General features: G+C 33.1%; 2 protein-coding genes across 2 annotated transcripts; one reads left to right on the top strand and one right to left on the bottom strand.

Annotated features, from left to right (window-relative positions):
• Window positions 1-16,645: 16,645 nt before the first annotated feature.
• On the top strand, window positions 16,646-22,522 carry LOC143559815 (uncharacterized). Its single transcript, XM_077048277.1, has 2 exons — window positions 16,646-17,416; window positions 22,150-22,522. Exons 1-2 carry the CDS (start codon window positions 16,700-16,702, stop codon window positions 22,456-22,458), a joined length of 1,026 nt encoding a protein of 341 aa, XP_076904392.1. The 5' UTR covers window positions 16,646-16,699; the 3' UTR covers window positions 22,459-22,522.
• A 2,938-nt stretch (window positions 22,523-25,460) lies between these two features.
• LOC143559828 (uncharacterized) lies at window positions 25,461-31,000 on the bottom strand. The gene is made up of 3 exons (XM_077048287.1): window positions 30,892-31,000; window positions 30,117-30,516; window positions 25,461-26,181 (listed from the first exon to the last, which is right to left on the bottom strand). The coding sequence occupies exons 1-3, from the start codon at window positions 30,998-31,000 to the stop codon at window positions 25,461-25,463; spliced, it is 1,230 nt and encodes a 409-aa protein (XP_076904402.1).
• Between the last annotated feature and the right edge of the window lie 21,699 nt (window positions 31,001-52,699).

Genomic DNA, 52,699 nt, shown 5'->3' with positions numbered 1-52,699 from the left:
ATAACAAGTCTCAACAAATATTATATTTAAAGTATACTATATATAAATATAGAAAAAGTTATGCCAGGTACATCGGGTATATAATCGGGTAAACGGGTTAATGTTATCGGGTAATCGTGTCAGGTAATTGGGTATATTGCAAATCCCAAACTGTAAAACCCCGAACCTCGGGAATCCTACAGTTGGTAATCATATCCCAAAATTCTCAAAATTTTAAAACCAAACATGTTCATCTTATTAAAATCAGTTCAGAGTAATAAACAGCGGAACAACAAACATCAAAATTCCCAAAAACCAGGAAAAGTGCCCAAAACCAAAATTTAAATGCTTATAGTAATAAATTAAAAGAAACAGTCTGCGTTATTAATTCTTCAACTAGATATGCCTTCAACCGTCCGAGTAGTCTCTAGCACGTTCAAGCGGTAATCTCCAATCCTTAACCTGAAAATCAATCTAACATACACACAAAGTCAGCTTGAGCTGAGTGAGTTCAAGTTTTCAATAAGTAACATCCATTAAACAGTTTAACTCCATAGGTATAAAACGTAGGAGAAAATCATAAGTAAATAGACATATAACTTTCCTTGGTCAAATCATAGGTAAGTAAAATAATAAATAACTCTTCTTGATCAAATCATAAGTAAATAAAACAATAAATATCTTTTCTTGATCAAACACACGACACGGGCCTCCCCACCCTAGGGTCTTCCCCAAGTAATATATTTGACTCGGTCACGGTTTAACAAAACCAAAATCACGAAACGCGAGCCTCCTCACCCCGGGTCATCCCCAAGTAATATATTTGACTCGGTCACGGTTTAACATACCTAAACACATGATACGGGCCTCCTCACCCCGGGTCTTTCCCAAGTAATATATTTGACCCGACCACGGTTTAACAGAACGGCGGGCCTACTCACCCCGGGTCATCCCCAAGTAATATATTTGACCCACCGGGACATAAACATGCAACACGAGTCTCCTCACCCCGGGTCTTCCCTAGTAATATATTTGACTCAGTCACAGTTTACCCACATATACACATTCACATACACACTTACAAACATCTACTTCAAATATCCAACCAAACAATATCATCACATACAATCCATAAATAATGGATAATCTAGGCATTCAATACTAAGCCTAATAGCAACCTCGAGCTTAGAGCACAAGTAATATGTATAACCTTAAGGAATATATGACCATAAACGAGTCTAAAATATCCTAAGGCATAGGATATAATCCACTCATAGTTTTATAAATGCACAAATACAAATGAGGCTATGTAATACCATCCAATTAGTTGTAACGAGTAAAATCGTGTAAAATTTTATTACGGTGTGTATGCTAGCCCAAAATGTAAAAAGATTTAAAAGGGCATCATGAACTCACCTGACACAAGGCACGAATTCACCACGAGCTAGAGGACCCCTAAGTATCCCCAAAACTCAAACGCCTGTCGGTTTACATACAAACATCACTAACGACATTAAAAGGACTCGTTTATCCTACGAGACGTTCTAACATGGTTCGAGTTACCTAAAGCCTCGACCTCATCAAACTCATTCATAACAGCCCCCGGGGCCTTAAGTTTACTAACACGACCCTTAGATACTCGCGGGAATAAAGAATTTCCAAATTACCCCCGGAAGCACTAGGTGATACTAACACGCGCGTTTAAGAGTTGTTTAAGCACTTAACATCCAACTCAGCCCCGTGTGGACCCAATACGATAATTTCACAGCCAAAAAGTCCACACGACGCTACACGAGTCAAATGGGTCAATAACTCGTAAGTACAACTCACTAACTATTCAATAAACGCAAATGCGCGTTGTACCGACCCATTTGAGTAATCGAAAACCAATTTAGCCCCTATACTCATAAAAATGATTTTTCAACAGCCCATAACCCGAACCAAGGTCACCCGAACTGAATTGGTCGTTAATTGCTCCAATACTCGTGTTAAACGCAACAATTCGCTATTCTAGACAACCGAATATCCATTTTCAATCTACAACTAGTTGACCAATCAAACTAACACAAATGCACATGATTTTAAAGTATGGTATACTGGACTTACCTAGGAGGATTGTGGTGCAAAAACCTTAGCCGAAACAACCTTGAAACTGCTCAATTGGACAGCCACCCGGTAAGCCTAAAAACAACCGTTTTTCGACGAATAAACGAGCTATAAGGATGAATTAGGGTGAAAAAAGGTTATAGCAATTTAGTACCGACATGGAATTGGACTTCTAGAGGCCGGGTGATGGTTGGTTTGCACGGAAATCGAGAAGGGGGGGACTGCAGCGCCGATCGGACCAAGGGTTGGCTAGGGTTTTTTTTATAATATAATATAATAACAATAATACATTCTAGCCCCTATACTTTACTGATGGTTGAACTTGTAAGAAAAGTTAAGTATGACCAGCTTACGAGGGTTGCAAGGAGCTCCCGGGAGTATGCCGGGTCAAGCCCGAAAGGTGTATACAACACTACAAGGTTAAACCTTTTATCGGAAATTTACGGACGTTACACAAACCCGTCCCAAACCCACGAAAAATTTCAAAACTAATCCCAAACCATAATGGGTCGGGTATTACCCGTCCCAATTATGTCGGGTTCGGGTTTCATTACCATCCCTAGGTAAAATGGACTTTTAAACATAAATTACACACGCTCATTTAATATATTTATAATTTTTTACCATCAACCTTTATTAAATGAAAAAATACTTACAATTTTGCCCCCTCATCTTCAACCATTTATTACTATTTATTTTAATTTTAAACAAACTTCCCCCCATGATTTTTAAACCTACATAACCTTTTCATACTTTAATATTTTTTAAAGAATGTTGTACCATAAAAACGAGCATTTTATTCTCTTTAATTTGAGTATGATATTTTTGGAGTTTTTTTCAATTAGAAAACCTAACATGTTACGTATGAGTGTACAAGGCCGGTTTTATTGGTTTAAGTTAAACATGCGAGCCAAACTGTTACTAATGGTTATTTATCATCGAAAATAGAAACTAAACCGTTGAAAATTGAAACCGAGCGGTAAAGAAAAAACCAACTGTGAACCTAACTTTATGGCCGATTTAAATGGTTGTAAGGTTTCAAACCGAACCATAAACTCCCATAACTGTTACGTGATTACCAAGGTCTATGTTCAAACACCCACTGCATCACATGGGCACCCGCATAGTATTATTACATATATTAAATTGGAAGATCTTGATTGTCTCTTAGTTTTACTGTTCATTATTCTGTATGCATTTCGTGTAGTGTCTTCTGCATCGTTTGTTGTACCTGCCACCTGCTATGTGTATTAGTTAAAATGTTGACAAGTATTGCCTCTACAGAGAGTATCACGTTTCTCTTTTTCCACGTGCCAGCTTCATATTACTTTTATCATTTTGTGTATGAGAATAAGAATGAAGAACAAGAAAGACATCGACAGAACAACTAAAGACTGGCGGTGGTGGTGGGTTCTGGGGTGATGGTGGTAATGTCTTTAGGCGAGCTGGTGGTGACAGTGAGGCAACTACGTGTTTGACAAGGGTGTTTTGATCAGAATAACTCCACATTTGATGTAATTGTCTCGATATAGGTTGAAGATGGATTGTGACATCTTCAACAGGGAGAGAGATCAAGAAGAAGCTAGCTTAGAAATAATTAACATGTTACAAGGACAGTACATTTTTGTTATATAATGTTAGAAACTTTGGAAGTATAACATGGTATTATTCAGTGTATCACGGTATTAATAATTCTCTAAAATTTCTATTGTTGATTTCGTAGATCTTTATATCAAGTTTGGTAGAGTTCTTTCTGTTGTTCCGGTCTAAATTCTTTTATTTTACATTGTAACGAGCTGTAACGTGAACATCTACTTTTTGTTTGAGCCACTTCGGTTCCTATTTTTAATGGTTACACCGATTAGTTTCTTAAAACATTTTACGCCCAGTCGCAACGCGGTGTGTTAATACCAGTTATAGTTAAAATATGGTTTACACTTTTAGCCCCTTAAATTCCAAGTTGTTAAGATTAAATTAGAAATTACATACTGGTCCTTAAACTTGGAGGTATGTTTGGAAAATTTTCCAATTGTGCCCGTTTAGTTAGGAAATCGATTAAATCAATACGTTCAAACTTGAAGTCTCGTTAATGACCATCACGAAAACAAAACGAACGAACTATGACAGTAAATTAATATAAAATTGATAACGATGACTACGAATACATTGAAACAGAGAAACGGTCGATTTAACGAATACGAATATGAATACGAATGTTACATAAAATACACAAAACGGAACTTGAGAATAATGTATATATATAGGGAGAGGATCAAGAGAAAACTCACCTTTAGAGAGAACTTAAAAACTCATAAAAACTTCTAAAGAATTATTTTTAATTAAAAATAAAAAATATTTTCAAAATTCTGTTTTAGCTATTATTCTTATACTTTCTTATATTTCACTCGAAAAAAATAAAAAAAACCCGTTGTAATGCACATATCTATTACTGTGCGATACCGTTGTATTACACATGTGTATTACTATGTATTTTTGAGTTTAATAGTGTTTTATTGCATATATTCAATATTTGTGTATTATATATGTGTAATAGTGTTTTATTATATGGAAAAAAAGAATAATAAAATAAAAGTCGATGTGGTGCACATGTGCGTTACTGTTGTATTACACATACGTACTAGTGTGTATTCGATGTGTGTATTAGTCTTATATTGCATATATAAAATAGTGTGTATCAAATATGTTCAATAGTGTTGTATTTTACGCAATACAAACACTTTTGCATATATGCAATGCACACTATTACACATGCGCACTATACCGACGAGGTTACCGACAAGTTTTTTTTTTAAACAATAACAACATATAAGAATAATGGAAAAAAAAAAGAAACTTCAAAAAAAAAAATTTTAAGTTAAAAATAGTTTTTTAGAAGTTTTTAGGAGTTTTTAAGTTTTCTCTTTAAGAGGAGTTTTCACTAGAACCCACCCCTATATATATATATATATATATATATATATTCATAAACAAAACCATAAAAATTTAAAATGGGTCGGGTTTTCGGGTTTGAAAAGTAATGTTACAGTTTTTTTTAATTGAGTTTTTTATATTGTGTAGGTTACGGTCATTGTGTTATTCAATCGTTACGCTGTTACGCATATTAAAGATAAAACTAAAAACAAAACATAAGTCATTGTGTCTTTGTGATCATCTTTTTGTCTCTTGTTCGTTATTGTGTCTTTCTACTCATCATTTTGTTTTAGTTATTGTGTATTATGTAATTACCATTGTGTTTTACGTTTCAGATCATTGTGTTTTATGTTATTGTGTAATTGCGTTAATCATTTTGTTTTATACTTTGCATTAGATATAGTTGTTATTTTATCATTATATTTACATATTATAATTACACAGCAGTGTTATTGCACTATTATAATTTTCATATTTCATCACTTTTGAAAAAAAAAACACAATGGTAAGAATAAAGAAACAATGATAAATAGAGAGACACAATGATAAACATAAGACACAATGAAAAATAGAAAGACACAATGACATAAACTTTTTTATAAAACAAAGTCATACTAATATTAAAGATAAAAAACACTTGTTATTATGATGAATTTTTTTTTAAATGTCAAACGAAAAAGTTATTGACGTTTTAAAATGATGGGAGGACTGACATGTGTCGTGCATATAACTAGAGAAAATATATGGTTTTCCTTTTGTGTCCTTCCTTCTTTGTTCCCCACTTCACACATAATAATAAGATATGGCTTCTCGTCCTTCTTATTTTTGTTACCCTTGTAGAATAACTCAACCCCGTAGATTTAAAAGCATAAAATTTTATGCATTCCCATTAAAATTTTAAATATTTCAAATATTAATCCTAATTTGAAAATATCATGTATAGGCATTGAAATCACTATGTACTCATATTTTTCTATCTTAATTATTATTTTTAAACGTGTTCAAAATTCTTAGTATGACTACTATACCAATGTCCATGACAAAAACATATTTTCTAATAAATTTTACCAAGCCACAAACACATTTATACATAGTTTTCAATGAATTTTACCACGCCACAAACACATTTATACATAGTTTTCAACTAGTTTTTCTATCCGGCACGTTGCGTCGGGCAGGTGGCAAAACCCCACTTTTGAAACATGTGCGTTGGTAAAACCCGAGCGTTACGACGACGAGTCGATACGAATTCGATCAGTATCAGCTGTGTTAAAACCCAAAAAAACTAATTCGTCAAATTAACATATAAGAAAACAGAATATTTAACACAATGTTTATTTGGTTGGCAAACTCGGGCGGTGGTAAAACCCAAGCGTTGTGGTCCCGAGCGTTGAGGCGGTAACTTGACACGAATTCGGTCGGTTTTGATTACGTACATTACGGCATCGGAACTAAAAAACGAAAAAATATATAAAAATTGAGGTGGACCAACGACCAATTTTATTTATTTATTTATTTTGATGGGGGGTGGGGCGGTAGGTAAACTTAAGCATTGGTAAAACTCTAGCATTGTCGGTCATGGGATTTAAGTAAGGCCGCGAGTCTGCGGGAACTCGATCGTTTTCTTTCAAGTTTGTTACGGTACCAGAACTAAAATAACAAAAAAATTGACGTTTGGTCGGTTCCTATTACATTTATTAAGATAAGTTAACTAAAAAACAAAATTTATCGAACAATACGGTGCCGCAAAGTGGCCCAACAGGTCACTTGCGACACCAAAGTTCTTGTTTATATTATATAATAATGAATTTTACCAAGCCACACAGACACATTTGTTTGATAACATACAATAAAAAAGCACACAACCTATTAAATCTCTTAGATCACCATTTTGAAATAAGTTTTACATCAATCGACTCGTATCTTCTTTCCGATCAAAAGCCTTAAAACATCAGTTTGAAATGTGAAAAAAAAACTTAATGTCTTAAGTTTCTCTTTTTTAACGCGGGATAAATGAGAAAAAACTATGGCGAAAGGTGGGACCGGTGGCAATATATATTTTATGTGAAATTACCAATCGACCAACTGCAAAATTGCGAGATTATTAAAATCTAATTTGCCTTGAAAAAATGTGACAATACCCAAGAATTAACATGACTAAAAGTTATGATAAAAAAATCGATTAAACTGTTCCACATTCAATTTGGGTTAGGAAAGGATCATATATTAATAGTCATAAATATATAAAGCTGGGTAAACGAAATACTATGAAACTTAATTTGATGAATATGAAGTAAACATAGGATAATCTAATTGTATTTTTAGATGTAAGATCAATAAAATTAATTTAGAACATAATTTGCATCATGACATGTAGAAATTCTATTCTTTATAATAGTTGGGTTCTAACTGTCCAGTTTTTCAAATGCTTAGGGTGTTTATTGTAAATACGATTAGGGTAACCACACACTCTCTATATAAACAAATCTTATAATCACCTAATCGGCGCCGCAACCTTGCTTCTCTCACGCATCCACAACCTAGCTCTAAAGATGGCATCTCTTCATCATTGGCGATGTAAGCGCTTTTATTTTAATTTATCTGATCTGATTTGCTTCATATGCTTGTTATAAAAAGCACCGTTTTGCGATTTGTTTTTTGTTCTAGTAGTTTTTATGGTCTTAAAGTCATAGATTTGGTTGGTGTTAATGTAACATCAACGCATACTAACTCAAATCGGTTCGAGAATCAAAGTAAAAATTATGCGAAACAATCGAAAAAGAATTTGTAGCATATATTTTTTTTTTCCTTATTTTAAATGAATTTTTTTAGGTTCTTGTGGTTTTACTTGTTTTGCACATTTTAAATGTTAGATTTGACGTTATCCACTCATCTCACATTACATGCAGATTTGGCTAATCAATTTGGAGGAAATGACATGTTGATCATTCATAGCGTTTCCGTTATCGACTCAGAAAGGTAAAATCTAAGTTATCCATACTACATAGAAAGTGGTAACCAAAATGGCTTAAATTCATAAACGATATCTTTTGCTACTTTTTTTGAAAAAATTGTGATCGACAAGTTCCTTCGCAAAATTAATTGTGTCATATACGAATTCTTTAACTTTCATCGTTAGCATTTTGCACGGTCAGTTGTTTGAAGGTCTAATTAAATCAATGACAAGCAAGTTAAATAGTTTATTGTTTATTTTAAAATTGTTGTAAAAGCTATAGTACAACGACTTGGAAATGTAAAATCTAAGCCTCTCCACTACTTAGAAAGTGAATGGATTAAATACACTAACCATATCTCTTGCTAATTTTTTGAAAAAAATTTGTGATTAACAAGTTCCTTCTCAAAATTAAACATCATTGTTTCATGTAACATACGTTGATTAAAATCAAAACTAAGGTATGATTTTCAAGTGAATAAAAAGTAGAAAATAAATTTAAAAGATAAATAAAACAAATCCTATGTCGAGTGATGACCAAATTGCTTTGAAAACAAGAAAAGATTTTAAGGCTTACCACAAATTTTTACTTTTTTTCTATTTTTTATTTTTTTTTATCTAGTGTTGGTAGTAGACTAAGCCAACCTCATCATAATTACCCAACATTTTTAAAACCGGTGTGTCGGTCGGTTGAACCGTTAATACCAGATTTCCCATAGTAGGCATATATTTCGATCCTAATAGTTTTGGGTGGTTTTCGAAAACATCTAACCTACGGTTTTGTCTAAAATACTGTTTTGAACAAACAAACTGGTTTTAGGTTCAAAAGATATTTGATATTTTGCCACTCGTATTTTAAATTACTTTTAACCTGACGTTAAAACTGAAACCAATAAAGTGAGATGACGATCTTGAACTCAATTCATACAACACTCTAACATCATAAGTCTATTGCACACCTTTATTTAAAAAAATATTTGAAAACTGAGTGCTTTTGTAATATTTTTTACTTTTAATTTACCTTTTGGATTATTATTTATTATGGAATCATGTACTTTTGGGTTATTTTTCAAGTTCAAGTTGCACTTATAGAAACGGAAGAGTTCAAAACCAAGCGGTAAGAGTGTAACGAAGAAAGTTGAATCGTCTTCGAAAATCGGTACGCTTGATGATTTAGAGCAGAATGTAGCAAGGATGTTGTCGTCTCGTTTCAACCTTGCATTGTCTAATGTTGGTGGTGAAAAACGAATATCTGCCGAGGCTGGAGATAGAGAATCATGCCTCAAGAGATGTCTGGCGGGTGAGGGTACTTTCTAAGAGGCGGCGGTATTATGAAGTGCATACTTTTCAGATGGGGGCTCATTGGTACTTAAATAGGAAGATTAAGATATACTGGCCTTTGGATAAATGCTGGTGTTATGGGCGGATAACGGAGTATGATTTAAGATCAAATCTTCATCATGTTACTCATGATGACGGAGATTATGAATGGGTTTGTCTTGACGAAGAAAGGTTAGAGTTATTTCTTCGGCCTCTTGAACTCCCCCCCCCCCCAAGCCGATTATTAAAGATGGGACCTTTATGGCTGCCAGTACGGGGTCAGAGCTGGTTAATAAAGATGCCACCTCATCAGAGGGTACTCGCAAACGAACAACATCTGGTCATGGCCAAGATAATTGCTTTATGGATATCCATATGGAGTTAGAGCCACTCATCAGGTGGTTGACTCCTCAAGTCAACTCATCTACCTCCACTTTGAAAATGAAGAGTCACAATTCGGCTTTTTCAGATACTTAATCTATGACAGACGGATGAGTGAGGAAAAAGTCGGTAATGATGTTGAAGATAACGTACCTTTAGTTTCCCTAATGAAGTGAAATCGAAACCACAGGTTTCGTGACACGTCAGCATAGTTGTTAGCTACAACATTATTAATAAATTGTAAGAAGTTTGAGGTATGCGCACCATTGTGGCCTCTGCTCGTAAGTGTAGCACTCCAGACAGATATATTATGATTGCTTCGCCGTGTGTTTTTTGGCTTCAATGTGATACCATGGTGTTACCATGTGGCCTAGCTAATGTTTTTTTGGACATATTATGGTTGCATCGCATCAGTGCAATAAACATGTACCCATATGACTCGGTCAATGGTCATTTAAAGTTTAAATGTCTTAAACCCATACATGTATAGTTGTACTACTCAATTGTATAGAGTTGCCTACTTAATTGTATATTGATTGATTTAACCGTATTACATACTTTTGTTTCTATTTTAAAAAACTTAGATTTGTGCTACTCATTTGAATGATGTACTATATAGTTGTACTACAATATTAAGATATGTAAAAACTTATATTTTAAATATATATAAAAACTTAGTTTTTTGAAATATTTAAATACTTAAAGTTATTGAAGCTTATTTTTTAAAAAATATTTAACTTTAAATTAGTAAAACTTCAAATTTTTAAATAAATTTAAAAGCCTAAAAGGTTTGAATTTTTTTAACATCAAATAAATTCTCCAAATGTGACTAGATTTAAATAAAAAAAATCAACAACAAAGACTAATTCGGTTTTTGGCCTATCAACTATTTGTATTTTGTATTATTTTAACCATTGAACATACTTGATAAACAATCTAAATTACTTCTTATACTTAGTACAAATATTCACTTCGTATATAATACTTATTATATATTGCTGGAATCTACGTTTTAGAAATTATGATCACTCTACCCTTTTATTCTAAAAACAAAAATAAATAAATTACACTAGCCGTTCTCTCTTTTTTTTTTTGTCTGTAAAAGGACAAATTCCGACCTTGTCTTCTTTCTCGGGATTAACAAAACCGTTTTAAAGAATTTGACAGGTGTTCTAATTATTGCACCATTGATTTCTCCCTATCACGCATATGTTGTTTTACTACTACCCCGTCTTCCATCGACCAAATTGGCAGTTAAAATCCGAAACTATGGTAAACGATCTAGCAAAAATGCAAAGTCTTCAATTCTTATGCATCAACCTTGAGAAGAAAACGTAATTAAAGTAGCGCATATATTAATTATTTGTTTTAACTTTGATAATTTATACAAAATAATAACACTTTTTGCTTATGTGTCGTACTCTCATCATGGTCCTCGATCATAGTTTATTATTGGAAATAAATAATCCCACCTTTTGTGTATTGGCCGATAATAATTCCACATTTAAAAATCACTAGCAACGGTCTCACCTTTTAACTATTTTTGTCTCACTGGTCCTCTGTTAAAAAATACTTAACGTCGTTATGTTTTTTCCCTAGTTTTAAACCGACGTTTTAAGGCTTTTGATCGGAAGAACGATACGAGTCGACCGATGTAAAACTTATCTCGAAATGGTGATCCAAACGACAAAAAAATGTTTCAATTCAGGTGCTTGAATTTCCAATTAACAAAAATCAAGCCATTTGAATCACCGTTTCGAGATAAGTTTTACATCAGTCGACTCATATCGTTCTTCTGATCAAAAGCCTTAAAACATCGGTTTGAAACTAGAGAAAAAACATAACGACGTTAAGTATTTTTTTAACGGAGGACCAGTGAGACAAAAATAGTTAAAAGGTGGGACCGTTGCTAGTGATTTTTAAAGGTGAGATTATTATCGGCTAATACACAAAAGATGAGATTATTTATTTCTAATTTTCCTTTATTATATTGATTGTTTAATTAAAGCCTTCAAATATTCCGCTACTACTTTTCCATATTTGTTAAGTATTAATTATTGTAATTTAATCATTTTTAAATATTAAAGTTAAAAAAATGTAATTTAATATTTATATAATTATAAAAAAAGACATAAAATCGTCAATAATATTTACTTATATTTAAAAAATATATATCTTAAATATATATAAATGAAACCTTTAAAAGCTCTCTGGTTGCTTCCTGCATTCTCTCAAGCCACACCAGACTGCTTTATTTGTAAATGAAGGCTTCTCATGTATTTGACCCGAATTAAAGGGCATGGGTCTCACCAAAACCAGATAGCCCTTAAACGGGTTATGATATCTCATTAAATTAAAAATTAAACTCACCAAATATTTGATATGAAAATTTATAAAATAGGAATATACTAAAAATTAATATCCCGTTTCTTAAAAAAAATATTATTTATAATTAACAAACAATTTTATAGTAAAAAAATTAAACGGGTCATGGGTCTCACCAAACCCATATAGCTTTTAAACCGGGTTATAACATCTCATTTATTTATGAAACACTTTCATTGTCAAATTTTAAGTATATTATTTACTCCTTACAATAAATAAAATTAAAATCCAAAAAGATATATAAATATTAGAAACGGATAATGTAAAACAACCCCGTAATACTGGGGTATAAAAACTAGTTCTACTTATATCATACGTTTTATTATAATAATATCAGCAAATATTTAAAATTTAAAATTATTCGACAAAAGTATACATACGTAGTATTAATTATAAAAATTCATACAAACTTTTTACAACAAAGTGACAAACCATTCATGCTGTATGCCACCTTACAAAAACTTAATTATTTTACAATTTAATTAAAAGTTGTAGTTGTAGTAATTGAACAACTTTATTATAATTTAAATAAAATCAAATTAATTGTATATTTTTCGAATCATATAAAATCCATAGTTTTCAGATTACATCTTTTATTTCCAACGAAATCTTCGATAATTAAATTTTAACTCATCTGCATATGTCTTAATCTTAAATATATATAAACAAACCTTTAAAAACACTAAGGTCTGAGGTTGTTCTCAACATCCATATATATCATATAATCACATTATAAATTACTGTAGTTTTTTCTTCTTTTCAATTAAATAATATTTTTTATACATTTATCATCATATTTTCTCTTTCCCTTACCCACAACCATTTTCATAAAATATTAAAAAATTATACGGTATGAACAATAAAACCCCAATTTTAATTTCACATATAACATTTTCTCTATCCTCTACTCACAACCACTTACAACCATATCATATAGTTTGCAAATCTCCTCTCATATTTTTAGGAAACAATATGCTCTTTGAGAATTCCCAGCCCGTCCCCCATCTACATCTTTATAATTACACTACAAATCAATACATTTATTTTTCCTGTTCAATTAAATAATATTTTTTAATATCTTCATCATTACATTTTTTTTCTCCTCCACTCACAACCAATTTCAACAAATATCAACAAATCTTATGTGTTGCTCTCTGGTTGCTTCACACCCCTTCTCAAGCTACCATATTGCTTGATTTGTGATTTGAGGCTTCTCATTCGTTTGACCCAAATTCATGAGTCCGGGTCTCACCGAACCAGATAGTCCTTAAATGAGTTATAACATCTCATTTATTTGTGAAACCATTTCATAATCAAACAATTATTTTCACGGGTCACGGGCCTCACAAAACTAGGATAGCCCTTAAACGGGTTACAACATCTCATTTATTCGTGAAACTCTTTTATCACCAAACCCTAATTTAATTTCTCTCCACTACACATTTTTTGTCGTCGGTCTATCCTCTCCATCACCGGTTAACTTCCGATTGCCACCCAACACCGTCAACCTCCCCTCTCATGCATCAACCACCATCGTCACCTACACCAACCACCTATTTTTCATAAGACAAATATTTGTGTTCATGTCTGTTCGTTTAAAAAAATCAATATGTTCGTATTCATTTATGTTCGTTCGTTAAAAATCTAAAAAACCTATACATCTCAATTGAAAGAGGCCAAACTTTAAAAAATATAACGAATGTAATGAACTAATATATACGTATTAAATCAAAACAAAACTACATTAAAAAAATAAAACAAATTATTACAAAATATAAAAGAACAAAATGATTAAAAACAAAAACCTAAATAAACCCTCGTAACATGAGGAAGTCAAACTAGTTAAAAAATAAATGGGGGCAAACAAAATTTCTCAAAATTTATAAAAAATCACTAACGTTTTCTTTATTCTCTACTCACAAATCACAATCACTTACAACTTCATCCTGTAATTTATAAAATCTACTCATAAAAATTTAAAAAGGGACTAAAAGTTTACAAAATCTTCTCATAAAAATTTAAAAATGGACTGAAAATGCTCTTAAACTGGTATTATATAATATGATACAATTAAACACAGAAGTAGAAAAAAAAACACTTTTAGAAAAAAAATAAAATAAAAAAATATATACAACGGATTTACATTTGTTGTTGGCATTAAATAATGTCCATCGTCACTATACCGCGTATAGTCTTTTAAAAGAAAATTTAAAATAAAATAAAATATTAAACTTCAACACACAGTTCTCTCAGACTCTGCAAAATTAGGGTTTTTTTTTCTCAAACTGGGCGTAACACTTAATTCTCTCAAATTGGGGCTTATTATCATCCGATCTTCACCGATTTTGATCTTATTAATGCTAGGTACCCAATCGACACCTAATTCCTTTGATCGATTTTGTTTTGTTAAATTGAGTGCTATTGTGTTAAAATGTTTGTGGGTTTTGATTGATTTTGCTGTGAATTAATGTTTTGCAGAGGTTGAAGTGGGTGCAATTGGTGAATTTGGTGTTGTTCGGTGAGATTTAGTGGGTTTTAATGGAGGGTAATGCGGGAAAGAGGAAAACAGAGTGTTGGAATGGAGGGTTTAATGGTGTAATTATTCCGAAGCGGCCGCGTGGGTTTGTGGGTAGAAGTAGGTTCGCGAAACGGAATGGTGTGAAACCAGCTGATTCGGTTGAAAATGTTGCTGGTTGTAACAGTAATCGAAAAGATGCACTCGTAAGCCCTAGTTATAAGTTAAATGAAATTTCAGATGGTAATCTTGGAAACGGTGATAAGAATAATGGTATTGATGTGGTTTCGAATGATAAACGTTTGTGTTCTAGAAGAAGTGGTAGCAAAAGTAGGAAACGGAAGAGTTCGGAACCAAGTGGTAAGAAAACGAAGAAAGTTGAACCATCTTCGAAAAACGGTACACTTGATGATTTAGAGCAGAATGCAGCAAGGATGCTGTCGTCGCGTTTCAACCCCGCATTGCCTGATGTTGGTGGTGAAAAACGAATGTCTGCCGAGGCTGCAGATAGAGAATCACGTCTCGAGAGACGTCTGGCGGGGGAGGGTACTTCTAAGAGGCGGCGGTATTATGAAGTGCATACTTTTCGGATGGGGGCTCATTGGTACTTAAACAGGAAGATTAAGATATACTGGCCGTTAGATAAATGTTGGTATTATGGGCGGATAATGGAGTATGATTTAAGGTCAAATCTTCATCATGTAGTACATGATGACGGAGATGATGAATGGGTTTGCCTTGACGAAGAGAGGTTTGAGATATTGCTTTGGCCTCGCGAACTCCCCCCTAAGCCGTTTATTAAAGATGAGACCTTTATGGCTGCCAGTACAGGATCAGAGCCGGTTAATAAAGATGCCACCTCATCAGAGGGTACCCGTGAACGAACAACATCTGGTCATGGCCAAGATAATTACTTTATGGATATCCATATGGAGTCAGAGCCACTCATCAGGTGGTTGACTCCCCGAGTCAACTCATCTACCTCCGCCGGTAATGATGCTGAAGATAACGTACCTTTAGTTTCCCTCATGAAGCGAAACCGAAACCGAAACCGCAGGTTTCGTGACACGTCAACAGCATTAGCAAATTGTAAGAAGTTTGAGGTCTGCGCACCATTGTGGCCTCTGTTCATAGGCTTAGCACTCGAGACAGATATATTATGGTTTCTTCGCCGAGTGTTTTTGCTTCGATATGGTACCATGGTTAGCATGTGGCCTGATGTTGTTTTGGACGTTCTGTTAGTTGATAATATTATCGGATTGAGGCTTTTTCGGTTTGAAGGTTGCCTAAAGCAAGCTGTGGCCTTTGTTTTGTTAATCATGAAACTGTTTTGTGAACCTGAGGAAGACGACTCTGTAAATCAGCAAGTTCCGGTGACCTCAGTAAGACTGAAACTTTCTTTTTTTCCGAGTTTCAGAAAGTACAAGGTTTTTTCATGTTGTAGGCTCTCAAAAGTGAGAGATTATAACTGGAAGTATCTTGATACTGAGTTCCAGCCACATTGTGTACTCTCGAGACAGCTGTCACTTTCTGAGTGCACATATGACAATGTTAAACTATTGGAAGCTGGAACACAACAGTCAGTTATATCATATGCAGCTCAAACTGCTTCCTATGAGGTACGATTTTCATTCATAAACTATTTATTTTAGACCAACATTGTTAGCCGGTACTGTAATGTAAAAATATAAAAATATCAAGATGGATGAATAATCAGATTCTTTTATGTCCTGCAGGTTTTACATAAGAAGTCAGATCATGGTGGCATGCTAGCAGTTAATAGTTCTGGATCATCTAATCCTCTACCTACGAGTCAAACCTTTAACCAACACCTCAAACGTTTGTTGGTAGATGTTTGTAGTCATGAGGCTGTGTCGGGGGTGGGTTGTGCCAGCTCACAGCATGGTCAAGGTGCTCCCGTTGTTGATGTTAGGAAAAAGTCAACCACAGCTTATATCTCTTCAGGAGCATCTAACTTCAAAGGTACTAGTCAAATTGGTGGGCTGTGCCAGCTCACAGGCTGTTTTGGAAACGGGCCTAAGAAGCCCAGAACTCAGGTCCAATACACGTTGCCGAAGAATAAAGGCAATAGTCAGCCGTACCATAGACTCAGGAAGCCAAAAGATAAGATGATATCTTCAGAGGCTTCTTTTGCTGGTTGTGAGGCAAACCTATTAGTCTATGGTGAGAACATAGGCTGGAGAGAATGTGGGGCCCGTGTGTCTTTAGAATCCGATCAGCATAACGAGTGGAAACTCGCAGTGAAACATAGTGGCGAGTTAAGGTACACGTATAAGGCTGTTCAGGATTTACAGCCTGGGTTCACAAACCGTTACACACACGTGATGATGTGGAAAGGCGAGAAGGACTGGGGACTCGAGTTCCCAGACAGGAGTCAATGGTCAACTTTCAAAGAGATGCATGAAGAGTGTCGCAATCGGAACATACGAGCCGTGTCATTAAAAAGGATTCCAATTCCTGGTGTTCGTGCTATTAACGACTCTGTTGATATTGATATGCCTTGTTTCAACCGTGGGTACCGGTACATGCGCCATGTTGGCGATGATGTGGAAATGGCCTTGGATGCATCACATGTCATGTATGACATGGACAGTGATGATGAGCAATGGGTTTGTAAAGTGGATATGATATCGGATGAAGTTTTTGAGAAGGTTATGGATATGTTTGAGAAGCTTTCTTATGCTCAAAAGCGGGACCATTTTACCCCTGAGGAGATTGAGGAGCTGATTGCAAGTGTAAGTCCCGTGCAAGATGCAAAATCGGTCTATGATTATTGGTGGGAAAAGAGGCAACGAAAGGGCGTCCCGTTAATCAGACAACTCCAGGTATGCCACACCCTATATACACCTTTTCACCTTGATGCCTTATTATTATTATTGTTATTTTATCGATCTTGCTTTTACATGATTTGTATGTGAAGTATTCATGCATTGATTACAGTTAAAGTGGATAAAAATATCGCATATTCTTATGTTCTGTGACTAAAATTTTGTTGAAACAGGGCAATGATTTATCAGGAACATCATGTTTGTCTCTGGGAATGTTCTGTGAATCGAGTACCTCCTCAATAAATAAATTCACACGTGACATATTACTTGTGTTTCTTGTTTCTCTTTTAATATTGTCTCTAAAAGTGATTGATTCCTAGGATGATCTTTGTGATTTGTAAATGGGATTTATTGCCTGTGTTATATGATATTAGAGGATTCAAGCTCTTATTGGGTGCTCTTTTTATGTTTAAGTTAGGAGATTTTGTTTTAAAGCTCTGTAAATGAGGGGTTCAGTTGTTTTCTTGTTGGCTTATGATATTTTAGGCATTGCTATATGATTCCTTAGCCGTTGCTCCCTTTTCCTGCTTTACTTCTCTCTTATATGCATTTCCTCTCCGCGCCCTCTCTCTCTCTTTATATATATATATATCATACACACTAAATGAGAGTGTTACCATAGGGCATAGGGTATGGAGTATTATTTTTAACTTTGCAAATAGATCTGTTTATATCTTATACCCTCTACGTGTTGGACTGTTGGGATTGTATTGACTTGTTTCCTAGGTTTTATACTGTTTGTCGTATGTCATAATATATATGTTAGTGTTGTAATTTTTATGTGTATATCAACGTGTTCTTTATGAAATATGATTCATAAACAATTAAGAAGTGTTTCTTCAAAACAAGTATCCCAAAAGTATGCTGTGCGTGTGCCTTCGGCTCGGAGCACCTCACTCTTTTCAAACAACGTATAGTACGTAATAAGAAGTAAACATAAAGTATTAGAAAAATGCACCCTAATTAATGAAGTAAACAATCAACATGTAATGAACCAAATATAGTTCTCTCTAATGAAGTAATAAAATAATGACTTATCAATAATTTTTTTGTTATGATAGCGAAGGAGCCTCAGTGTCGATTAATTATCTTCAAGCTAAAAAAGTTATGGACCAAAATATAACACATGATTACTAAATAACAAAGTGAGGAGGTTATGATGCGCTTTGTGTGAAATCTTCAACAAAACGATGAGTAGCTAGGAACCAATGAACACAAATCATACCCCCCCCCCCCCCCCGGTTCCTAACACACACCACACCTCACCATCCCACACTACTCCACTGCAAAAGAAGAAAAAAATCTATCAAACAAATATCTTACAAACTACAATGACCAAAAAACAAACTTACAACGTTTGATTTCTTGTCAAAAATGCACCCTAATTAATGAAGTAAACAATCAACATGTAATGAACCAAATATAGTTCTCTCTAATGAAGTAATAAAATAATGACTTATCAATAATTTTTTTGTTATGATAGCGAAGGAGCCTCAGTGTCGATTAATTATCTTCAAGCTAAAAAAGTTATGGACCAAAATATAACACATGATTACTAAATAACAAAGTGAGGAGGTTATGATGCGCTTTGTGTGAAATCTTCAACAAAACGATGAGTAGCTAGGAACCAATGAACACAAATCATACCCCCCCCCCCCCCCCCGGTTCCTAACACACACCACACCTCACCATCCCACACTACTCCACTGCAAAAGAAGAAAAAAATCTATCAAACAAATATCTTACAAACTACAATGACCAAAAAACAAACTTACAACGTTTGATTTCTTGTCAAACAAAAGCGGTCAACCTCAACGACAAACTACAATACAAAGTGTGTAGTTCCTTTGGGTTGATCTCCACAAAGACAAAAGTTGAATCAAGAAATAATGAGATTACTCAAAGTAAGTGAACAATGTAATGAAAAGTCAACCATCATATTGGCAAAGATACACATGAAGTTCATGAAAGTAAAAGAGGTCTAAACTCTAAAGCAATATCCAACAAGCATTAGCCATTAGGTATATAGCTTCAAGGAGGGGAAATAAAATGTTTTGCTTGTACCCTAGAAGCCTAATTCAGACTGTAATGCCAAATTGCCATTAACTAATTAACTATTTGGTGATAATGTATTAAGTGTGTGAAGTCAACACCGCATACCAATGAAATCCTGCGAGAGATTTTAACACACACACATATTTTCTTAAAAGGTTAACGAAACATTTTCTTTTCTTTTCAAAATTAAAATACCTTAACAACACATAATTATTCAATAAAACAACGAGCTTTTATAAGTAGACACCCTACTAGATATACTTTTATTTGATTTTTTAACATTATTTTTTAGGTAACTAAATATCTGGTTATGTTTAATGGGTGCTAGTTCACACGTGAACTAGTGTTAACTTGTTGGTATTTAACCAATTACACACCTCAAAAATAGTTATTTCACCTCTATATTAATCACATAATAAGAATCAGTTCAATTATATGCAAATTGCTAAACCTAATTCACTACTATAAATAAAATACGTACCCAAACTCATTTTTTCCTACGTAATTGAAACTTTGGTAATGTGTGATCGTTGCTCGTTCATATGTGAACCAGTGCTCGCTTCTTAGTTCACATGCAATATTTAACCAATTGTAGTATTATACACCTCTAAATTAGTTATGTCACTTCTATATTGCATTACTACTTGCATAATAAGAATTTGTTCAGCTATATTTATAGCACACAACTATAAATATAAAGAAATATGTATCAAAACTCATCTATATAAAGAAATACATACTTGTATGTAGTATGTACATACGTGGACATCACAAATTCATTTTGAACACCATCCACCTCGTGAATTCTGATCTTAACTAATTAATTCCATCAATCATGAAATGGGTTTGCATAATTATGCAAAGCCTCTCAAAAAGGAACGTGCTTAATTTTTTTTATGATGAACTAATTATGCAATAGATTTTTCTAGGATCCTTGATTGGGTATTCGACCATCGTTTGCATTTATGGAAGAAAACTTAACAAATCTCTTGCATTCTTATTTTGTGAAAGCAAACTCAACATAATTCAAAAGAAATAAAATAGAAATAATTTGAACAGGACACTAAGTTTGCCAATTTATTTCATTTTTTTTTATAAATCCGTGTCTAGGGAGAGTCTTGGAGCAACGGTAAGGTTGCTGCCATGTGACCTAGAGGTCACGGGTTCGAGTCGTGGAAAAAGCCTCTTGCATAATGGCAGATAAGGATAAGTACATCAGGCCCAAGTAGCCCCCCCCCCCCGGCGCGGCGACTAGCTCTTTTTTTATTCCGTTATCATGTGAAATAAGAAATAGTTTGCTTGATTTGTAAGTAATATTAATGAAAGTTTGGTGCTTATGCTCGCGGTACTTGTTTGCTATAGGTCCCGCAGCGGTATATAGCCTTAGACGGAATTTAGCTCGATCTGCTTGTTAATTGGAAAGGTTACTGATCACTAAAATTAACTCGCTACCCAATCCAGACTGCCTATTATAAGTCACTAGTCACAAAGAATTAAGATAGGATGATGTATATCCCTCCATCATTTCTCACCCTAGTTTTTAAAGGGTTTATTGATATAATTTAGGCTTCTTTAGGGCTAGTTAAGGCTGGTTCGAAACCAGTTTCTGATGTTTCAGACCAGCTTGCCCAGAGTTTCAGAATTTTGCCCAATCTCGTTGGAATCTGACTGGAATCTCACCTGAAGGTCACCGGAGCGCCTAGATAGCAGTAAGGCGTTTTCCCTGCGCCTCGCCTCTGGGCCTAGGCTCGCGCCTGAAGGGCTTTTGACAACATCCTTTTCACCCGCACCACACCCGTTAATACACAAGCTAAGCATTCAATGTTTTAAGATACCCTCCATAAATTTTAGCTAAAGATATGATCCTTACCGTATTTTGGAAGTCAATCTATTGTTGTGGCAATTCAACCCATTAACTTCCAGATGGGTCGATTCACGCGACCTTTTATGTTAAACGATTTAAATAATAAAAGTTGAGCTACAGGGTAATAAATCAAAAGTCCCATAAAGTTTATTTTTTCATGTCTGCTATATCATTTTTATTCATAGACTTAGATTATCTTTGTAATGCTGCATTTATGGATCATATATTTAACACAATATGGAAATACGTTGTCAAAAGGAGCTCTATCTTGTTTCTTGGAAAATTATCATTGCAAAACTTGTTTTAGTAACTTATTATCAAGTCATATTGAGCTGCCTTGCAAATTCTCTGATATTATGCTAAGAATAATCTTTGTGAAACCTTTTCATTAAATATGTATAGTTGCATAACTGCATTTACATGTTAGATCTTCATTCATAACATGTGCTAATCTTTTATGTTTTTCTTTAATGTTTTCAATTAAGTTTGCACTTCAGAATTTGAGTGATACATCTTTGCTGTAAGTTATCTGTAGTATATTAGTAAATATAGTAATTTTGCTTTGTTTTACTTAGCCACACTATATGATATCTGTTATTTATAATGGTATATTTTATATTCTCAAAAACAGAAAATATCTTTTGAGCCAGCGTTTTGTTTTGATTTGTTTGATAATATATTTAACACAATAGTCAGTTATACATTTGTCTTTTAGTATATTATATAGGCACATATATGTGATGGATATCAATGTTTTCTACTTTGTTTGGAAACAATTCTAATCTAATGAAATTTTGCTTCTATCAATCAGCCTCCATTGTGGGAAATATATCAGAAACGTTGCCGAGAATGGGAAAAGCAAAAGCTCCAATCAACAAGAAGTCCACTCGGTGGGTCCCGGGAGAAGGTGTCAACAGCAGAAGATAAACCACCTATGTTTGCTTTCTGTTTGAAGCCACGCGGGCTGGAATTGGTTAACAAGGGTTCTAGACACAGGCCACAAAAGAAAATTTCACTTTCTAGTCATGTGTCTGTAGACAATTCGGGAGGTCATCGCTCTTCTGGTAAGCTAACAGTTTCACTCTTACCTCATTTGCATTGTTATAAATATAAGTGTTAAATTTGACCCGTTTAGTTTTGAACGGGTTGATTTGGGCTGTGTCAATTCTGACCCATCTAGTCTCTGTTAGAATATCTATATATATATATGTAAATTGTAACGGTTTGGGTAAAAAGATTATACCTAAAAAGTGTAGATAGATTGCCACGTGTCATCCAGTTCATGTCAATTTTGATAAGGGGTAAAAAGTTAATTGTCACCATTTGTTAACCTTTGGGAGCTCCACCATTTTAAGAAAATGTGAATAGCTTTTTTATGCATTATTATTATTATTATTTTAAATTGTGTCATAAATCCTAGCATTTTTTTAATTTTTAATTTGAGTATAGTATTGTGTGTGTGTGTGTGTGTGTATATACATATATATAAAATGCTTGGTGCGATTTTTTAAACGGTGTCTTAATTTTACATATGATGTTTTAATTTTCAACCTGGTGTCTTAATTTTTTTTAACATTGTGTTCTGTTTTTGACCGGATGTTTTATATTCTAACATGATGTTTTAATTTATATTAACATTGTGTTTTATTTTTGCCTGGATAAATTTTTTTCAAATGATGTTTTAATTTTATGCATGGTGTTTTCGGCGTTTTAATTTATTATGACATTGCTTTTTATTTTTTGCCAAGATGTTTTAGTTTTATTACACATGGTGTTTTAATATAGATAGATGAAGTTCTCGCTAGTTCTCTCATGATCTTCTCCCTACACACATGCACACACATATATAGGTTATTATGATTATAATTGAATAGCAGGTAGCAATACTGATGGAGAATTATAGATAAAACACCCAAATAATTATATTTAATTGATTTTAATTAAAACAACGTAGTTTTAGTGGTTTTTACATACATTTTTCTGGAAAATCGAACCGATTGAAAAATTTGGAAATGTGTTTAACCAAACCGAATTCAACCGGTTTGTTCGGTTGGGTTATGATATTAAACAAGCTATTATTCAGTTTATTCGATTGAATTCGGATAAGCTTATCCGAATAAGCGAGATTTGTAGAATCGATACCCAAGTTGGTAAGCTTAAAGATACGGAAAGTCGGAACCCTACGGGGGGCAACTGGCAATGAGGGTTTTCCAACAATGGAATTTGGAAACGGGTCCCAGATTTTTTTTATTCATTCTGGGCCACCAAAATGGTTGAGTCGACCCTAGTTAGCAGTCATTAGGGTTTAGGCCTACCATTCTGTTTAGGTTCATATCCAATTAATTTGGGTCGTTTTTTTATCCATTTCAGGGAAGCAAAAGAAGGGTAGAAAGAGTGTTGCTCTAAATAAACTAGCAGCAAGTGGGTCGGATCTTGATGACTTAAGGGCGCGGGATGCTTTAACTACTTTAAAGCATGCTCGTGTTAAGGCTAAGCTTATGAGAGAGAGATCTCGGAAACTGATGATGAGAGCGGACGTGGCGGTTCAAAAGGCTGCCGCGGTTCTAATGGCAGCGGAAGCAATGAAAGATTCGTGTACAGCTACAGGAAATGATGGCCCATCAACCACAAGTTGAGTTTGTTCAGTTACAGTATACAGTTAGTCAGTTATAGCAGCTAGAAAACCCATAGTGTCACAAACGGCGCGAGCTTCAGTTGTTTTTTTAGACTCTTGATATTTACAGAAAGTTAGTACACATGTTTTTTCCTTCACAAAGGTTTTTTTGAGCTAGTGGAATAGGAGTTGAATGTACCAGTTTTCCAAAAGATAGCTTTTACATGCTTCCTAAAAGGCATTTTTTTGGCTGCTGTTGTTCTAAACAAAAGGTATGTGCAGTTACAATTTCTTGATTCTTCTACATGTGAGTTTCTTGCTTGACCTCCCCCCCCCCCCCCCCGGTGTCAGGGGTACATACCATTTAGTCACTGGTATGTTACTTGTGCTTGTTAATCATTAGTCACTAGAAATCATACTGCTATGCTAACCATTAATATTCATTGACTATTCATCACTCATACTACCAACGGTGACCCACGCCTTTTTTCCGACAAAGTATCATCAACGGGAACCACCTTGCGGATTACCGCAGAATATGTCCATCAATGAAAGACACTTGTTATGTAGTGTCTTTATCATGATGTGCTAATAAAGTTGGTTCAGCTTTTATAAAATAAATAATAAAAATTGCCAATAACGATACTCTTGTTATTCTTGGAAAATAGACTTATACAAAACGAACAATAAATAACCAATTGAGAATATTCGAAGCGGGTCTTGACAAGACTTCAACAATTTCTTTGACTTCATACTTGATTGCAAAACGAGCAAACTATTTGTTGAGGTTGTGGATGAGGGTTTTTGTTTAACACGGGCCCTTTAAAACAGATTTCGAGTTTCCTCTTGAAGAGCTCGTCTGTCTCCTATGGTACAACAACCCAAACAACATCTACCTCATGTGCCCCAAGTATCACCGGGTAAGATGGTGCTCATGATTTTGTGAAAGGAAAAGAAGAGGATAATGGTAGAATCAGTTAGAGAGTTTTCCTTTCTGAATCTAAGAAACAAATGTATCTCATAGTATGTGTTTCGAGTATGTATTTGGTGTGTATCATGATAATGAACCTTTTGTGTTCTTAGTTATACTTAAAAACAAAATTGTTTTAAAAACCATTTTCTTTGATTAAGACTGTATTTGAAAGTTTATCATGAATAAACACAAATAAGTGACTTAAATTTATATGTTTTAAAGATGAACTACATGCACAAAATCAAGATTGTGAAACCATTTATTTAATCATAAAATAACTTATATATACGCATGGATCTTGATTATCAAACTAAAAATATTGTTGCAAAACAAAGTTAAATGAAAATAGAAAAAACAGCAGGAGAATAAAACATCAAAGAGAAGTCATTGCTTCTTTAAATTCAGACTTTATGAAACAAGAAATCCAAAAACCACACCATATTAAAGAGATCCTACATATATAGTCATTGTAGAACAACACTTCTTCACAAACTAAAAGCAACACTACACTTATATTTTGTTGGTATGATGCTCTCTAAGTGCTTTCCGGTTCGTCCCTGCTTACGCTTATCCCCTCTCCAACTCCAAGAAAGTCTCTCGTAATTGTCGCACCACTGTGGTGGCAATCCTGTTGTTCATAAGCCGCACCTGCGCTCAGATTCACCATAGAGGGTCCAGCATGACCACTGCTGCTAACATAGTTAAAGATATTGTTCTCATATCCCTTGTTAGAGAAACAAGTTGGATTATAACCTCTTACAAAGCTGTTAGCACTGTTGTAGTTTGACCAGTTTGAACCAAGTAACGACGCCTTTCGAATCAATTCTGCCGCAGAAAGTTGTGGCAGCACTGCAGGTGCACTATCCTTATGTGAGAACAAAGTTGACCCCTCACCATTTTCAGTATAATTCCTAAAGTTATTCATGTTGAAAAACCTTGTATCAAAATGTCCCTGATATATGTATTGGTTTTGTTGATCAAAAAATGGCATAGAGGGCCTGTAACTGTTGAAACCCATGGTGGGCCTGACCATGCTGTTGTTTCGGCCTAACTGGGACACATTGATTGCTGGGCTAGTGTTGGTGTGGGTAAGGTTTATGATAGAGGGAGCATTGGTACCAGTACTGGTATCAGTCAAACTTAAGCTCATCGGAGTGTTTATGGATGAGCCGGCTCCGTTTGCTGGGCCCCTGAGTAATAGACCACCACCAGCCAGTGCCTCACAGAACGCCCTGTGCGTGATGAAGCTGTCACGCCTGCAAAATAATCGTTTTTTAATCATCATATAATATCATTATAGAAGTGAATTAAATTATTTGAATAAAAACTTAAGGGAAGTTAGTGTAAGTAAAAAATAAAACCGCAGGGAAAACTAAGGTGATAGTAAGGATGCATCAAGTATGGAAAATTGGGATGACACCACTACCTTTATACTAAAAAAATAGTGAAGTTATTTAAATAAAATGATTGAGGCCCAAATTCATTATTTAGGGCTAGCTATTTTGTTCGCCAAAATATTAATAAGCTCAAATGGCAAAACCGAAAATGAACGGTTTTCAAAAATCCAAAAATCTAAGTGTAGCGTTTTAGTTTGGTTGTAGTCTAAAGCCGGTCCAAACTAAACCGACAAACCCCTAGATGGAGGAAATGTGTTGCGAGTTAGGATCCTGTTACACCATTTTAGATCCGCATACACCATTTTTTGCCTATACGCCTCGTATAGGGCTATACGCGTCGTATAGCACCTGAGTCGTGCCAGTTTGTGTCGGACATTGTCAGTCATTGTTTGTAGTGACTCATATAGGTCTATACGGGCCATATAGACAACTTTTTGTACACAAATTTTTGATGGCCGTATATTTATGTGATTTATGACTTTAACATCCTATATTTATGAAGTCATCATCCGAACTTGCACCATATTTTTTTAGCAATTTTAGTCACTCTCTTTTTTGACCCTTCTATGTTTTTTTTTTTCACTTATATAGAATTATGTTTTATACCAAAAGGTTGAATAGTATAATAAAATAAATTGTCTATTAAAATTTACATAACATACTTGGCTAAGTAATTTGTAGTTGTACCCCGAGAACTTTTGTTTAAGATTATATTATGTTACACCTTACAATAGTCCATACACAATAATCAATCAGTGATTAAGCAAATAACAAACATTTGGCCAAAAAAACATGCTAATAAGCATTTGGTCCACATACACAAAAATAAGTTTTTGTATAGCCCTATACGGTTGTATAGTGGCTTTATGGTGTACCAGGTGCTATACGAGCAATTAAATGCCTATACGACTCGTATAGGCTGCAAAAAGTTGTTTTTCCCCTTCGTACACTTGTTAGTTATATGTAGCTTATACTACCCATATAAACATGTCTAATCAGCCTAGGGGTGGTATATGAGGATCAAATCCCTTTTGAATTGGTATGTGCTAAGAGGACAAATCAAGGAAAAAGAAAAAGATGAGAGAAACATGAAGATAAAGTTTTAATTAAATTAGTTTATTAATTGAAAATCCGGTTTACGGGTTAGGTCAATTTTTGTTAATTTGGTTTTGTACTTAATTTTATTGTGTGGAGGAAAAAAAAGTTTATTTTCACTACTTTTTAAATTCTTTTCAAAAGCCTCTCCTTTCACAAAAAGTTAGCCATTGCATTTGTATAAATATTATAAAAAATGAGTTGTGTGTCAAATAAGTTATATTTTGTCGATACATTTTTTTAGATAAAACTTATTTTAATATAACTTTTATGTTGAAAAAATATTGAGAAGCCAAAGAATAATGTTCTCTATATAGTAAATCATGTACATTGAAAAAATCATTAAAGCCGTTCTGAAAAGAAATTAAAAAGCATGAAACTATTAATTGAGTGAAAACTAGAAAAATAAAAAACAATTTCTTTGAGAGAACTTACACTACTTTTACGGGGTGAAAAAAAGTTTTTTCGTCACTTTTATAAATAAATGTATTTTTCAAGAATCGTATCGTTCAAATTACAGTTTTTCTCTTTATTATTGTTATTATTATTAAGTTTTTTTTTTCATATTTTGTAAGAAAAAGATTAAGCTAGAATTGATCACAAAAACTTGTTGGGTATGTATCTACAAATTAAATCGCCTCCCTATGAATAACAATAGGGAAATTTTCTAAAATAGCCTAACTATAATAGGAGATTTCATTTTTGTTTCTTTAAATAAAAGTTTCTAGAAATGTCCCTTACAAACACGTTTTGGACGACGTGCTAGGTCTTAACGCGTCTTTCACGACCTGTTAACCTCCAACGCGTGTCTTTCACGGCATGTTAGCCTCTAACGCGTCTTTCATGACATGCTAGCCATATTAATTATTTTTTCTAATATTACATTATTATAATTAATTTAATACATATTTGTCATTTCTTTTATAACATGTAATGCATAACGTTTTATAAAGTTCCAAATATATCGTTGAGACTTACTTATTTTTATCTATGTGTTGGCATAAATTTTTACTTAAAACAAGACTGATCAGATTTTATTAAACATTTATTGAACATTTTAATATCAATTTGAAACTCGGTTTTGAGTAAAATTTATGACAACATGTAGAAAAATAAACATGTCTCAACGACATATTTAAAATTATATGTAAATTTATATATTATACGTTATAAAAGAAATGAAAAATATGTAATAAATTAATTATAATAATGTAATATTAAAAAAAACAATTAATAGAGCTAACATGTCGTGAAAGACGCGTTAAAAGCTAACAGGTCGTGAAAGACACATTAAGGCCTAACACTTCGTCAAAGACTTGTTTGTATGTGATATTTCTGAAAACTTTTATTTAAGAGGAAAAAATTGAAATCTCTCTAAATTATTGGGACGATTTGGGAATTTTCACATAACAATACCAGTTACATTATGATGAACAAAAGTAGATATATATGACAAAATCTTCCGTATGATTAATATAAAAACTATTGGACCGCTTTGGCAAATTTAATTTGGCAAACCTAAGAGACTATTTTTAGAAGGTGTAATTAGCAAGTTTCTTAACCAAGTGGTTGTGCGTTGAGACCTTGTACTGTAATAATTAATACTTAAAACAAATAAAAATCATAGAAATAGTATTGACCATTCGGGAGATGATTGAACAGTTTTTAATGAAATAAAACCAAAAAAATCATAATACAGAAACAAAAAAAAGTCGTATTTTTAAACAAAATTAATTTGTTAACTGAATAAATGCTCAAATTTTGTTTAGAGAAATAAAATTAAAGAAATCATTTATCATTACGTCGTATGCAATTTATTACTTTATTAATGTATATTTTTGGTAATTGGTTTATACTAGTTTAAAAAATTACTAAAAATATAAGTATACATTAATAAAAGTTGAACATTAATTTATTGATTTGTACTTATATATCTTTAAGTAACTGTTATTAAAAAATCATTTATATTGTTTTTGCATTTACGAATTACGATAATTATATTTTTACCAATATGTATTTTAAATAGAACATTTTTTTTTTTTTTTTTTTATAAAGATTTTATTTCTACTGATGAAACATAGATATTACATCAATATAGCAGGTAGGCGGGCAACAAGCTGCGCCGCCACCCCTTTCTGAATTGATTTGCATAAAAAAAAAAAAAAAATAGAACATTTAAATTTTTACCAACTAATGCACTTATAATTTTGTTGTTCGTTTGGTGCCTCGTTTGTTGTTTGTTTTCTTTTTTTCGATGGTTGGTGGATGTTTGTTTGGCGTTTCTAACGCCTTGCTAGTGCTTTAATATAATGTTTTTGTTGATTGTTCAAAAAAGAAAATACTTATAATTTTAAGTAATCGTATTTAAAATACTTTAAACACATATATTTTTAACTACCATTCAATAAGCTTATATATTTTAGTAATTGTTTTAAAATAGTTTAAACATCTATACTTTTTTCCATGTAATATACTTATATTTTTATTAAGTAATTGTATTTAAAACAGTTTAATCATTTATATTTTTATTACTGTTAATATACTATATTTTGAAGTAATTGTAGTCAAATATATAAATGAATGCATGCATCTTACATTAAATGAAAAATCAAACTAAAAGTATGTTGAATTTTACTGCATTAATATATTATTTTATTTTTAAGTATGCAAAATTCTAAGATGAATAACAAGTTACATACCTTGAGAAGAGAGTGCCGCAATGGCAATGATACTCTTTCTTACCACAAGTTTTTGTGTGAGCCTTTAAGTCAGCTTCAACAGCATACATCTTTGGGCACTCTGTGCATTTGAATCTCTTCTCGCAATGCTTTCGCGAATAGTGTTTCTTAATGCCAGTTAGGTCGCCAAGAGCATGAGAAGGGTTGTGGTGAATGCATGACGGATCGGGGCATAGATACACCTTTCTTTTTACATCAATCTTTGGAGTACTTTGCTTAAGATTAAATGGCAGATTATGACCCCTTTTGTGTAGTTGCAAGTTTTGCTCCCTTGGGAACCCTTTAAAACATATCTCACAAATAAACCTGTTTTTTGCCATTAAGGTGGCAGGAGATAATGCTATTATGTCTACATCTGGATCTGTCCAAGAAAAATCCAAATAAAAATTATTTATTTATTTATTTATTTTATACACTAAAAAGTTCAATAAAGTGATGGTTTTCTATGAATTTACTCTTGTTGAAAAAGACATGTTTTTTACATTAATTTATTTATTTTTGTTTTATATATTCAATTCTTGGGTTTTATATGCCTCTTAAAGAAAATCATGTTGAAGAACTGGAGTTTTCAATATTACAACCGGATTCGAAAAATTGAAAACTCGATTTGAATTTGAAGTTCGATTTCAATTTAGAACTAGTTTTCGCATTTTTTTTATTAATTAACGTATTCAAATTCAGATTTCATAAATTAATTGAAATATAAGTTTTAAAAATTCGACAAATTAAAACTCACATGAGGTGTTAGGGTTTCGTCGCTTTTTGGGAGGAAGAGAAGCAACGTCCTCATGATTTTCTTCCTTATTTCGCAACATTGATGAAAAAGATGACGATCCAATAGCCATCCTTTAAAGAGTTTCGATTTCGGTGCTAGCGGCAAACAATCAATCAATGTAACTCTTGATCGAATTTATAACTCGAACATAAAGATTTACCGATATTTCATCATTTATTATTTATTATGATGAAATATAAGTTGAGAAGCAAAAATGATAGAATGGTTTTCTTCTTATATAGTGGTCGTTGAATATGATTTGATGAATCAACTCTTAAATGGCATCTATTTAACTTTGTAATTTAGCATTAAATGCTCCAATTAAACATAAGATACATGAAAGTGAGCCGCATAAAACATGTTCCAGGTTCATTAATTATATGACCAAACAAACACATAATCTAGTCAAGAGCATCGCCGCAAAAGGACATCATATGTTGCGTGAGCCAAGTAAGAAGAGAACCACGGTCAATGCTTCATATGTTACTATGCAACATGTTTTATGCCAAATATTATTTCTTTTTGACTTTCTACATTCCAACTTAGGGACTGTTTGGCAATTGCTGAACCATTAAGTGCTGAATCATTAAGAAGTCTGAATAGCTAAGAGACTCTGAACCAGTAAGTACTGAATCAGTAATTGTTGTTTGGTTGAACCTCTGAATAATATACAGAATGACTACTTAACCCCTGTGTAGAAGTACAATAAACAAAAACAAGATAAAAAAAGTTCAAAAAAATTGCCTCTACAGAAATCTGTTGCTAACAGATTGATTTTAAACACCTGCACATCCCAACGGTAATACCCGGTTATACCCGGTTTTCGGGTATTTACAGAACCCGACATAGAGTATTAAAAAAAACCTGGTCTGGCCCTGCAGCGCATAAACTGTCTGCTGCTGTTGCTTTTTGGGGCTGCACTATTTTTTAACTTCAAACTCCATATTTTTTGCATTAAAACAAGATGGTAATATATAAACATATAACATAAAAGTGCATATATATTAGAAACTTAAAAATATTACAAAGATCCATCATAAAAAGTAGAAAAAATAGATAAAACCATAAATAAAAACAAAGATAGTTCACTTCCGGATTTCAATTTTTGAACCGTTAAGGCATTAAATCATATCATCATTTGGTAATTCATTTTCTTTGTTTAGCCTTCCTCTAGTGGGCTCGACATTCCCATTTCGACCTCTTCCTCGTGCATTTTCGTCCAACGGATTTTCTCTTTTAAGTGAAAAAATGTTTTGTATATAGAGAGGCAAACGTAAATCATCTAGCAGCATATAGTTGCAGTGAACCAGTTATCACCAATTTAAGTGGAACCTGCACAAAGTTATATAAGTTTGTCACATGCCAATGCTATCGTATAGTTACAAAGTTATATAAGTTTGTAGTTGCAGTGAACCAGAAAACCATAATGTACTATTTGTCACATGCCAATGTTATCATAAGAAGGGTTTACAAATCATTAAAAGAGTATGCAGAGAGAACCAAGAACCAAAACAATTGTAGCCGGAAAAAAAGCATAATATTCGGTGGTTATTTATATCAAGAACTGCTAATGTGATTACAAATAGCTACAACGGGATATAAATTATGGTGTTCTAAAAGCACAATGCCCATATCAAGTTAATTTTAAATTAACATGCTGAAGGTTAAAAATTCATAGAGCAACAATTAAGCTTTAGCCAAAACTAATATGGTGAAGGCTTGAATTTCTTCTCTGATTATATTACATTATTGGGTTTGAAAACCTCAAATTGTTTTATAACTTGAACTAAAAGTAGCATACTTTGAAATAACCCAATTACCAGTTACCATAAACATAAACATTCAATCCAAGGATTAGAAATTAAACAAAAACCTAAACACAGCCTGAAGCTTAACAATTAACAACAACTCGCCTCGTTATCAACAAGCTGGTCCGGTTGCCGTTTTGTACTCTTCTCACGGCATCTCAACAACCCAAACCCTACAAAAGAATCTGTAAATCGATGAACTATTTAACTATAACTTAGAAAGAAAAAGAATCAATAGGACTTACCAATTAGGGTTTTATTTGTCATGGCGAGGAAAGAAGAAGAAGAAGAAGAAGAAGATAGTTGGGATAGGATGTGTACAACGGTGTTCGGTGGGATGCTGCGACAGCGGTTGGTGGGTAGTCTCATGGACGAGGAGGAAGGCAGGGAAAGGTAAAAAGGGTAATCAGGTCTTATTATTCATTCAGCGTGGTTTTGAATCAGAATGGGTAGCAGGCTCATTCACCCATTCATACCTACACTTTTAACGAATCAAACGCTCTTAAGTCTGACCGAATTAGACCTGAACCATTAAGACCTAAACAAACAGGCCTTTATTTTAATGACTTTCTGTTCACACTTTTTCTTTTTTTTTACTACTTAAAATCCTTCTAACCTTTCAATTACAAAATTACAAGATTTAAACACACCACCTTTATTTTAAAAGGCTTGACACCATGCCAGTATACCACTGGACCATTAGGTTAATGATTGCTGTTCACACATGACGATTTTTAATTGAAAGAGAAAACCTTCAAAATAGGTATTTTTAAAACAAGTTTCAAGTTTTAGGTATCATTTGTAAAAAAATTCAAAAATGTGTATTTTAAACTAGTCGTGACGACTAGATTCTTGGTGTCAACGAGTAGTTTACAAAACTAGTCGCGACGACTATTTTAGGCTAAGAAAAATGCAGGGAGGAGTATTTTTGACGCCCTAAACTTGACGAGACGACTAGTTTAGGTAAAAAAAAATAGTTTGGACGAGTTTTTTCGAATTTTTTGTACCTTACTTAATATTATATTATTATTAAATTTAATTTTACTCATAATTAGTTTTTCTTTTATAACTTTAAAAATATAAAGTTCTACTAAAATCCAAATACACCATTTAGACGTGTTTTTTTATCTATGTGCTAACATAAGATTTATTAAAAACCGAGCGGGTAAAAAAAACCTCGATATAAATTTGATCGGCTCGGTTTTGAATAAATCTTATGTTCGCGTAGATAAAGAAAAGCACGTCTCAATGGTGTATTTGGATTTTAGTAAAACTTTATATTTTAAAAGTTATAAAAGAAAAACTAATTATGAGTAAAATTAAATTTAATAATAATATAATATTAAGAAAAGTACAAAAAAAACTCATAAAATCTCGTCCAGACTATTTTTTCCCTTAACTAGTTGTCCCAATAAGTTTAGAGCGTCAAAATACTCATCCCTGAAATTTCTTAGCCAAAAATAGTCGTCGCGACTAATTTTGTAAATTACTCGTTGACACCAAGAATCTAGTCGTCATGATTATTTTAAAATACTTATTTTTAAAATCATTACAAATGATACTAAAACTTGAAACTTGTTTTTAAAAATACCTGTTTTGGGAATTTTTCTTAATTAAAAATTGGATTTTATTAATTCCATTTTTTTCAAGTTTGCTGAATAATCTCAACTTGGAAAATTACTGTCACATGTCTCACCTTTCAAACTACTTGTTTTTTTGGACCCCAATAAAAAAATTTAATATGTTAAAATTTTTACGAATTTCGGACTAGTATTTTAGGACATTTTTACAAAGGAGCTATTTTGTACTTTATTTTAACAAAACAATTTTATTAACTTGCTATACCATTTGAGGGTTATTAAATTCTTTTTGGTCATTCAAAAGAAAAAACAAAAACAATTTTGTTTTCATTCAAATCACAGTATACATTTCATTGACTTTTTAATATAAAAGATTAAAAGATGTGCAAAATATTGCATGAAAAAAGTAAGATATTAGCTGGGCAAATGTGTGATATAAAAAAAGTAATTTGGTTTTTAGTGATATAGTTGGAGCAGCATTTAGTTAACAAAGGGCATTTTGTACCCCGGTATTTATTTTGTAACGCTTTCATTTATATATTCTTCTTGTTTTCTTCTGCTTTTTTAATGATAAAGTTCTTTTAATCCTTGTTTTCTTCTAAACAAAAACTAGAGAAGTAGGAGACAACTCTAAAAGTCGTTCACTTTCAAATTAATTATATGGATTTGAGGATGGAATGAAATTTGATAACAGTAGGAATTAATATATACCACTTATTTCTTGTTAACAAATTTTCTCTTAGTTTTTGTTTAATACACATATATAAGTACATTATCATTTGTTTTCTAGTTATATAATGTGTTAATTAATTTGTATATATATTTATATAATTATTTACCTCTCTTGTTACATAATTTGTCCTACATGTATGATCATTTTCCTTTCCAGTTACATAATTTGTTATTTTATACATGTATGTATGATACTTATTTTTCAATTTGAAACACGTATGTTTATATACATATATTAATAAAACATGTTCAGAATCATAATCCTCCTCTACATGCATATATGCAGAATTTTAAGAAAAAAAAAACCTTAACAAGAGAGGTTGCTTAAAAAAAACAGAAAAGTTTTGCTTAAAAGAGTGTGAGTGATCCACATTGATTCTCAATTCCTCGAACAGTTCTCACATAATCCTAATTCTTCAAAACTATAATTTTAAACGAGAAAATTATTGTTTCATTCCCTGTGGTTATAGGGCGGAGTCACATTAAATCCCCGAAAAAATAATTAAATTAGTTGAATCTTTATGGTACCAAAAATGACCCAAATGAGTCTTTCTGTTATTTTTCTGTTAAAAACACTATTAAAATGAGGGGTAATTAGTCTTTTGAACTTACGAAACAAAAACAATACACATTTAAAATGCAAATATTTTGGGTCATCTCCATCGTGCTTTTCAGTTTTCACAGTCCTGAACTTTTTTTAAATCTCCATGACTCCATCATGCTTTTCAACATTATTTGGGTTTTTTAATAGACCAAGATAAGTATTGTTGTTGTTCTTCTTTTCCTCCATTTTCTAGCCAACCAACATAGTGGAGCTGCTACCGACCAGCCTAAAAGAGTGTGTTGGCTCTTGAAATGGCGGATTGACAGTCAAATTAGGGCGAAAATTGATAATTGTTGTTTGATTAATAAACCTTCCGAGAAAAAAAATTGATGATCAATTGAAGATAAGATGGAAAAATTGGTCAACGCAAAGAAGTTAGGGCTCCATCATCTCCTTCCTCGTCATCTGAGCACGAAGCCTCGCCTAAGATTCGAGGTTACTTGCCAGAACCTTGTTATGGGTGGAACCCTAGTTCAGCCATCGTCGTTGTTGCTTCTTTCTCTGGAAACCGTCTTCTGAACCGGCGAGCAATGCGGAACCCTAGCCGCCGCCGTTACTTATTCGCCATCATATTTCGTTCGCTGTCAAAGGTCGTTGTTACTGAGGGATTTGTGTAAATGTGGAGAGTAGAATGGAGCGGTTGAATCTCAGACGTCAGTGGTGGAAATTACAGCGGTTGGATTTCCGGTCCAGATCTGGAACCGACAACCATCAGCAAGGCTGGTTTTGTTCTGGTTTCAAAGTGAGCACCGGTTGAAGGAGCGAGGTTTAGCGGTTCATGACCAGTTATGTCTTGGCTAGATGTGTCGCCGGAAAGAGAGGGGTCGCTGAAATCCAGTTTAGATGGCACATGTATCTTCCTTTGTTGTTCTTGTTGTTCTTAGATAGTTAGATGTAAATATATGGAATTTTTTTGCATTTTAAATATGTATTGTTTTTGTGTTATAAGTTGAAAAGACTACATTACCCTTTATTTTAACAGAAAGATAACAGAAGGACTCATTTGGGTCACTTTTGGTACCACAGGGATTCAACTAGTTCAATTATTTTTCCGGGGACTCAATACGACTCCGCCCTGCAACCACAGGGACTCAAATAGTAATTTTCTCAATTTTAAACATGAGAAACGTAAGAAACATGTGAATAACTATGTTAAATCTAAAGTAATTATTATTGCATTATACTTTTGAACTGAAGTAATAATAATTTCTCTAGTTCATATCTACCTTCTACCTATACTATTAAACCAAGACAATGTATCCACATGTCATTCAATTAAACCCTTCACATAGGTTGCCAAGTATATAAGCCTCAATTTTTACAATTTCTCCTTCATGAATGATAAAATGATAAATATGCTGTTGATGGGAATCAAACTCACTACCTTACTTTTAAAATCTTTGTGGCTTACCAACTTAACTAGGATGAATTGATGTTAGCCTTCTCTTTTTCTTAATTGTTATAGATTCATAACATTCCATTTTGTTTTATATTTTTAACCACCGGTATATTACACGAACTCTATCATAGTAGTTGTAATATAGCAACTATTAGTCTATATATTACGCTACAAAAAGTAAACCAAAGTAATTATTATTATTTAAGTTTAAAACTATACCATAATAATAATTAGAGTAAACTGTGATTTTCATCCCTATAGTTTTTTTACATTTACCACTTTCCAAGAAAAAAAATAAACTCTTGCCTACCTATCCATGCGGTTCTATACCATAATAATAATTAGAGTAAACTGTGATTTTCATCCCTATAGTTTTTTTACATTTACCACTTTCCAAGAAAAAAAATAAACTCTTGCCTACCTATCCATGCGGTTCTATTACCTTTTATTTGTTAGTGAAGTATTTTGGGGGCATTTCACACATACTAATTAACTAAACAAAACTAACGGTGTTAGCATGGGCGGACCTAATGCTTAAGTACGGGGTAGGCCTACCCCTGTGAGAACAAAAATATTAGTGTTTTATATATAAAAAATGGGTCATTTACATATTTCTCCTTCCTAAACTTTGAAATTATATATTTCTTCAAATCATGTTTAAAAAGCATTGTACATTTTGCATTAAAAACTTGTATTTTAGGGAAATATGTAATTTCAAATGTTAGAAAGGGAAATATGTAAAAATCCCATAAAAAATTCCGACCGAGCCTTGTAAAATTTTGGCATCAACCCCTATGAAATACTGCGAAAAGAAGAAGAAGAGAAGATGGAACGGAGAAGAAGTAGTATTCCCAGAAAAATTCCGTCAAATGGAGTTGCAACGAGAAGTAAATTTAATCTGAAGAAGCTAAAGACGAGTTTATAAAAGAAATAATACTTTATTAGGTGTACTATACTATACTAGTCTGAATACTTTTTCACCTACTCGCCTGTCTTTTTTAATTTGACTTTTTTTCTTTTTCTTAATAATAGAACATTAATAAATACATGATTTAACTAAACTTAAAAACAATTTTTTAGTGTTACAGAGCACACACATTTTTTGGATTTATGAATTAACTGGTTTTATTTACTTTGTTTTATTATCATAGTATATTATATCTTCCATTCTATAAAATAATATATATATATATATATAATAAAACTTTCGGGCTAATATATATATATATATATATATATATATATATATATATATATATATTTTATCGCATACATAAATCAGTAAGCAAAAAGTGCATCTGCTTGGGACCTTGTTGTCCTAATTCGCCTTGCGATTGACGTAATTTTGTTTTATCCTTTTTATGTGACCCGACCTGAAGGAACCGGAAAATTTTGCATCCAACAATAGACAACCGACCCCTATAAAAGAATTTCTGGGTCCATCACTAGGTGTTAGTAAGTTTGACTGGAATGACAAAAAAAATGTATAGAACCATAGGGATAGTCATGCGAGAAAAATGTTTTTGGATGAAACTGGCCAAAGTGATCAAACCGCATGGAAAAAAAATGTTGTTTGTATTTGATTGTTTACTCTAATTATTACTTTATTATTAACATAATTACTTTAATGTTTCTTACATATGCCATGTAAAAAGTTGTTTGTATTTGATTCTAAAATAAAAAAATATTGCTTTTTAATAATAATAAAAAAGACATATTACGTGATTATCAGTGTCCTTGTTCCTCGCTGAATCACGCACACACCTCACTTGTATATATAAATAAAGGACTGCATATATGTAATATTTTTGTATATATGTAATAACATTACTATTGTATATATGTAATTAAATGATCACGTATGTGTAATAAAATGAAGGGTTGAGTTACTTTACAAAGGCTAACAAAAATGAGAAGTGTAAGAAAACATAATTAATTGAATGTGTCAAGTAGGAATTAAAGAAAAAAACAAAAAAAAATAATAATGCATGTTTTCTCTCTCTATATGCAAGTCATATTTTAATTCCCTCATCATTTTAAAATGTATATAACTTTTTCATATGATATTTTTTCAAAAAAAAAAATTCACCATAATAGCAAGCATTTTTTATCTTTAATATGAGTATGATTTTGTTATATAAAAATTAAAACAAAAATTACTTCTTGTGTCTTTTTACTTACCATTGTGTCTTTTTTCGTCATTGTGTCTTTCAACTTATTATTGTGTTTTTTTAAACACTAATAACATCGTTATGTAATAATGATAATATGTAAATATAACTAATACCTGTCACACCTCGATCTATGGTATAGGAGTGTGATCACAAGTTGATATCTATTTTGTAAATATATCAGAGTTTTTAAGGTTGTAAAATGGAAGACTTGATTAAAATATTATTTTATTTCAAAAGACGGAAACTAAACACCCGGTTGGTTGGTACAAAAGTGTTTAAAGTACAAAATCATAACTTACATTATTTTATTAACAAAAACTCCGTATGAGTTATCAGATCGTCTAATGGCTAGTCATCATTTCCAATCACCTACTCTTGATTACCTGTAAAACAATTTATAAAATACGTCAGCAACACATACTGGTGAACACGTTGATACAAAACATTTTGGTACTTAATTATCCCCTCAAGACATCATAGGCCTCGGCCCAACGTGGCTTAGGAAATAACCATGTTCTAAAAGTCTGAATTACTATTATAAACTTCAACTCAACTCGAAACCACTCAGCGAACGCCGCAGCGCTCGAGATCGTAGCCACTACCTACATACACAATATTATCCCCACTCAAACATCGTAGGTTCGTCCCAACATGGCGGTGGCATAATCAGGCATGGTGCGGTGTGCCCACCGTCTACCCACATATGAAAGAATCCAGAAAAACGTATAAGATAGCCTAAGGGCTATTGATTACCTTTGTTTATAAAGTTTTAGAGATACATAATCCCATGTAAACATTTATAGGACTTAATTTATAAAGTTCTCTTGTAAAGAGTTTAGACGTATTCACCTTTGTTCTTTGATCGGTGTGTTCCACTGATTATGCTTCTGGTTACCTCAGACCTATAGCATAAGAGTAACGTTTTATAAATACTATATCAACGATCTAGCTTCAGACTTTAGTCTGTTTGCATAACCTTTACCTAGATATATATTTCTTTATAAAACATAAGAACCTCTGGTCCCTTTTTTATTCATCATTTATACACTACGTTTTTTCTTCATGAAGAAACATACATATCAAGTTTCTTCTTTTATAAGAAACATTTGTAAAATCTTTATAAAATAAAGAAATAATATTTCATCTGTAACCTCGTTTTATGAAATCCATATTTTACTTATTATATAATCAAGGTATGTGCTATATCACTGACTAGGGTTTAAGCCACATATTAATAAAATAATCGGACAGAATCCTTACCTTGTATGGCTTGTTTATATGAAATGCCTAGGCTTGACGCAAGCAGCACTTCTATTTGTTGGAGGGTAATCGAGAGAATAAACATGCAGCGGTTCTATTACTAGCACGCACTTCATGACAGCGAAAAACCTTGAAGCGCTGGGATCGTGGCACGTATTTGGGACAACGGTTGCATGGAGATGTTGGACCTATCAGCCTTTGAACATGGGACATTCGAATGAGGATTGCAACCACGAATGTAAAGGGTATGCTTGTACTATTTAAGTTTCGTTTCTCTTTCAAGGGCAATTGTTGAACCCTTTTGATTTTTTTACCTGAGATCATTTGTAAGTCTCCCGACTTTATTTTTGAATGATTAAATCTCTTTTGTTACATTTTAAAAAAGTTAGGTTTTGACCATGAAGAATAATATCAAGGGACTTGTATTCAAGTTCAAAGAAAGTCCATATGGTTTTTCAATGATTGGCCTATCAAGAATTGTTTTATAATATAAACTTTACCAACAAAGTGTATCATTTGTTATTTTCATATGGTCTGATTGCATTTGCTTGTCAAATTTGCATGAAGGATTGGAACCAAAAGTTATCCACCGTAATGTTAATCAAGGGATATTCTCCTAGATAGAAATAGAAGGGACGTATCTTTATTCTGGACTTGCTAAGTTATTAGAACCTGGAAAAAACCATGTCACCACACGAGCAATGGGCACGTTCGGGTTAGCATCTTCACAAATCTTATTCTAAAATAATTTTTTTTCGCTAAATACCATCATTTTACCTTACTTTTATTCTGTTTTTGTCAGTGTACTTTTTTGTTTGTATATTTGATTCACACAAGGTCATTAACAACTTGCATTTTTATCAATGGTTTTGTTTACATGTTACAGAAATCTTGTCCGTCCAGAGACATGTCAACATTCTGTGTGGGCGAGGATGTTGGAAGTAAAATGGTTTTAGTTAATTAGTTTTTGAGCGCATATGATTATCAAATTTTGTTTGCTCTTTCTCGCTTAAACGATTATAGGTATGAAAAATGCTTTATAAGTTAAAAAAAATATCATTAAAAATAGTATATTGTAAGAAGAGTGAGATATTTTATAATTGAAATTATTTGGTTCCTTTTTCTGTTGTATGTAAACAAAGCACCAAAATATTGAACATGATTGTTTTAGAAGAGCATGCTGATATGGAGTGGATCAAAAGAAAAAAGAAAAAGAGAACTTTGTAACCAAACGTCCAATCATTCACAATTTAGAGCATTATATTTGATTTGTTGTTTATGGGTGTAAAGTCATGAGTCAATTTTAATCTCTTATTCATCTAAGAGGCCTAAGAAAAAGATATTTCTAGCCCTCTTTGTGGAGGGCAAACAAGCTGGTGATTCAAAGTTATTTCATTTTATATAATTAATGATATTTAACATTGAAGTTCTTATTTACTTTAAATGTTGCATGTGTTTTAGCTAGAAGAATACACCCAATTGCATGTGCGTATAAGGCGCTCATACTTTTGCTCATGAAAGTAGAATCCATCAAGATGGAAAGTTAACATAACATTTAAAATATCTTTTGAAAATATTGAAATAGATCTAAGAGAGGAGGGGCCCCTATATGAGTAGGATGCATGGCTTCCAAACCATATGACAACACCATCCCATTCCATATGGGTAAGGTGCATGGCTTCAATCCATGGCAAAAGTTTGCCACATAAAATTATTTCATTGTTGACTATTGAAGAGTTAAAATGAATTAAAACAGTTCTAGGGCATTTGTGGATAGGTGCTGCCAGATATTTTCTGGTTTGTGGGTAATTAACGATAAAAATGAAATGGTAATACAAGATTGATTGATGTATGGGTAATACCCTCTAATGAATTTGGTTTTAGACTTGAAATGCTAGATTGATATTAAATATACCTAGAAAGTTACATGAATGCTTTTTATTGCTTTATGTTACTTTCAATAAAATTCCTTATTTTTTACTCAAATGAGTTGTACTTTCATCTTAAATATATATATATATATTTTTTATTTTAGTTTTGAATGTAAAGAAAATTATGTCATTATGACATTAAACTTCTTGGCTACCGGATGGACATAAAACTAGAGTTGGTTATTGTTTCCTATGATCTAGTATTTCATCCATATTTGTTATATATGCTCATTCATGTTATTGGATTAATGTATCCGTCATATTGATGTTCCCGTCCACGAGAAAAGTACTAGTTAATTAGGTGTTGCAATATAGCCGTTAAGGGTATAAAGGAGAGAAAATAGAGATGCCAATTTCATAATTAAGGTAGTGGATTTGACAAGAATTTGATTGCCGGCTCTTGCATGTAACTGTCATAAATTAAAGGGTGTTATCTGCCTTTTCTATCCAAACACCATATTCAGCTCAAAGTTTCGTATATAAAGTAATGGGTGTTTGGGATTCTTTATTTTAGTTTCTTATAACTTTTTATTAAATTAATAAGTTACAAAAGTGTAACTTATGAAACTTTTTCGCTCACAATATAAGCAATCCCAAAAACTTTACTACTTTTTAAAAAGTTAATAAGTTATAAGTGGGTGAAAATAAGCAATCCCAAACACCCCCTGATTACTAATTCCCGTTTACAACTACAAAAGCCAGATATACAATGCATATACAACTTGTACAATATGCATTTAAAATCTGTACATATGTTAGCCATTAGTTTTCTAAATCTAGTTTTTTACACGTCTGGTCCATAAAATGAATCTTTTGGTTTTCAAGTTTGAATTATTTCTTCACTTCCATGACACCCACTTCAAACTCCATCATCTTCATGACTGGTAAATACTTTTATGCTGATTTTGTTTCTGTAATAAAACTTTGACTTTAAAGTCAAAGCTTGTGTTTTTATGATCAAATTCATCTGGGTTTGAATCTTTATTTGTGATATGTGTGTTCTGGTTCATGAAGACTGTGTTTCATGATCAATTTTTAACGGGTATGTGTCAAAAATCAAGATTTGTTAACAGATCTTTTGATGTTATGGTTTTAAAGTATTAAAAGATTGAATCTTTGTTTTTGTTGTTACAGTAGCAATGGATTTAGATGGGCTTTGAGCACATTTGAGGTATGCATTTGATTTTGTATCAATTACCCATGTATGCATAAGAGATAAGAATTGAGTAGGCATGCAAACGAACGATCTATGGGGCATGTTCGTGCTCTTTCATTTAACTTTAATCGAATACGGACATACAATTGAACAAATTTTTACCGTCATATTCGTTCATTAATAAAACGGATATGTTTGTGTTCATTCATGTTTGCTTGTTAAAAACCTAAACGAACAGTTCACGGATGTAAACGAACAAGAATAAATGAACATTATAGAACAAACATAAGTGAACATAATTGACCAAACATAACCAAATGTATATATATACACTCGCATATAATTTAAACGGACCCCTTTTATTTGTAGAATTATAACTACTTACGTATTTATTAAAATTCAAACGAACACAAAACATGTGTTCTTGTTCATTCGTTTTTTAAATGAATCTTTGTTTTTGTTTTTGTTCATGTTCATTCATTTATAAGAACATAAACGTTCGGTTCATTTACATGCCTAGAATTGAGTTCATAATTGAACTTCTTGTGCTCATTGAATCTTTAACTTTATTCAATTTTAAAATAACCACCCACTGTTTGATAATTATCCTCAAGAGAAAATGGACTCCTTACCGGATGCTATTGTCCAATAGATTATATCAAGTTTAACCAATGCCAAAGATGTGGCATCTTGTAATTGTGTCTCCAAGAAATGGAAAGACTCTACACAGAGCCTTTACTTCCCTCGTAGCATCTTTGACCACCTTACGAATGGTCAAACTCCTAATACTGTTGTGTTAAAGATGATCTCATCACTCTCTCGACTTGAAGAGCTTGTAGTTTACTGTCAGTTTACCAACATTGGATCAGGTTTCGAGCCGACACGAGTTTTCGCACTGTACGGTTTAGGTTTCGGTTCCTTTTGTTTCTTTTTGGTCGATTTCGGATTCGTTTTCGGTTTTTTTTTTTTCGGTTTTTTTAGTTTCATTTTTGTTCGGTTTCAGTTTTTTAGTTCGTTTTGATCAATTTTTTTGGTTTTGATCAATTCGGTTCAGTTTTGTTTTTTTGTTTCGTTTTCGTCGACTTTTCGGTTTCGGTTCATTTCTTGGATTTTTTTTTGTTGAACGAGGATAACGGAGGAAACGTTTTAGTTTTTTTTACCTTTTTATTTATATTTTGAGTTATGATTTTTTTATTATTATTTTTTTTAATTTTTTAAGGCGTTTTTGATCTTAATGAAAACCCATCAAAAAAATTAATAAAAAAAATCATAAATCAAAATGTAAATCAAAAACGAGAAAGGTAAAAAAAAACTAAAACGTTTCCTCCATTGTCCTTGTTCGAAAAAAAAACAACCCCGACCGAAACCCGTTTTGACCCGTTCTGACCATGACCCATTCCCGTTCTAACCTAAACCTGTTGACTCTAACCTGTTCCAGCCCATGACCCGTTTTAACCCACCCAACCATTTGCCACCTCTACATTATACAGTAAATATCTTGATCTAACAGAACTAGATATTAAAGATAATATAATAAGGAATCTAGCTAATTAAAACTATTTATTATATTTTCTAAAAGAAAGTAGATCAAGTGGTGATTGAAGAGGGGCTAAAGTGCAAATTGAAAAATAGCGCCCATTCATCGACCCAAAACTCACAAATATAAATTAGGGGGTATTTGGCTTAGCTTTTTTAACAAATCTTGTAGTTATTTTAGTTTTTTTGTTTACAAAATAAGCTTAATATGGTGTTTGGTTTAGCTTTTTAAGCTTATGCTTTTTAGCTTATATAGGCTAATTTGAAAAAGCTTATTTGAAGATAGTTTTTTAGCTTATTTGTGTAATATAAGCATAAGCCAAAAAATAAAAGCTAGGCTAAACACCCCCTAATTGTTATTATCTTACTAGACGGGTGCCCGTGCGATGCAGCGGTGTTTGAACACGGACTCTGTTAATCACGTAACAATTATGAGTGTTTATGGTTCGGTGTAAAACCTTGAAACCGTTTAAACCAGTCATCGGTTTGGTTTCACGGCTGGGTTTTTTACTTTCGATCGGTTTCAAAATTTTCAAACTGTAGCGAATGGTTTGATTTGCATTTTATACCGGAAACCAACCATATGAAACCAGACCCGACTGTAAACATTGAATGCATTTTTATTTTTTTTATTATATAGTATTAGATACGTTTGTTATACATAATTGGGTGTCCGCGCGATGCAGCGGAATTTGTACACAAACATGACATCGAAAGCGTAACCGTTGTTACCGTTCCAGTAAGTGCATGACTCCACAACAGTATGTGTAACATCTCGGATTTTTCGTATTTGTATTTGTTTAAGTTAAACTGATTCAGGAACGTAATTCGGATATTTCGAACTATTTAAAACTTGTATTTATTGGTATTTAACTTATTTTATAATTTCATAACTTTCAATTATGCCAAATAGCCCTTAGAAACCTTTAAAATCGCTTAAAACGGTTAAAAATCGCATTTTCGGGAACTACAGGGACTAATTTTTCCAATTCTTGCCTATTTTCGATTAAATTAACGAAACTTAAACTCCAAGAAACGTTATAGCTGGTCCAATTTCGTTTTCTTGGTGTCCAAGCCAAATTTTGTTAGTTATTGTACTAGATTTTCTCATTAAATAGCTTATTTTGTTTCCTAATCGAGCGGATTACTTCATAAACAAGCTATAATCTATTATATTTAATCAAAACACATATCTAAACCCTAATAACTACTAATTTCCAGCCATCAACCCTATATCCCACGAAATTCCCATTCCCTATATCAATTTCATAAAGTTTGTTCAAGTTCTTTCATCTACGGTTTGACTTTCAAGCTTCAAGACCCTTTGACCTCGATTATTTCTTGTTCCATTCATCGTTTGGGTAAGTTGTCTTATTCAATATTGAAGATATTTATCTGTAAAACAAAAGCCCTCAATCAATTTTGCCGATTGAGGGAGTCTCAGTGGTCAATTGGACTCGTTTAAGGGCATAATAGTTAACAACTTTGACCAATCAATTTCTCATACTTCTGGTCGGATTCAACGTTCGGTCAAGAAGAGTTTTATTCTCGTAATTTTAAGGCTACTGACCAAAACCCGACGTCCTACTCGCTGTTCGGATTCTGGTCAGTACCAGCTCGCTTAAATCTTAAAACAAACATAACTTGAATTCTAAACGTCCGTTTGGATTGATTCCAGCAGCAAAAAGTTCGTTTTACTTAAATTATCATATCCTAAAATATCAGATTCTGAATTGTTCATAACATTTGACGTGTAGTGGACGACTCACTTATTCGTAGCTCGTTAATCGCATTTATTAATCGCTTGTCATTAATCTACGGTGAGTTTGATCATTCCCCTTTTTATATACTATTTTCAAATGTTTTGGGGACATATGCGTACTTACTCATATTTTCTATCATAATATATATTTCAAACAATCGCAAACATGATCATTGTGTGTTGGATCAATTAAATGCTATTTGTTAATTGCTATATGTTTAAGTGTAATTGTATCTATCAAGTCTTGGATTTTCATTAATATGATCATACGACCGTCTTAGTAACCGAAGCCCGATTCGCTTGGCGAAGGTAAACCGACAATCTCAGTCATTGTAATCAATGCCTGATTCGCTTGGCAACGATTCATTGGCACACTATCAAGTCTTTGGTTGTGATTTGGTTATATACATGTTTTGTTATGATTTGATTGATTACTATCACATGGTTGGTTTATGCATTTATCACTTATCAATTATCTATCATATATATATATATATATATTGTTATTTGTTGTGTCAAAATTGGTGATCATCTCACTCAACATGTGTTGTTGACAAACTCTATTTTCTATGCATATGCGAGTTGTTAGTATTGAAAATTGAAGTTGGACACGTAGACAAGACCTTAGAATATAATCAAGATAATCATAATTTGAGATTATATTTATACATTTAAATTGTTTGTTGTATTTGTATAATGTGTGTATTCTTTGAATAAAATAATTAATTAGATATTGTCATTTATATTATGATAGTATCTTCGAGCTGTAAGCAATCGGATCACGTCCCGGCATTTTCGCCTTAGGTTGGGGTGTGACAGTATGCACGCAACCTAGCGATAGTATGCTCGTAATGTTACATTAGAAGCTTAACCGGTGTTAGAGAGCACGCCACACAACGACTGTACACGTGCAATCAGGTGTCGATGAACACGTAACTCTACATTGAACGAGTCTTGACTCGTAACCTTGAGCGCGTCTTGACCCGCAACCTGTTATGCTTAACACTGTTCTAACACGAAATTCTTTCTCACTTGACCCCTTTCGACCCGAACTCGTCCAACCCAAACCAGATTAACCTTTTTTGATTGACTCATTCCAACCTTAACCTAAAGGACCCATGACCCGAACGATCGAACCCGCCAAACCCGTTTGCCGGTCTTTAATGGTAATCACGTAATACATTAAGTTTTTAAAATGAAAAACGTGTAGCAATATCATACTCTAATTAAAGAGAATAAAATACTCGTTTTTATAGTATAATGTTTTTTAAAAAATATTAACGTGTAAAAAAGTTATAAACATTTAAACGTTGTGAGGGTTGTTGGTTTAAAATAAGGGGTATATATGTAAATATTCTATAAATTAACAAAACGTGATTAAAGTTAAAAGACCAAACTTGTAATTATTTTTGAATAAATTTAAATCTACCTTACATGATTTTGCTGAAAGATAAAATTGTCAAAAGACAAACTTACCCCTAAAATGTCTTAATTTTATGCATTATGGTTTGTACAAAAAGTAACAAGTTTGGTACCTCTTAAAATTTAATAAGTCTCTCACTCATGTTTTATATATAGTATAAATTTGATTACATTATACAATACAAACCCTAGGCCAAAAATTATGCAGTGAGACGAGAGGCTTTGTGCTTGACGGAAGACGAAACGAAGGTACGTACATTCTCAGTCTCGAAATAGCGATTGCCGTATGAAGTTGTTGTTTGATGTTTCTGGTTAGTAGTTTATGTTGCTAGCTCGATCCAATAATTAGTTGTTTTAGATGATCGACATCGATGCTCGATGTGTATGTATGCCATCGCTTTTAGATTCAGTTGTTAAACCTAGGGTTCTATGTTAGTTTTTGATTTGCTATTTTATTATTATTATATTATTATTAGAGTTTGGTTCAAATAAAAAGTTAGATTTTCCTAAGAAGGCTAGAAAGGAGGGCATTTTGGTCTATTACTCTAATCTCAGAACTCACTTAATTTAGTCTCAAAATCCACTTAATTTAATCACAAAACCCACTTACATCTTCACCCATATCCTACAACCACCACCACTCCACCGCCCACCTGCACCACAGCCGTCACCCACCGCTACCACCTCACCTGAAAAGTTGCCGGGAAATTTCGTCGGAAATTTCACTGGAAAGTTGATGGAAATTTTCATCGGAAAGTCGTCGGAATTTTTCTCGGAAAAGTAGTCGGACCTTTTGGTCGGAAAGTCGCCGAGATTTTTGTTGAAAAGTCACCGAAAAATAGTCGTCGCCGGAAAAAGCACAATGGAAAAACATTATGAAAAAACACAATGTAAAAAACACAATGGACAAACACAATTGTATAACACAGTTTGATAAAAACACAATTTTGTAAAACATAATTATTATAAAACACAATTTATAAAAAAACCCAAGATTTTTTTTTAATTTTAATATAGCAATATGGAATTCATATAAAAGATAAAAAAAACACTCATTATTATGGTGATTTTATTATATTTTTTTTAAATGTCGTATAAAAAAGTTATGTTCGTTTTAAAATTATAGGGGCTGGCATATGCCTTGCATGTGGAAAGAGAAAATCAATAAATGTGTTGTCTTATCTAACACTTGATTTCACTTATAAACTAATCTCAACCATTCGTTTTCAAAATAAATTGACTAGACTACTTCTTATCCTTTCTACAAAAATCATACTTTCTATTATAACCTAACCGATTATTATTATATTTTAAATAGATATAACTAATTATTATTTGTTTAACAGATTGATTCATTCGGTTCTGCACTCCTTGTTCTTAGGGACCGAGTGTAGAGGCTTAAGTTCACTTCACCCCGTTTGCATGACCTGCCCTGGTTTCCAGGCAGCATACAATTGAAGACCGAGCCGTGCAATCTGGAAATTCACACACGTCTATGCGAAGCATTAGATTGTTGGGATACGCGACGAAGACGGGGCAACGGTTGCCATCCCGTTTCGATTCGTAAATGAATGGGCGGGAGATGCGGCTAATGGTTGCTCTTGTATGTATGGAATTCTTTGTTTCTCTTTCGCTGTGAACACCGAGGATTTCAAATTTTTAACTTGTGGATCAGTACTTGCACTGCGGTGACTTCGCGGGCCGTCGCAAGGTTGATTCTAGGCGCACTACATCCTAGCCTTCTTTCATCAAGTTTATGGAACCGCAGTTTCATTTCCACAACCATCAGTCTATTAAATATTGCCTACACACTACCAGGATGGGGCCCACTCTAGAGTGGTTGAGACCCTCATTGTAACATTTCGAATTTTTCAAACCCGTATTCGTTTACGAATGAAACATTTTTAGACCTTTATTATTATTGAAAATCAAGTGTTTATAAATAATTAAGTTTATAATGTTCAATTTAGGCCCCTTATAGTTTATATGTTGTTCAAATCTTAAACTATGCATAAAAAGTTCGTTAAATGACCTAAATCCAAACTATAGGGACTAAAGTTGACAAATGATGATATTTTCCTCCTTTTGGCCGGAACACCGCGTGGTGGGGTGGCCTAGGCCCACCACGCGGCGCTATGGGCTACCTGCACAGCTCGTTTCGTTTATTATTGTTTCCTAGTTCATTTTTGGCCCGAAATCGCTTATTTTAGGACATAATCGAGTGTTTTAAGATCCAAGAAGACTAATATAGCTTAGATACATGTCCATGCTCATTAACCCTTGATCAAGAACGAAATTTACTGGTTATAATGTTGATTTGATCATTAAAGGCCCATCTAGTTCTAAAACGAGTAAGTTACCATATTTAGTTCGATTTAGTGTATCATATATAAACATATTATTATTTCTCTACCACAAATCATCCCTAAACCCTAAAACACTACTCTCAGCCGTCACCCTCCTGTGACCCTCCTCAAACTCTTCGGTTTTTGCTTATTGGTTGAAGATACGTTCATAACCAGTTAACTTTGCATACGTATGGACATTTGACTCATCGTTTATGTTGATTCTTTCACTCTCCGGGTAAGTTGTAAACATAGAAATCATTCATATATATATTCCCTAGTTAATAACCTTCAATCAATTTCGGTGGTTGAAGGGTGTTGATTGGTCAAATCGTTTAAAACTCGTTAAAGGACAAAATAGTCAACTAGTTTGACTTAAAGTTTTCTCATACTTCTGGTTGGATTCAACGTTCGGTCCAGAAGACTTTTATTCTCGTAACAAAATTTGAAGGCTACTGACCAAAACCCGACTTCCGACTCGCTGTTCGGATTTTGGTTAGTACCAGCTCGCTTAAACGTTTAATTCAACATAACTAGAGTTCTACTCATCCGTTTGGATTGATTCCAGTGGCATTAAGTTTGTTTTTATTTATAGTTTCATATCACAAAGTTTCAGGTTCTGATCATTTATGTCGTTTGACGCGTATTAGACGACTCATTTATTCTTAATTATACTCACTTGCCTTTAATCTAAGGTGAGTTTTTTCATTCCCCTATTTTACTCAATTTTCACAAACGTTTTGGGGACATATGCGTATATAATACTATACGTACATATCTATATATACATACATATCAAAAATAGCAAACGTGTAATTGTGTGTGATTAATCAAATCTACTTGTTATGTGCTTATGTGTTATTGTATTCATTCGCTTGACATATCCCCTTGGAGAGGGTTCTCATTCTATTGACCACCGCCCAATTTGCTTGGCAACGGTCTTATTCTTATTTGCTCATGGTTGATTTACCGGCACCCGATTCGCTTGGCAATGGTTTAATCGACAACTTACTTGCTTGTAGTTTGATTTCATTACCGCACTTATTACGTTTTGCTTATTTATTATATTAACATTATTTTGGTGTCAAAACTTGGTGGTAAACTCACTCAACATATTTGTTGACAAAAACTCTATTTTCTACGCATATGCAGGTTGCCTGAGTTGAAGGATGGACATTTAGAAAGACCTTAGGGTTATATTGAAGACAAACTTGAATTTAAATGATTGTACTTATTTATTTGAATGGTTTTGTTGTATTTGATTATTGTGTGTATTATTTGAATTAAATAATTAATTAGATATTGTCATTTATAATTATGATAGTATCTTCGAGCTGTGAGCAATCGGATCACACCCCGACATTTCCGCCTTAGGTTGGGGTGTGACACTCACTTCTGATGAAAGGAAACATGCTCTTTTATATGGTCATAGAAAGCTAGCTCACTGAGCAATTTCCGGCCAAGGGCTTGTATTGTATAACGCAATAAAATAAGATAATAACAAACTGGAAATTTACATACGACGCCAAAGCCAATCACGCCTCGAGGCACTAGATTGTTGGGATTCGAGAGGAAGATAGGGCAACAATTACCATCTTGTTTTGATTCGCAAATGAATGGGTGGAGATGTGGCTAATGGTCGATTGAGCTCTTGTGTATATTTCTCTTCCGTTATAACCGTTGGGGCTTTGAAATTTTAACTTGTGGACCAATACTTGGATTGTAGTTTCTTGGTGGTTAGTTTGCTAATAATATGCACTCTATATCTGTGCGGACCTACGCAAGGCTAATTCCTGACCTTAGTGACCGGTTGCACTACATACTAGCTTTCTTTCATCAAGTTTGTGGTCATGCGTCAGAACGCGAATTCGTTTCTTCAAACATTAGTCCACAGATTCGTCCGAATGCAATGACCAGTTGCGCTACATACTACCCGGATGGGGCTGACTCTTTAGTGATCGACACCCTCACCACTGATGAAAAGAAACACGCTCTCGTTATGGTGATTGAAAGCTCTAATAAATTCGTGTTTGCATCTAATTAGTATGGGGGCCGATACA

This window comes from Bidens hawaiensis, unplaced genomic scaffold (genome assembly GCF_021521415.1).
Source record: "Bidens hawaiensis isolate Kalapana, Puna unplaced genomic scaffold, B.hawaiensis_p1.1 tig00020044_1, whole genome shotgun sequence".
Lineage (NCBI taxonomy): Eukaryota > Viridiplantae > Streptophyta > Magnoliopsida > Asterales > Asteraceae > Bidens > Bidens hawaiensis.
The sequence above is the reverse complement of the archived record's forward strand: the minus strand, read 5'-3'. Positions and strand labels throughout refer to the sequence as shown.

Coding starts and splice junctions, on each gene's coding strand:
- LOC143559828 (XM_077048287.1), bottom strand. CDS start 31,000: ATGGCTATTGGATCGTCATCTTTTTCATCAATGTTGCGAAATAAGGAA. Junction 30,517..30,891: donor ACGAAACCCTAACACCTCAT/GTGAGTTTTAAT, acceptor TTTCTTGGACAG/ATCCAGATGTAGACATAATA. Junction 26,182..30,116: donor TGCGGCACTCTCTTCTCAAG/GTATGTAACTTG, acceptor ATTATTTTGCAG/GCGTGACAGCTTCATCACGC.
- LOC143559815 (XM_077048277.1), top strand. CDS start 16,700: ATGATATCTTCAGAGGCTTCTTTTGCTGGTTGTGAGGCAAACCTATTA. Junction 17,417..22,149: donor CGTTAATCAGACAACTCCAG/GTATGCCACACC, acceptor TCTATCAATCAG/CCTCCATTGTGGGAAATATA.